Here is a 71,777-nt window from a genome sequence, read left to right on the forward strand (position 1 = left end):
TCGCTTGTACTTGCGTTTTTCTAGTAAAGGCTGAAAATATGAATGAGTGTTTTTCGAGTGAAATAAGTGATATTCGGCCCTCCTGTAAGCATTACATTTCCTAACTGGCCCTTTTTTAAAAGGGTTGCCCACCCCTGGGTTAAACCAATCCTTGCATTATCTGTCATGTCAAACAATCTTTACAATTACAAATCAATAAAAATACACGGGGAGGAATAAAAACGCGTTTATTACAAGATTTATTAAACGTTATCGAAAACTAGCAAGTCACTGTACACAGATTACAGTCGGACTTGGACCCAGTGGACACAAAATGTCGCCAAACTTGACACAAAATGTCGACGAAGGGCTGGTGAAAATACCAGCGTCACTTCGTTTTAGGGGAAAATAGTAAAAATGCAATTGGCAGAAATTAGTAGGGGCCAGATCGCCCTCCTCCACCACCCCTTGACGGACCTCCGCGCCTGTAAAAAAATGTTGATTTTTTACGAAGGTAAATATTATTAATACTTGTAAGTAGGGGGAAGATTTTTGACCTAAAAGTAGAGAATCTGTGGCCTTTTAAATTAAAATTTTATTAAGACGCCGACTTTTGTTTTGACAGGGGTTAAACATTTTCCCGCTTAATATGACTTCACTAGATCCCGCTGAAAAGATGAGTTTATAGTGAAGTAATATATATTTAACTAAAAAAAAAACTTTTGTTGTTTGATAAATGCAAAGAAAATGCCTCTCAATGGTCCAATCGATTCCGTTTTGAAAGGTCTTAATTATGTTTTTTTGAAGAAAGATTAATCATTTTTTGGGGGGGAGTGGGCACCCCAAACTGGAATATAATGTGTGGAATTTTGTGTAAATCTACATTAGGGTGTATCGTTATAGAATCCAAAACCATCGGCGGCAGGTTTTAGTCGGTCGATCACTGCTCCGCTGACCCGTATATTAACAAGTAAAACTCATAGGTTCATTCCAATTAAGGAACTGACGAAATTTAAATGTCTACACCAGGATTCTCAAAAGTTCCACTAAATATTTGTTCGACAGAGAAGGTCGTTATTTTATCGTTATTTTTCGTAAAAAAAGTATTTTTTCCAAAACTTAGGAACAAACTCCAGGAGAACAGCGATAACGGCTTAACAGTTTAACTCCTGTTTTTAACTATGAGTTTTACTTGTGTAAACCTACATACCATTTTCCACCCCCGCGGTGTCCAATATTTGCATTTCGGTAAGTTTAAGAGGGTAATTCTGTACGAAGCGTTACAGTTTGCTTTTATCATACATATTTTTGTTTTTTAAAACCATCTCTTTATTTTCAAACTTCAAGTTGTTATTATTTAGCAAATCAATTGCACCGCATTTCCGTAATTACAAGGTTACCACATACGGCAACCTAAGTCTTTATATCAGGGGTCATTGAAGTTTTTTTTATAGCAGGGACCCCTAATTTATTTTTTTGCGTTGCGTGGACCACGGTAGATAGATAGATAGACAGATATGTTTATTGTTAGGGAAGTAGATTCCCAGGGAGCAGCGAAAGACCGTTAGGTCATCAAAGAAATTAATTTAAGAAATTTACAGAGATGACGTCAAAATACAAATAAACTTAAGAAATCTGCGGACTTTCGTCCAAAAATGTGTAAGTGAAATGCAGTCGAAATAGATTCAATGTTTAACGTTTTATTTTTAATTTAATTTTTTTGGTTGAAAAATTAATTACTACTTAAATATACACTAACATTTTAATTGCGCCTTCATGGAACCCTTAAAACTAGTTCACGTACCCCAAGGGGTCCATGGACCCTAGTTTAAGAACCCCTGCTTTATATAGGCACTTCTAGCAAAATATGTAAATCTACATACCATTTTCCACCCCCGCGGTCTCCACCCCTTCCACCTCTGTCTCCATATCCTCCACGACCCTCTCTACCGCCACCACGGTCACCGTAGCCTCCTTAAAAAAAATGTTTTGGACAGTGGAAGTGGTGCTATGTTAAGTAAGTCGGAATGTTATAAAGTTATTAAAGTAGTTTGATTTTACGCAACGTTACTTTTTTAACTTTCAATTAAAAAGAAATACAATTTAGGCTGAAGTTTTTAGTTATGCATTTGCATAAGAAATTTACAGCTTTAATTGAAAAAGTGGTAAAATGTGATTAGAAAGTTTGTAAAAACGACGCCAAAAGCTTAAATTCTAAGAAAAGTGGAGTTGAAGCTATTTTTTAAATAGTGCATTTGTTTTTAACGCAACAAACACGTTACTGTAACAGTTGACCAAGTTAAATATTTGTTTTTAACCTTTGTTTCGGAAAATTTAGATTATAACTAGGAGTTAGAACAGCATTAAATGGTATTTTCAAAATTTTTGGCAGTTTGACAAAATAAAATCTTTGTATAGTATTTCGTTCACCAAGCTAAAGACGTAAATCAAACTCACAGGTTGAAAAATAGATGCTGATAAGTTAACATACCCAGGATTTTATTAGTTTATAGGTCTGTATAGCAGGGCTACTCAACTATTATGAGCAAAGGTTCAGTTACAAAAGTTTAAAATTTGCTTAGGTCCGTTATAGCTACCATGAAATAATTTTCAGTCATACAAAATGTAATACGGTTTAATTTACTTGTGTCCTTATTTACTTGTGCTTCAACCAAGCATTCTGTAATGTCCGGTACTAGAAAGCGGTTTCAATGAACTGCTATATGAAAAAACTTCATCAAATCGCATTGCTAAGTAAACACGGAGACAAATAAGATCAGGATTTAACACTAAAAAGGTCGGCATTTGGACCGCCCTCCGCCAGTTGAGTAACCCTGCTGTATAGTATGTCAAAAAGTTAACGAAGTGAAACATTTAAATCGAACTCACCTCCGCCGCGACCCCCTCGGTAGCCTCCCCTGTCTCCCCTTCCACCGCCCCGGTCTCCGTACCCTCCCCTACGGTCCCCTCTGCCACCTCCATAACCCCGCCCCCCACCACCACCACCACCAAAGCCCCGACCCCCACCATAACCACCCCCTCCTCGATCTGAAAATAACATCAATTTAAATGAATGCATTGTTTCAATTGTAAAATTGTTGTTTTGGTAAAAGTGCCAACGTTTCGACCACCTATATCTTCTTCAGGGCAATAAAATTGCTAAAGGGAAAACATATACCAGACAAACAATAAAAGAAAGAAAAACAAATAGAGGGTTGAAACGTTGGCACTTTTATAATTTAGAAATAACTGATTTCAAATATGTTGAATAAATTAAAAAATATTTTTTATGTCCAGTAAAAACAAAAATGAAAAGCAAAACAACTGTTGAGTTGTGTTTTTTAAGGTTAAAGAAAAAAAAAAGAGAATTGACTAGTGCTCAACTATTTAGTGTAAATAAGTTAAAAACAAAAAAACTGTAGTACAAACTTGCGAAGCGAGCTGAAATAAAAAGAAAATAGATTAGACTTTGCTTTTCAAGAAAATAACACAAACAAATAGTTTAAATAGCTTGTAATACATACCAGGGCCTGAGGTTGGCTTTTGTTGGGCAAAACTGACGCTCAGAATATTTCCATTGTATTCTTTATCTGTAAAAATAGTTGAAGATTGTAACAGCTAATTTAACATATGACTTGTAAAATTGTCATATTAAATGTCACGGTAATTTTCTGAAGCTGGGAAAATTTAAAAATCAAAGCTATGAAGTTATTTAGTATATTAAAGCAACTAGTTGGAACGGTGCCGCTGTTTTGGCACCAGATTTTTTGCCCTTTCCGGGGTTATTGGTGGGACAATTTCCTAGTTCACAAGAAATTTTTAACCAAATACAAATTCACTAAAAATAGCAACTTTCAAAATATCGCCCAACATTTAAAATTGTCCTAACTTTCACTTACTAAAGGAACCGCCAAAATAATAAACTTACTGTTAAACCACTGGATGGCAGCTTTTGCTGAAGGTGGGTCGTCATAGGTAACAGTGCATTCACCTTTTGCCTCGCCAGTGTTTTTGTCCAGGTAAACAAAAATCTTGTATTCGCGAGTTTTCTTGTCTTTCTGTTAGCACACCAAAATAATTTTTAACAAACAATCATACCAGCAGATTCAGGCTTTATATTAGTTTTAAATAGTGATCCATGTAATTTGTCCAAGAACCATATTTGTGGTACTTCGCCATACTAACATAACCAGATTCAAAATTGGAGCTTCAATTCACATTTTTTTGCGCATTACCAGTTAAAAAAGAATTAATTAATATTAAGAGGGCAATTAATCTACAATTGTTAAAAAAAACTCAAAATTTCAGGATCTAAAAAGCAACAAAAATGATAGCGATTACTGCCAAACCTACATACTGTAATGGTAGCTATAATATTATTACAACACTTTTATAAGTAAAGCTAAGTAGGGAGCAGAGCTATATACAAAGAAAGAACTAATGAAGCAATTAGTGGTATTGTAAACAGCCTTTGAGTCTAAACACTTGCTACAGCTCTCACAGCTAAATAAAATAGATTACATATGAATATTTTAGAGCTGGGGAGCTGGGGAGCTGGAGCCAGCATCATTTTTTAATTTTGAGAGTTAAAGCTATGAAATTTTCTGCTCTAGTTAAAGAGAATTTTTTCCTTAAATGAACTACTACTAACAGTTTAGTGTGGCAACTGTAACTTAATTTAGCCTGTGCGGAAGCAAAAATAACCTACACAACCTAAGCCCAAGCATGTGTGTTTAGTAGCTCCATAGCTGGAGCTGGAACCACTGCTGTTTCACTGAGGCTCCCCAGCCCTGGTTAACATGTTTGTAAACTCTTAAGCTTTAATAAACAAAAAAACACAGGTTTAAGTTTGTGTGAATTGCAATGTTTACCTTTATGATTCCAATTTGCCCAAAGTACTGAGCGATTTTTTCCATTGTGATATCCTGACCAAGGCCAGACACATAAACAGTGTCACTCTCGGGTCCAGGAGTGTTATCCACAGGTGGTCCGGAATCTGTCAAAAACAAGCAAGTTAGTACAAAGTGCAATTAACAGTGCTGTCAAAAACAATCACACAAAGTCTGCAGCGAGATAGGACCCCATGTGTATAAAGCAAGTGTTCCTAAACTGTTTTTATTTTGTGGCGCACAAAAACAAAGAAATGCAGCACATTTTTAAGGACAAAGTTGTCTTGTTGACAAATAACCAAACAGCAGGGCAGTTCTAATACCATATATACTACTATTAGCTATCCTATATATAATATGCATTAAGGTTGCACATTTTTGTCTGCATGTTCATTTGAATAATATAAAAGCTCTGCGGCACATTGAACAATTTCTAAAGGCACACAAGGTAGTATGCCGCGGCATTAGTTTGAGAACCACTGATCTAAGCCAAATATACTTTAGTATATTCCAGTGAACTGCATAACACCATGGAATGATAAAATACCCTAAGACCATGAACCATTTGTAACAGCCCGGAAATTGACAGATATAATACACACAAATGTTAGTTTGTTCAAGTTTGGTGTTAAACTTTCGCAATAAGATAGAAAACACATATACATATATATATATATATATAGTACATATAAAAACATTACAAAGATTGGCCTAAATCTTGGCACCTCTTGCTTTGTCAGCACTATAATGTAAAACAATGTTTTTTAAATAAGGGCATTTATTTGAATTAGCATGACTTCATATATATTTTTTTCACAACACTAAAAATTTCAGCTTAACACATATTTTTCAATTTGTTTTTTGCAGCATTTTCTAATAGTTATTTAAAAGCATTTTTAGGGGTACTAGACTTTGTTGTGGCAACTGTGGCTAGTTAATCTTAATCAACAAAAATTCGACAATAGGGAACATTTCGATCACAACGTTATGGATTTTAGCTTCAAAAGCATTTTATCATACACAATACACATGTCCAACTAGTCCGTAGACATGGTACTTCGTTGAGAGTCATATTGAAGAAATGGCAATTTGCTATAGCCTAGTTAATTATTTCAATCCTAAAACAGTTCTTTTGTAGGCATAAACACATAATCTGTTGGTGTTTAATGGATAACATATAGTTTTAGGAGCTGTTTAGCACTTATTCATCAAATTTTACAGGTTTATTCTAAACAAAAAAATATCAAAACACACAATCCAAGTAGAAATGTTATCATGAAATGCTCAGAAAGACTTTCAATATTTTGTTTGCAAAACACTTTCTTGGTTCTGGAACAATAAACAATATGCAAATCTTTGGGATTGGGACTCTTAACAATATTTACTACAATGATTTTCCACAACAATCACATTCTTGGTGGAACAGTAGATGTATACCCATATAAAATTTTTGTGTTTTTTATGAGTGAAGTGAGCACATAAATCAATACCTCCTTTATTAATAATGTAGACCAAATAAAAAAATAAGAGTTAAATAAATCAGATTCCCAAACACACGTCATAACTTGTACCTAGCATGATGGTGTCAAACCTGGTTTTGCATAAAATGAGCTGGACAGTCAAATAAAATAAATCAAACTAGAATGTGTATCTTGCCGAAATCATATCGAATATAACTATATACCTGGAATTCCCTAACGTGTAAATCTTTCATGTCAATGTTTTTACTTGTTGAGTAGAGGATATATGAAAATACTAAAGAATCCTGTATGGGAAATTTTCTACAACTAGATAGTGGTATACAGTTTAAAAGAACTTATATGGTGATGTCATACTGTGGAAGTTTTTTGCCTATCAATTTAAGACCCTTCACAAGACAGACTTCTAAAAAAGGCATCTATTTACATATCACCCTATGTTATGTCTAAAAATATGAAAAAAAGGTTTCTAAGATAAATACTTTCTACAAAGCTTTGGACAAAAATTGGTTTGAAACATACCAAAACAAACCAAAAAAGAACAGATCAACAAAAACAAGGTATGTACAAAAATTAATTTTCAACCATATAATAAAAAAAAATAGAAATACTTCAAATAACTCTGTTAAGGGTCATACAAAGCTTCAAATAAGTCTCTTCACATGTAGACTATCCTTTTCATAATGGATGTATAGCAAATTCAACACCTATGGCAAAAGCATACTGGAAAAAGGGCTAGGTCACATGGTTTGTACATGCATGTGTGGATGAATCTTTCGTTTACTGCAAAGGTAATTGATAGCTTTAATCAAAAATAAATATGTAACAAAACTGGGCCTGCAAGATTGATGTTTGCCAACAGTTTAATGGAGCAACAATTTTCTTCAGGTAAGCGTTCGTTGTCATCATAATGGCTCTGCTAGTTGTGGTTAAATATATCTGTTTCTTCCAGTGTGAATCAAAATAAATATGGTACAAGGTAAACTAGGCAGCTAAAAGCCAGGTATGCAGATATATTAAAGCCATCATGTTAAATGCAAAGAAAATTCACTTCAGAAGCAAGACATTTTTTCGAAAAGTAAAAAAATATGACTACTGACCCTGAATAGTTTTGTTATAGAAATAAAACCACTTTTTAACCCAATTTCACTTGAAAACATAAACATTGAAATTGGATTGTAAACAGGCCATATGAAAATGCCATTCTGTTTGATGCCAACATATCACATAAATGTATCAATACAATTAAACTCACAAGAGGCAAAAACTATGTTTTGTATGCTATAATAGAAAAAAATCGCACTACTTTTTCATCTAACAAAATTGGCGACTGATTCACAATATATAAATAACGTCTTCAGATAAAAACTCTCTCCAGAAAAATTACAAAAAGGACATATATTGTTCCCCAGGCTTGAAGGAAGCTATTATATGGACTGATATTTAAAATTTTTGATCAAACATAATTTAACTATAAAAAATGTAATTTTCTTAATGTTGAAAGCACATATCATCAACAAGAAATTCCCTGCTCTTCGAAAAGAGATTGAGGAAAGAAATCTGCAACATGAATATATTGATTCAATCTATAGCAGACTGCCACCAATGCTTACTATACCAAAATTGAATCAGTGCAATACCCAGTATAAGTATTATCAGACACAAAGAGCCTTTTGTCTAACAACAGAACATCTAAAAGTTGCTTTCGCGGTCGTGCCAGGATAGGTTGCAATGTCCGTAGACTATCCTAGTTAATCTTGTCAAATCCGACACTCATTAAACTTGTTGTGTTAGTCCTATAAAAATTTGAGTAATAAAATAATGTCATAAACAGTCACTGTCATAAGTACTGAAGAAAGTCCTGCAGTGATAATAGTTATATTTACTAACTATTTGCTTCTAGAACAAGCTACAACGTTTTTCTAAAGATTTACAGAAATACAAATTAAACAACAATTGTTTGTTTTTTCTGTAAAATAAACCGAGGGCTTGATTGAGTTTGCCATAGTAGGAAAACCAAAGCGTGAAACAGGTTGCCTAATAAGGTATTTAGTGTGCTATTCACTTAACACTAAAAATAACTGGCTTGTTGAAAAGCAATTGCATGAATGAAGTTTTGCAAATAAAAAACTGGTTAAGTAGGCCAGTGCACAAAAAATCAAATGTCTTTTTAATTGAATATGAAGTGTTCAATGCCTTTCTTGTAAAAAGGCATTTTTTTACAAGAAATGTCTTAAACAGATATAGCAACCCAACCCCCTAAAGACAGTTAGTGTAACACAACTTTTACACTTCAAATAAATTTAATGAATTAAAAAAAAGGATCTGTAAAGTCATCTCACTTGCATAATAGATTTATAAATTGATAGGCATACAATTTCTATGATTTTCTGACTGATTCTTGGGCCAACGCAGTTGAAAAGTCACCAGCCTTGCGCCATACGGGATTTTATCACTTACTTGAAAAATTGAATGTCACAAACTGAAGATTTAAAAGCTAATTTCATGGTTTTGTAAACTTAAACACCAGTCTTGTGCTGTTATTTCTAACGGAGTTTCTAAAAATTATCCCTATGTGTAAAAAAAATAGTTGCTGTCACAAGTAAAATCCTTTTGTGACTTTCATGACCTTTTTGAAGGTATCAAACAACAAACAATTTAGGAAAAATTATTTGTTCTGTCGCTCGCCACCCTTAGTCATTGCACAACAAGAAAGTGTTTAAAATCAGGATATTTTTGCTAGTTCCAAGTAAAGTGACAAATCACTGCCCCACCTAATTTAACAGGCTTCACAAACTGCAGTTTTTTGTTCAGACTTGGGTTAAGTTGTTTTGGTAAACATGATCAAAATTGACGAGCAAATCACATGGCTTTATACGATTTTTTGGGCACCTATTTGATTAAGGGCAACAATGGCAAAGAGGTAAACAAGGTACATATAACAAATAAAACAAGATATCTACCGGATGTTCGGCAAATCGTAGCAGGAATTATACAGAGGCACTTACCAATACCTCCACCTTGTTTGTTGTAGCTGCCAGAATCGCTTTGTGGCCCACTAAATCAAAGAGGAACAATATTTTTAACTGCAACCCTGCAGCCACAGAACGAGGGTTGAACATAAACAATACACAACAACAGAAATGCACAAGAAAAGGTTACTATGCGTAGTTTGAACTGGTAATTTATTAAGTTTACTTAAAATAAATAAATATTATAAAATACTAGAATTCATGATGTGAAGAGGTTACCATGTGTAGTTTGAAGTGGTAGTTTAGCTTTCAATTAAAATAAAACATAGAGACATAAATATTATAAAATAGAATTGGGTAATAATCTGTGTTTTTTTACTGTATATATTGTTTTTGTAGCAAAATAACAAATTATACCTTTTTATACATATATTATAAGTGCAGAAACAGTAAAATGGCTTTCAGGCATGGAGATTTTTGTTTTTTACTTTTACAAAATAAGTTTCATATATACCTAAATTGATTTTCTTGTGATTATTACCACAAAAACCACAATATTTCGCACCAAATCCCATGCCTGAACTATTAAAACTAAAAATAACATCATAATGCTTACCTCTTTCATCATCAACAAAAAAAAAGGCAATATAACTTAAAAAAACATTTTTTGAAAGTTTGTAATGCCATATCCTATTATTGGTTTTCAAACTCTAAAGCACAATTTTTGCATTCAACGTGAAATTGTACTTCACATGACCCCAGTTTTTGGTAATGTATATACAATAAAGTAATGCCAATAGTCATATGGTTGACATACTCAGAAGAGAACTTCATGTCAAAGTCCTATGGTTGACATACTCAGAAGAGAACTTCTGACATAAAAACTGTGTGGCAACAAAGGTTTTTGGAATTGCAGGCTTCTAAACTAAATATCTGAATTTACATTTTTAAGCACCAGTGGTTGGTTTAATTGATTATCCAGATGACAAAAAATGATATGTTTTGGAGCTGATCAATTATAATAAACATAAAGTGACAAGCATAACTTCTACTCTTATATTTTGTCTGATCAGCCCACTTTTGTTGGCAACATAGGCACACTGGGCAATATTACAACAAAAACACCAGTACCATATGTTACCATGAAACAAATGGTTTGGTCCATGATAATCCACAAACACTAGAATAAGGTTGAAATTTCAGCCCCCATCAAACATGAAATATTTCTGTGTATGGTACTTTAATAACTATGACAACAACATTGTTTAGTTGACGTCATGGCCTCACCATATCAGAGGTTTTTAAAGGACATTAAAATTGGGTATTGGACAAGCCAAGTATCTTGTACTGTGCAAACAGCACAGGAATTTATATTTTCAACTTATTTCTATACAGATTTCATTTATTCAACCATAAAGTCAGCAGTTATCTGAACAACTTTTCATTATTTCATGCTCGTTCAGAAATGTAATCTCTATATATTTTTTCACAGTGCATTTTTCCTACTGCAGTATCAGGCATCATATATGTCAAATCCCAATTAATGAGTAAACAGATCAATCCCTCCCCCCAAAAAAACATCATCACATTTATCGGGCGTCAGAAATACTAAAAAAAAACTGTGGACAAAAGACAAGTGGATTATCAACTATTTACAGAGACATCTCAAAAAAATACAACAGCCAAAGTATTATTTTTTTATACCACACCACCATCACATATAAAATTTCACAGATAAAGCAAACCATTTAATTAAAATGCAAAACCTAGAACAAAAACAAAATGTGATGGTACTTGATGGTGGCTGTTTTATTTTTTACACTAATATCATCAAACAGTTGCAGTTCTACAATGATTCAGGAACAGGGGGGTACATACCGTGAATCTCCGTAGCCACCCCCTCCACCGCCTCGTCCACCCCTGTATCCACCACCTCGGTTGCCATCATAACCCCCTGCACCACCACTGCCCCCTCGATCAGAGAACCCTCCGCGACCACCACCTAAACATCACACACATAAGGGTTAAGATCAAGTACATTGGAAACTGAAAGAATTTTATTTAAAACTTAAAGACTATGTATGTTGGAACTGTAGCATACTTTTAATTAATTACATGACAAATTTACCATATTTTTTTTAATTACATGACAGGCACAATGTTTGAGATTAAAAACATTGAAATTTTAGCAGATTTTTATTTAAAACTTAGTACTATTATCATATTTCCTAATTAACTAAATGACAGGCACAAGCATACTTACAATCAAGCACATTGGAACTTAAGTTCATCTGTATTAAAAATTTAAAACTACATTGGATAACTTAACTAAGATCATGTAAATGAAAAGATCATTTTACACACCAGCACAAAAAAAGTGTTATTATCTGTTGCTCATTTTGTTTTTTAATTCTATGAAAAAAGTCCTGAGATTTGTCATGTTCACAATCAAAAAAAAAAAAAGTTTAGTTGCAACTATTGTCATTCCTATTAGCTTTATCAAATTGCAAAGATAATTTTAACCATTATTTAAAAAAAGAATGACTATTTAAATGACGAAATTGGTTTTGAAGGACCAATATGCCCACAAAACTTTTATAAATATTATTATTACAATGCATTAAAATAAAACCTATATCGTTGCAATTTAATTTTTTAATTTTAATTTTAAAATTAAAGCATGCTCTTTAGTCTTTACAGTGTGCTGTAGCAACATTACTTAAAACCTATCTACACAATCATTAAATATGGCAAAACAGGCAATTACAAGTAGCTGTTAAGTACACACTACCTCTTCCTCCGTAATTCTGTGCCGGCCCCCCATAACCCATATTATTGTAGCCACCTCTATTGTGGTTGTCCGATGACTCTCTGTCGCCACCTCGACCACCGCCATCTCGCGACTGAAAAAAATATTAAGTTCTTTGGTTATTGCCAGCTGTAATTATAGGTTTAAATATTAACACGAAAAAAAATAATTTTAAATATTTAAAATGTCTAAATAAATAGCCTGTAAACACTAACAGTTTTATGAAATACAAGGCAAAACACAATTTTTTTCTGTAAAAGTATCAGCATTAACTGAAAAAATAACTACTTTTCACAATTAAATTAAAATACAACTTTTAAAGTCTTTATTAAAATATATATTTAAAATCAAGTCAAACATAAAAAAACCTGGCCGTATTGGCTCTGTCCGTATCCACCAGACGGTCTTCCATTGTCACCGCCTCTTCTGTCTGGCCCACCAGACTGGTTACCATATCCACCAGGTCCCTTTTGTTGCTGACCATAGCCACCAGTACTACCACCACTCTGGTTTCCATAACCACCGCTACTTGGTTTCTGTCCATAACTGGCACCAGAGTTTGCTTGGCTCTGCGATTGACCATAGCTACCCTGGGATGGTGCATTATTCCCAGCTTGCTGTCCGTAACCACCAGATTGCTGGCCGCCACTTTGACCATATCCACCCTGGTTATAACCACCAGGGGCTTGTTGACCATAACCGCCCGATTGCTGGCTCTGTCCACCGTAGCTACCACTACCAGTTTGACTGGCTGGCTGCTGACCATAACTGCCACCAGATTGTGGTTGTGAAGGGGGTGCTGGTGGTTTTGGCGGATTCCCCACACCACCTTGCTGGTAACCACCACCCTGCTGTTGCTGACCGTACGGCATTTGCTGGTTGTAGTTGGCAGCAGCACCCTGCTGACTGTAACCTTGCTGGTTGCCGTACTGAGCCTGGTTTACTGTAAGAAATGCAATTTTTTAGATTTTAGCCAACAATACCTTTTACCAGTTTGTGGCGCTGGTCTAGAATCATATCATGGCGTTCAAACAATCATTAAATCAACTCACAATATTTGGGTGAGGTTACATTAGAGTTTATGAGTGGGTGGGTCAAGTATTATTATTTTAATAATAATTATCCCACCCACACCCATATAATGTGTGTTGTGCTAAGATTTTCCAGACAAGTGTGGTAAGACCAACCTTATAATATACCTGAAAAATTAGGTAATAAATTAAAGAACTTCTATTTTGCATACCAACTTTGCATGATATGGAAAATCAGCGATATATTACCTTGTATACTTAATTTAAAATCTCGATTTTGTTTTATGAAATAAGCCCTTGTGGATTACACACAAAATTGATGATGTGTCACAAGGACACGGCAAAAATTAAAATTTTTGGGATACTAAGATACAGGCAGATGATACTAGGGTTCTTCTCCGGGAATGTATCAATGGGAAATTCCTGAAATTTCCCACAAATTAACCATCCCGTATCTCGAGGAATTTTTTTTATAATTCCGGTTATTTGGCAACATAGCAAAACTTTAAAAAATTGTCATTTTTCAATGATATAAAGAAAAAAATATTCCCAAACCTAATTAAGTCATTGCCTGAGTTGCTTTATTGGCGCTTACCAGTGGAAAAACTTCATTCAGTTTATTCTACCAATAAAAATGCGCCCCACATTTTTTTAAATAAAAACAAATAAGGGTGCAGCTTTTAATACAAGAAGGTCTTGTAATATTGCAGAAGCAATACTACAGAACATGAATGAGCTTAATTAAATGTTTGGAGTTAATATAAAATAATTTTAAACATCATAATGACTTAATTAGGTATAATTTTTTCATCGGGATTCCCGGGAATTTTCATTTTTTAATCCCATTTTGCCATGAGTAAAAAATTCGGGAAAACGAGGAACCCTAATGTACACTATAACATATATTTCAAAATACAGCAAAAGACATGTTTATAGTTAATACCAGCTTGTTGTGGATATTGTCCATAACCTCCTTGCTGTTGTTGGTAATAACTCTGATTTCCCACTTGGCCGGTTTGTCCGGCCTGCAAAAAGCAAAGATGGTTAAAACTGAAGAAATTAAAAATTATGATCAGAAACAAGTTTATGAGCTAAAAAAATATATTTAAGTTTTAATTTTACAAGAAAATTATGCAAAATGAAATGTTACAAAAGTTTAAAATATGGGCGCTCTTTCACTTATGTACGTGAAAAGTAGGGATGCTCAAAGTAGAATATCGAATCCTTGGATTCGAATCTAGATGGGATTCGAATCCAATTCTGTCGTTTTATTTCGGGTAATTGGAACCGATATAATTTAATGTTTTACCGCCAATTGTTGCGCCTAATTGTACAAACGCGTGCGGTAAGTTGGCATGTTGCTGCGGCGACCAATTTATAATGCTTGCTTTAAATGTAACCTGGTAGTGCAGTGTCAGCGTTTTTTCGGGCGACCAATTACTTCGCGTCTGGCGACAACGTTCGTCTAATAATTAAGTGTCAATCAAGCGTTATTGGGCGAGCGACTAACGTGTAATGTCAGGAGCGGAGTTCGCAATTTCCCTAAATGCGTTAAGTTGCAAAAGTAACACGTGCTGACCATCGAGAAAATGCGCTATAGGGTTACTTAAGGTCAACTTTAGGCCAATATTCAGCGAGGTTATGGTCAACTTTAGGCCAATATTCAGCGAAGTTATGCACAGCGTAAATTGTCAAGTATTTGTTATGTCAATAGTAACTTTGTATTCTTTGCAGTACATTATTTGACTGCATAACAGATCAATTAGTAAAAAAAGTAGACCCAACAATGCTTTTAAAAACTGTACCGAATTGCTAAAGAGTTCTGTGTGCAGTGTTCCATTGTACTCACTATTGGCAAAAATATAAGTTTTGGCAACAACCTGGAAAGTGGACATGTATTACAGTTGCTCCAAATGACAGTTGTTAAGAATGTAAAACATTTTTTATTATCATGTTCACATGTTAGCAAATTGTTTGGGCGATTTATTGCTGTGATTGTGGGTCCTGTAGGGTAGAAAAATATTAATCCATTCCCCAAACAAAATCGGGGTTAAATAATTTAATAAAAATATACTAGGATTCGCTATTCTGGATTCGTTATTCTAGATTCGGAACCTATTATTCTAGAATACCTTGGTATTCTACTTTGAACATCCCTAGTGAAAAGTTATGCAAAAAAAAAATAATAATAATACCGCATACCACAACGCATATTGTTTGGGTTAGGGTGCGGGTTAGCGTTTGGGTGGGTCAAGTAATATTATGTTTATTATTAATAATAACTTGCTCCCCCCCTCAACCAAACGCTAACCCAAACAATATGCGTTGTGGTAAGCGGCATTTGAAGAAAATTTTTTTTTTATTACTTTTTACGTACAATAGTGAAAGAGCGCCGAAATATGTTAATTTTATTTCAATATTTGGTTATTACATTCATATTCATTTTACCTGTTGGCCTTGTGGCTTCTGCATTTGCTGGCCGTAGCCATAAGCCTGTTGTGGTTGTTGCATAATCAAACTTAACTTTGCCGAAATTCAAGCAAAGTTTTAACGTTAAATAACAACAATTTCTAGAAAAACAATAGGTGACGTTTTTAAACCCAAGCTGGATTAACTATTTGGTTATTCATCATCAATATTCAACAAGACACGTTAAATATAAACATTTTAAATATCAACACAAAATTACTTCACGAACAAAAACAGTCATTATGAACATTACACTGTTTTCATAAAAATGCCTTAACCTTGGCGTGGAGCTATTTTAAAACGGATGCGACTACTACAAAATACAAAATTTTGTCAAATATCTTAACTCTTTCTTTACCTTTGGTCGTCATACTACTGTATTGAAGTGAATTTTACTAAGCAGCTTATTTGAATCAACTGTTAAAATCAATTGTGATTTCGCTTTTGTATTTAGATTCTAGCCTTTTTTTATTTCATCTCATCCATTTGCGCGTGCGAAGAGCGATGCATTGTGGGTACTTCCACCTGGTCACGTGGTGACGAGAGGTCACGTGATAAGACTTGTTAAAATGAAATTCTAGGAAAACTGAATAAAGTTAACCGATGACTGTGAAAAACGTAAGTAGTTAAAAATTGGAAAATAAAGTAAGCAGTAAAATGTAGTGAAGTTAACGAGGCGGCTACTTTGTATTTGGGGTCTATTAGTTATATACTCTCTTGCGTCCTAATTAAACGAAACTTTGGCGCCTCTTGTCACTGTATTTGGGTTTATGTTAACGAAAAAAATATTATCCACGCCAAAATTAACCCAAATAGAAAATAGTAGCTATTTGCGTTTGTATATTTTAACAGGGGAAGACAATGACCACCGAACTTTCTAACTTCACTAAATCGAAACTAAACAACTTGTCTCAGTATTTCAAAGTGCATATTGTCAGATTGGTAGATGTAGCATATATTCTACATTAAAAAAATCGGTATAACTTCGCTTTTAATGAATACAGTTCACACCACAGCAACACGTCTCATGTCGTCTCATCACAATCACGAATGGTTGAAGAACGAAGTTTACCTTTCTCGCGATGGAAGATGAAGTACAAAAGCGAATGAGTCAAGGATTAGCTGATCAGTTGCCGATTAGATTAGCAAGGCCGGTCGAGCAAGTAAACAGAACTCAGGTGAAATATTTAACACTTTACCATCAAGCGAACACGTTATAATCACATGCACAAACACACATGTGACGCTGATAGGCTACACATTTATTATTCAATTCCAAGGCTTGTTTTAACAGGCTTCAAAAATCCTTTCGTCGTACGGTATCGTATTTTGTCAACTTTTCTGTTATAAACTGAAACACTTTAGAAAAGTAAGGATCCCCCGCGGACAATTAAATGTAAAAGAAAGATTCTTGTTTTCGTATCCAAAGATCTTAAGACTGTTTATTTATTAAAAACAGCTGAAACATAAAAGAAATGATTTTATGTTTTATCTGTTTTAATAAATAAACAGTTTTAAGAACTTATCTGTTATATCTTAATTTCCCAGCGACTGTATACAGTGGAGAAAGTAAGCTGGAATGGCGTTTGGTAAATTAATTATTGCTGTGCACCTGCTCATGTATGTCCCTTATCGCGAGACCCTGACACAAATCATGTTTAGCCCTTAAAGTTGCATGTTTTTGTATGAGATCGGACACTAAGCCTTGGAGTTTTAAGGTTGCGCACTTTATGAGGCCCGTTTATGACGTAACTTTGTAACCTAAACATTTCATGCTTTCCGGTAAGACTTTTTTTAATCGTTTCGGTTACACAATTATTCTACTTTCTCCCCAACTATATATAAGTAGGCTATATTTATTAATATTATTATCACAACAAATTAACGGACGAGAATAAAACGTAGCACATATCAAAAAGCGACAGGATGGAACAGTCTAATTTTTTTTAAGCTTACAGTGACCAAACACAACTAAACTGAGCCGAAACCCATCAATCGACAAGTGTTGTTGTGAACTACTTAAATCACGCACTGGGTGGCGCAACAGGGTCACAACTTGCAAGAATGAGCACTTGGTGTTGCTCGAGCACCTGTTTACACATAACCAGCAGTTGTTGTCGCTATAACAGGTTGAACCAACTAACAACTTGTATTTCAATGAGGCGACGCTTTAACCGATGTATGGCGATTTGACAACCTCTTGAAATTGTTGTAAACAAGCCATTTTGAAATGACTTTTAAGCCCTAGTGAAGACCCCCCCTCCCCCAGTCTAAGGCAGCGGTTGTCCACTCCAAGTCAAGTCCTTGTTATAAAACTAAAACGTTAAGATTTTAAAATGAGTAAGTTTCTATTAGCAATAACTAAAAAAAATATGAATAGGCTAAAATGCATCAAGTAAATTGTTTTATGTGCAAAATTTATTAAATACCCCAATTTTACCAAAAAAATAACTTTATTTCAACCCAAGTCATTTGTTCAAAAGATTTCAGTCAATTCAAGTCATTTGTCCTAAAGATCTAGGTCAATTTAAGTCAGTTGAAGGTCGTGTCTTAAGTGAACATAAAATCACTGTCTTTACAACACTGCATCTCGATATATAACTGCTACTCCAGTTACTTTGTTTGGCTTGCTAAACGAAAATGCTCAGTAGTTAAAATCTCAATTACAGGTTAGGTCTTAGCCATAACCAAAGAAAAATATTTGCTGTGAGACCATTTGCGTAATATATTCTATTACCAGGCATAGTGGGTGTTGACGGCCTATTAAAATAAATGTCAATGGTTTTTTCCAACGGCCTTTTCATTTTTAATTATATTTTGATGAGCTACATTTGACCTTAAACGGCGTGAGCTGAGAAGGCAAATGCATTTATTTTAACTTGCACCAAAAAGTCGCTTAAACACATTTATAGTTCAAAAATCCCCAAATTCGTCGGTTTCGTAACGGAATCCAGTAGGAACCAGGATTGTTGTTTGGCGGCTATGAAAAAACATAGATGACGTCACAAAGTTATGTAATGTGACGTCACTAATTCACTCCAAACGTAACGTCATAAGTTACATCTAAACGTGACGTCATAAAGAAGTAAACAGAAGAACACCACACAGTTCTTTTATTTTGTTATAGTTTTAAGAGGTGTTACTTTAAATATAAAAGCTACATTTCAAAAAGGTTATCGATTCGCGCAAAGCGAAAAAACCTTTATATCGTTTAAGATTTCAAAACTTTTTTTCGCACATTGTCGACAGTTTTCTTAAAATGGGCTAAGACGTAGGCTACTACAAACATACTTCAAATTCTAGCGGGGCGCGAAACATTCATGTATTTATGTAGTTGAAATAGGAAAAAAACACAGTTTAAAGGGAGTATGGCTCTTTCCTAGTAACATACCCAGGATCCGCCCCTGGTATCCAGCATTCTTATATTGTTGTAAATTTGGCATTGGATTGCTGCAGAAAGAATGGCGTGATTTTTATGTAAAAACATGGAAAGTTCACCCCTACAGTTTTAGCGCTGCTCTTTCGGACGTTTTGTTTCTCAACATGAAAAACACGTGTTTTGCCGGGAAATTTTGCCCGAAAACACAATTTTAGATCTTTTATGGAAAGGAGTCATAACTGTTTAATAATAAAATAAACGTGCACTGCACGACTTTACATTTTTCAAATCGAGAAGTGACAACACTGAATAAATGCTTTTAAATCTACATGTTGTTGTAAAAAGGCGACCTATTTTTGTGCATCTTAAAAATAAACATCCATAGACGTGATGTGCGTAAGACTTTGAGTCAGTCTGTTTAGTGGCGTTGCCGGCCAAAACTTTAAACGAGATTTTTGCTTAAGACATTGCCTATAGTAAACCACAAGTGTTCACAAAATGTATAACCAATTGATGTTTTGCAGAAACAAATCAATTTTCCTGTAGCTTTTCAGTTTTTATTACTAAAACCCAAAGAAATCTAATCTGAGAAAGTTTGCCCAATAACTTGCTGAACTGAACACAAAAAATGTTTTCTATACAGCAAAAACGACCTTGAACAATGTAGGCATATTACCACTACCATAACTTTAGCAGCGTACTTAATATATAGAAAGGCAACAGGTAAATATAATGCTGTATCACCTATGTAATGGATAAGGTGCATTTAAGTTTCGCATGATTTTCTGTTTGCCTATTTTAGTATACGCAACACGAATGGTTTATCTTCAGTAGAAAGAGAGTGGCCCAAATAATAGATAAAAGATTCATTCTTTTATTAGCAAACGTTTCGGCAATTTCTTTTGCCATCATCAGTGCAGTAAGTGAGACTAAGATAAAAACGAGTCACTATATATACGCTCGGACGTTTTAGAACGTTCTATAAACAGAAAAAAGGAAGTCGCAAAGTAACGGAGATAAGAAATGCAACGAAAAATTACATCCGTAAGGCGAAAGTAGGGCAAAGATAAGACAATGAGGTCAATGGGAAGCAACAGATACACGTAAGAGGGAATTAGTAATAAATTAAAAATAAAATATGAACACGACGATGGAATTGCGCGAATATACCATTTAAGTATTAAACAAATACAGGGGGACTGAGACCGTGTCAACATTGAGAGCGGGCTTGTGCTGCTGTATAAGCAGCGACTCCAACAGAAGGAGGCGGTAGCGGTCTCGTGCCGAGCCCAAAATCTCTGGGGAAGTGAAGTCCACTCGGTGGTTAGGATTGTTCTGCAAATGTTTGCAGACTTCGGAGGACGCCGAACGCTGGTGTTCATGCATACGGGTCCGAAGGTTACGTCGTGTCTGGCCGATATAAGAATATAGTGACTCGTTTTTATCTTAGTCTCACTTACTGCACTGATGATGGCAAAAGAAATTGCCGAAACGTTTGCTAATAAAAGAATGAATCTTTTATCTATTATTTGGGCCACTCTCTTTCTACTGAAGATAATCAACAGATCCGTGCTTAGTGTTCCTACGAATGGTTTAAATTACAGAAGATCACAGTTTAAAAACACCGTCTAACATCCACAAGCTGTAGATGTCGCAGTTGTGCAACCACAAGTAGACTCAGACAGGAAAACGTTAAAAGTGCTAACGTCGGCTTGGCAGGATTTCTTAAAACCTGGCCCAGTTTTGGTTGGAAGCAATTTAAAAGTTTCAGCTCCTGTTCCGCCATAGTTATTTTAAAACCGGCATGTATGCACAGTTCACACCATCCATAAGGCCACTGACAATATCACGAAAGTGCTTGTCACGTTACAATTTAAATTAATTGTTGTGGAAATAAAAGTTGGGATGTCCGACAACCGGCATTTTATTCCGATACCCGATATTTTGGTCAAAAAATATCGCGATACTATCCGATAACAGATGACGTCATTAGTGTTCTAAAACAAGCAAATTAGATAATATTGTCGTTCGACGATATTTTTCCAGGTTATTAGGTAAAAATGTACTTCATTGTTGAAATGTTTTTTGCGCTGGTTCACGGCTGAAGTTCCTTTCTTAATTTTGTAACTACTCTAGTATCGGCAGATACCGATACTACCGCTTGACATTGGGTATCGGCCCCGATCCGATATTATAAGACATACTTGAAAAAAGTGTGCCGGGTATACTTATTTTTCTTAGTGCGTCGCAAGAAGAAAACGTTTGTGAACTACTAACCTATGTGCACATCAATCTCGCGGTTATTTCACATTATCCAAAAATATCAATTTGGACAAAATTTAAGAACTGTGCCACCTTACAATTGCTACTTGTGTTTCACAGGAAGACTTCATTTTTTTGTTTGCTTAAAAAATCTGACAGCATCGTCATTTATAGTTGCAGCATTTGCGGCTTGCGTAGTGCACCATTTGGTTTAAGTTTTTATTAGCGTGCTTCTTGATTTGTGTTGTGTTATGTTTTTAAATACTGCTGATGCTTTTAGAAGTGATATATGTTTTTGCAAATCACGATGCACTTTTTCGCTGCGGCAATACCTTAAAGCACGTACCGGTCGCACAATATAGTCAGCGCAGGTTGAACAGTCATTTCTTGTTTCGGCATTTCGCCTCACATCAAACCACGTTTATCCTATAAAGTTTAATTGGCTGTCATGTAAGAGATTTAGAAAAACAGTCATAACTCGAATTGCGCGTTACTTCCTATAGTCAGGGAGGAAGTGAAAGAATAAAAATCTTTACAATCAGGAAATGACATCTGCTGTATTGCGTGCAGCCATTTCCTTGGATGCAGCATAATTAGCAATTTGCTGTGTACAGAAGACCACTTAAATTGACGCGTTGAACGCAATATCCGATTCGGATTTGTCTTCTTTGAATGTTCAATTCCTGCTGATGTTGCGAAAGAAACTATAAAGTCCGGAAAAAAAAGTTTGCAAATTATTGACTTTTAACATTTATTTGATTTGTAGCGAAAACTAGAAAAAAACACTTCAAGTTTAGATCCACCAATATGCTAACTTTTTAAATATAGTCAATTTTGCCTCTTTGTCTCGCAAAAAATTCACCTATAGGCTATAGCCACAAAAATATTTTCTTTATATTTTCCTAATACAACGGATATCGGTCCCATAAACATAACTAATAAATGATCTGGCATATTTTATTTTGTAGTATACCATCTTAGACTTACCGTTTAAAAGTATAGCATTTAAACTTTGGAGCATAATGGTTGGAGCTTGTAGTTAGACGTAGAATGAATATCAATGTACATACAGAAATGGGTGGCATTTTGAACGTTTCTACGGAACGTCCTAAACTTGTTTGGTTATTCTGACGCATAATTATTAAAATTCTTGTCCAGCGTGAATAACAAATCGCTCGAAATGCGATCGGCAATCACTCGTTCCTAGTTTTTGCCAACTCAATGACGTATCAGTAGTTCGGAACCAATCGACCGCACCATTTGGGGTCAAACGAAACAGGAACAAACAAAGGTACCGGAAGTTTTCCAGGCTTTGCAGCTATTTTCCCGCTCCGATAAATTCCTTGGAAATCTGTTCAACGCCATTAAATTTGGGCAACGCAAAAGATTTTGACAAATAACTTCCAATGGTCCAAGTCAGTATTGAACAGGGAAGGATGCTAAACTAAAATGACGCCCTATCAAAGTGGGTTGGTCAAACATATTGCGCCTATTTTTTTTGGAAGGAGAAACTTACATTTGTGAATTTTCTTTCCACCACTGTAGTGGTTTCACCATTCAGCAGTATTGTAATGACTTTGAACACTTAACTTGAGTTAAGTGCACTAAACTGTTTCAAACTAATTGTCTTTGCTTAAGTTTTTGACCGGGCGTTTTTAATAAATAATATTGTTATGCCATTTTTACCTCAGTTTTTGCTTGTAAATGAGTTTGTTCACTATGTGTTACTTTTTGTTGTTTTGCAAATTAAAATAACACTCTTGATCGGAAAAAGTTGAACATTTTAATATGGTACAAATGACTTGGCGTGGACTTATGTCATTTTTCAAATCACTTGACTGGCAAGTCCTTACCTAAGGGCTCGTTTATACCATATATTGCCATTCAGTCCAATTCCCGCACAGGAATCATCACCGAAATTACTCAAATAGCTTTAGTAATTTTTTGCAACGTCAAGTGCTAGGAAACGCAGCGTCACTGATAAACAGCTCGCTTTATCTCGAAATTTCCGCGCTCAAGTTTACGACCGGTTAGGCCCGTAATAGCAACCTGGATATTATTTAGGAACTGATTTAGTTATAAACTCCGCTTTGTATATAAGCACGTGATGGCCAGGGGCGCTGTAAGTTACCGTGATCGAAAATAGTGCAAATTGTTTTAATCACCAGCCGAAAATTGCTGAGCAAGCAGACATAAACCTGGAAATTACTGGCGATTAGAAGAAATTCCACATTTTTGAGACATCTGTATTCGAGACCCGGGCGAAATGGCGCGCCGAGATTTTTTATAGGGCAATATCTCCGAAACGTGTGCCGCTTATAAGCTGAAACTTTTATACAGGCTTTAGCATTCCAGCAATTACACTAATAGCGAAAAAAAATTAAAAACATTAATGTTAATTTTTTTATGAATATTAATATTCAGTCATATTACATAGCTCTAATTGTCGAGTTTTCTGCACAAAGCATGTATCAGTATTGTGGCCTTGTTCTACAATAAAACTGTATGTATAGTGTGTCAAAACTAAAAAAAAATTTATTAACCTTGCTTTATATACAACACCAAATGTAAAAAGATGAACTGTTGACAAAATCTAGAATCAATTTACTGATTAAGTAATTTAATACATATGGCAGTAGTCAGAAATTTAGAATCACCTGTTATAGTCGTTAGTCGAAATTCGACTTTTTTAAGACGCCCTTATTCGAGCCCCTCTTAAAGTTTTAATTGCTTCGTCAAGAAGGACTTGAGCAAGTGCTCACAAAAATGGTTTACAAGTTGCATTAGCGACGTCATATGGGCTGTGGCACAATTGTTGTTTGTAAAACAAACCTTTTGTCTGAAATAACAAGTAAAACTCATAGTTAAAAACATGAGTAAAAACAGGATCAGACGTTTTGTTTAAAAGGAAATGTATCTCATTCATTCGAATTAAGGAACTGATGATGCCACTTGGCGAAATATATTTTCCTTCTAAACAAAACGCCTGATCCTGTTTTTACTCATATTTTTAACTATGAATTTTACTTGTTAATATACGCGTCAGCGGAGCAGTGATCGACTGGCTAAAACCTGCCGCCGATGGTTTTGGATTCTATAACGATACATCATATTGTATTGGCTGAAATAGTGCTGTAAATTTTTGCACCCTTAAGAAGAAAATTCTGGCGTACGGAGGCAAGTTCATTTTACTGGAACTTTACCGTTTTTACCAGTGCCTAAATAAATTGTTGTTAAAGTTTTATGAGAAGGGCGGAAAAAGAGTCTAACCTTACCGGGTGTTTAATCTAAACCACAAATTAGCACGAAATCTTTAAATTGACTGGCGATTAAAAAAATTTGACTGTTTTTTAAGACGCCCTTATTCGTGCGACCTCCTAAAGCTTTAATTGCTTTGCAGAGGAGGGATTAATGTTTTGTCGAGTGCCTTGCTTGTTTTGAAGGATCTGAAGACAAGTTTCGGCTTGCACACGTACGCACAATGATCTGGCCAGCAAGCATTTTTAAACTCTAAAGTTTTTACATGGTCGGGTAGTTGTTGATTTTACTTATGCATTTCCTGATGTATTTTGGCAATTGTATTAAATAATCAATGGGTTTTCTTAATTATTTCTATTCTATTTGGTGTTGGCGTGTCTTTTCAAGGGGCCATTTCTAAAACAAATCAATTTAAACTCATATATATTTATTGGAGCATAATGTCTGGAGGTTGTAGCTAAACTTAAAATGAATATCAAAGCCCATACAGAAGTAGGTAGCATTTTGAACGTTTCGAATAAATCTTTTTCATGTTCAAGTAATGAACAGCAACCCTTTTGTTTTGACCAAACAACGATGTGGGTTGCATTTTCCTTCTCACATGCAAAATAAATGGGATTGGTTTACCATCGTTTATTATTCGTCCACATACGCATTTTTCCCTTGTTTAGCATTTGGGGCGAAGTTTTGCCTATAATGATTGGTCTCATAAACGTGCCAGAATTTTACAAATGTCAACACCCCACATGGTATTGAAAAAATTCAGCCAAAATTTTAAAGACGTTCGTAAAGCAGGTCGTTACGCAGGCCCGTACGTTTTTCGCTACGTTTTTACGTTCGCGGAAATTGGCAGCATCCGTTTAGGGTTGACGCACCCGTTCAGACAAAACGTGTGAAACGAGGTTTCTTGAGTTTCTCCTTATGGCAAAACGTGCATCTCCAACGTATGCATGTTGCACGATTAAGAACGTAATCCCGGTGCATTAGCTTTCGCGAATTGAACTTGGTTGATTATAATTCCTTTGAGACCTTAAAAAATATTCATCAAAAATAGCTCCTCTGGTAATTGTAATTGTTCCAACTTTTAGGCAACCTAATTAAATCGTCTTCTTCAGGGTGAATGACCTATGGTATATTCTTTAGACCAGTGGTTCTCAATCTTTTTGTACCGGTGAACCCTTTTTGATGCTTTCAAATGGTCGCGGACCCCTAACGTATTTCTGGTCACACAATACCAATTTACTTTATGACACGTTTTAGTGATTTCTGCTGCTGAATCGCCGAAGCAAGTCTTAAAATGCGTGGTTGTGTTTTTGACAATGCTAGACAAGATCTTTGACCATATAATAGCATAAACCAAAGTCCACTACATATGAACATTCTGTAATTCTACCTTCCATTTTACAATCTATCGTGTTGAATCACAATGGAAGTGTTCTGTCACACTCAATGCGATTTACAACATGTTATAATATGATTTTATCACTTACCAAGATTGTGATTAAGCATGTTACCAAGCGTTAGTTATTTCCTAGCGTTAATTAAATTAATATCGGTATATTTATAAGTTTTTGTGGCCCCCCTGAAAACGTTTTGCGGACCCCCAGGGGTCTGCGGACCCCCGGTTGAGAACCATTGCTTTAGACTTTCCTGTCTCAACCAAAGTCAGTTATTTATATATTTCTCAACAAAATAAGGACATTGTCAGTCTTTTCATTCAATGACGCCCTATTTTGTGGTGCATTTAGTTGTAGCTCAGAGATTAGAGGTCTGTTTTAGTATTAGTTTCAAATATCTTCATTGGCCCAAGTAGCATTACAATACGTTCCCTTTTGTGGTCAAACATGATAATCTATTTCAACTACAAAAGTGTCAGTTTATTGCTTCGGCACGTACTTTGGTTTTACTGTTAAACATTAATCTCATTTATTTAAAAATCGTAACGCCAAACTAACTTGAAGTTGAATATACTGTTGCTACCAAGCATTGAATCAATTTTATAATTGTTCTTCCCGGTAAATATGTTTGTATATTAAATGTACCGACGTTTCGAAATAATCTACGCAGGATATCTTCATCAGGGCAGTGATATTGCAACTCGGCAAAAAAATATATAGCAGCCAAATAATAAAGAAAAACAAGATGTAACACGGCAATTAAATCAAAGTTGTTTCTATAGGCGTAAGTTTGAATCGATGTCGAGCCTATGAATTGCGATTTAACAAAAACCTGACTCTGTCAATTCAGAACCAGTTGATTTATCGTACAATCTAAGGCTGTAGCAGGCACAATAGCTTGACCTTTGCCCAGAAAAAGCACAAAAGCGCCAAGGGCCTTAATGCTTTAGGGCTGTGCCCTGATATTTGCAGACAGCTGATAAATGTAATGGACTGTACAGCAAAACCTCTCAATCAGCACCGTTCACTTTGATCTGAGATTAAAGTTGGAGGCACGTGCTTTGGTCCAGCCCAGTTGTCAAATACTCAGTCAAATATGGGCATTGGCCGCACACCTTGAAGTATAAACGCCCTGGCAAACTTAATGAAACGCTTACTCGAACACCGCTGTTCAAATAAGGCTAATCCTGGATAAATGCGTATTGGACATTCTCTATGCGGTAAACTAGCTCTTGGGCGACCAATAATTGCGAAATTTGAACTTTAATACGTCGTCATTGAATGTATGCTGACGCGCACATAGGTAAATTTGTTCAAAGAATTTGTATAGCCGTCTTGTCGGGTTCTGGCAAATTGATACGATGGCCAAAACCTGTTTTGAACGAAGGAGTTTTTAATCTCGCAACCCTTCAAATATTACAGTGCTATTGCAAATTATACAAGTCATACTACTTCAAAAATTACATTTCTATAATTATAACGCTAATTTAAAGTCCCGGGTGAGTCTACTTATCGGCGTTTATTTAGTGTTTCTCAAATTGTGGGCCCCAAAATGGTCGCCATCTGATTTGGTTGGCTCGCCGGCTGTTATAGTTATTATGATTAGATTTCTTAAACTTGGTTCCTAAAAATATGCCTTTAAAAACAAAAAACCTACACAGAATATCTTCATCAGGGCAAATCTTTATCAGGAAAAATTTAATTGCCCTGATGAAGATTTTCTGTATAGGTTATGGAAATATCGCTACATTAAATAAAAAAATTGCTTGAAGAACAATTTTTATAATTGATGAGGATATTTATTTGGACTTGAGGTATTTTTAATCTCGCAACCGTACAAGCTTACGAGCTTGCAACAACGTCTCGCCACAACACCGAACTTTGCATCTAATCTAAACCATTCATTGAACGTTTCTCGTTACGGCTTATCAGCAATGTTAAAGAGTTCAACAGACAGACACACATAAGCCCTAAATAGCAGGGTTGTAAATACCGAGCCCGTGTTTTAGCAAGGCTATCTATTACTGGCTTGTCAGGCTTGACGCCTAATGGACAAGCCCACCAGAAATGTTTACATCAATGGGACGCTCTAAACATTGCACTCATTCTAAACAGGCGCTCAAGTAATAATTTACAAGCCATGAATTTGGGCGGCGACCGCGTGCAAAAGCCCAAGCCCTTTTTGTCAGACAGGGAAAGTTAAACGTTAGCGACACTATTGGTTCGAGAAGTTTTAAGCCTATATTTGACATGGGAGAGGCGGAACAGAAAAATAAGCAATCGCGGTTTAAATGGTTGGAGGAAAAGCGATTTCTCGAGTATTTTTAGAGGCGAGGTTTAATATGGAGCATCAAAGCTGGCTTTTCGCTGCTATAATTTTACGGCAAACAGCAAAGAGGATAACAATAGGTCAAACAAACCTTCTACTATAGGATTTTAAAAAGTTGCTTTTTCGAAAAGCATTTGTGATGTTTACTGTGGATTGTAAAGCCTGTTGAAAAGTCATTCATGCAATTTACTATTTTTTTAAACATGTTTTAATTGTTTCCTTTATACCTTATAGCTGCTAAAGAGGTGAAAAAAGTGCAACGCTTATCGTGAGAGTTGATTTGCTTCTGTTAAAAAAATACAAAATTTTAACCTATATATATATATATATATATATAATATAATAATCAACAAACCTGAAGAAGACGATTTGAAATGGTTGCCGAAATGTTGCTTAACAATTACAATTACAAGAGGAGCTATTTTTAATAAACGTTATGTCTGGGAGCAACAGTTAATATCTATATAATATATATATAACTTGCTTATTCATATTATAACGGACGGTGATTCGTTATTGTTTAGCTGATCCTAAAAGTTTTATGAGCGCAAGAACTCGCGAAAATTACGAGGCGTCACTATGTGTTGTTGCTTAGCTTCAACGTTGTATTAATACACTAGAGAAGTATCATCATAACCAGCATATTAAGGCACTTTATACTTTGAAACTTGTATTGAGAAAGTGACAATTTGGAAATACGTCCCTTACAGCGTTTCAAAGAATAAATGCTTTTAAAATGGTTTATTTCTCGACAAAAACGTTTAACCAGCAAAGGCGAAAGCGTGTGAGTAAATATGGCTGCGATCAGTTATTTTCGCTTATCAGTTCTAATTCGGGCGCACGAAGTTTTTGAATTCGACGAATGGTTTTGGCGGAGCGCGCTTTTAATAGCTCCACGTCCAGCTAAAGGTATGCGGGCAATTCGGTTTACAGAGAAAATGATACAAGTGAAAATATTTATAACTAAAAAACACGACGAGACGGATTGGTAGTTCGTGGTGGTTGAAACTTTAAAACAAGCTTCTTTCTTGTAATTTATATGAGATATCCATTTAAGTCGCCTTTTTGTAAATCGGTCAAAAAAGCTCAAAAAATGCCCTTTTAAAATGGCGCTACTCCAATTATAAAAATCTGTTTTTGAGTTTTGCAAAGTGGATAATTATTATGGATTCTTTCATTTTCGCAGATAGGCTGCCACTGGGTTTTCCTATTTAGGCGATTTAAAATTTTCTCCAGCTGTTGTTAAGTTTGCAATGCACACGTAATGTGTTTACATGCGAGAATAATCGAGACCGGATAAAAAGCTGCGCAATCTTTTGGCGATTAAATGCGACCTGTGATCCTTTGTTGTTGGGCATAATAATTTACAAAGCTTTAAAGAGCTTTACTTTTAAAGCAGCCTTTTTTATCTTTGTCACTTGCTGTGTTAATTGGGCGAAACGCGACAAACAAAACTAAGGCGGGAAATGGGATTAATATGGCCACATGAACCCACGGTAAAGCTCCAGCTTTCGCAGGCTGGGCTATACTTAAGTGCTTAACGGGTGCATAAGTTGTTGCTGCATTACGACATATGTTGTCATATATTGGTGTCGCAAATTCACAGCAACAAACAAGCATTGAATGGAGCAACTGTAGCGACAAAACACTTCCGTGTAAAGTAGATGGAAACCCGGATTTGCTGAAGAGCTTACGGTCTCTTATATCGCGCATTAGAGCCTTCTTAAAGGACCAAATAATACGGGTTTTGTTGCAAATAAATTACGTATTGGTGGAAAATTTTAGAAGCTGTGGGTTCGTATTACAAAGGTGCTGACGGAAAAGTAGCCTAGCCCATAAAAGCTCTCTGGGTTTATCTTTAAAGGCGTGGGTAGAATGGCACAACAACGAAAGATAAAATGAACTGATCGCTTTATAATTGGCCATTACAGCGGTGCTAGTTGTATGTGATAGCATATTAAAAAATTGCAGAATATGGCATTAACATTCGCTATGCGAATAATGTAATTTGCCAGTTTACGAAAGAAGAAAAATTTGACTTATAGTTAAAATGATATTTTTTTCTGCGTGTTTCTTAATAAATCGCCAATTCGCACAAATAACCGCTCTATAAAATATTTTAAACTGCAAAAAATCAAGGTCGGTAAAGACTCTTTGCTTTTACAAGCCTTAAGTACGAGCTTAAACAACACACTTGACATAAACCAGCATTCTGCGTAAAACACATTCAACGCTTTGTGTAAAGCTGTTCTCCATTTATAAAGCGGCGTCCATTTTGCAGATGAGAGATTATAAATCACAATAAACTATAAACAAGCATAGTGTGTCAAACATATGGACTTTTAAACACGAGGCTGATCGCTTTATAATAGGCCATTACAGCGGTGCTAGTTGTATGTAGGCTAATAACATATTAAAAAAATGCAGAACATTGCGTTAACATTCGTAAGGCGAATATTGTAATTCACCAGTTTTAAGACAGAAGTCACTAAAACTTGACTTAAAAATTGTGTTTAGGCCACATTAATAAATTATATAAAAATGTTTCGTTCGTTTCCCTTCAACATTTTTTTAATCAATTATTCCCGTACAAATTAAAAAAGTAAAACCAAAGTTTAAAATAACAAGAAACGTTATTTTCAAAGCGCTGGGCAATAATCGTAATTTGTAAACCTTTCCAGAGGGTTTATAAATGATTTTTCAAGTTAGCAAAATTCTGGTGGGCATGTGTATTTTTGCAGTGACAGAGCCACAACACATTCATATGTTGGTGCTTATAGTGTACCCCACGCGTTTTACGAAACCAATCTACTTCAGTCTCTAGCTCAAAATGTTGCGTGGGTCGAACTAATGAGCGGTTGTTCATCCGCAGAAAACAAAATCCCCTTGTCTTCTACATACAGAGGAGTTAAGTGCCACAAAATAATTAGCTAAATCATTGCCCAAATATGTCGCAACCGCCATATCTTTCAAGTAGATGTTATAAATGGCTGCGGTTTCGAACAATCCTTAAAGATAAACCTTATTGTATACTCTTAATTTGCAGTCGTGATTGGTATTACGTCTATAAGGAATAATATATTAGAATGTGTACGTTTGTAGAAATATCTGCAGAGTCACAGCACAAAGAAAAAATCAAAACCAACCAACTAAAGGCCACGATAAATAGACATTTGAAATTTCATTTGAAATTTAACATTTTAAATTAGTAGACATTTTAAGTTAATACTGATTCAGGTTGACTTTAAAACGACGTTATTAGCGCGGACGTCTAAGCAATCACACAGTTTGTTTTATTATTCTTGTAACAACAACGGTTCCAACAACGGCTCCAAGCCGGGTGCCGTTTCGAAAGTCTTAAGATACTAGTTTTACAATATTGAGATTCAATGTAAAAATAGTTTGACTCCGATTGGATTGTAATAAACTTGGACATATTTTCCTACATGTGCAAAGTGACATTACAGTAAGCTCTCAGTGAAAAATCTATGGTAACTAAGGGTACCGCAGTTTATTTTTATCTTCAAGTGTTGTAAGTCAAAAAAGGTTGGGAACCAATTTTGACTACAAGTAAAATAAATTCCGTGGGCACACCTGTTACCAGACTGGCTAGCCTAGAATAGTAAAAAGCAGCAGCATATGTCATATAGCGAGGTCGTGGAATTGCGGTTAAGCGCTGGAATAAGAGTTGAACCTTACCTATCTTATTCTACTGAATACAGCGCCTTATTATTAGTATCAACACAAAATTGTGCGAAATATTAAGCTGTTTAAACACGTTTTTGTAGTAGAAAAACCGTCGCATTTCTTTAAGCTTTTACAATACATACCATTCCTGGCAAAACAAAACATACCGTTTCTGAGGTCGTATAAATTGCGGTGTTGTAAGTCTAAAAGGGTTGGGAAGAACAGAAATTCCGTGGGCGCACCTGTTACCGGACTGGCGTGCCTAGCCTAGAATAGCAGAAAGCAGCAGCATATGTCATAGCGAGGTCGTAGAATTGCGGTTATTCTTGAGAGCCCTGGTGTGTTTAGCGTAATTACACGCGACAGGCAAAACAGGGATCTCTCGAAATTATCAAGTCACGTTCAAGGAGACGCGGTTTAAAGCGACAAAGGGGGGTGTGTCCTGGTCGCGCCTGCAATTTACCGGCTTCAGTTCGGGCCGTCGCTGCATATAAGGCGATTTCGATACTTTTCTAGCTTTCTTCGAAGTTATAATTGGCCCCAGGGCCGACGGGTACTTATCTTGAGCGCGCGATAAAGAGATCTGCATGATTTTTCTCTTTACGGCCCGGTTTGGGCCGAATTGGCCAGCCAACGTGATCGCCTTGAGCATGCGGGCGCGTTTTTTTAACCCGCTTTCGTGACTTTTTTTTCAATCGTTGGACAAAAATTGACCAGCCCGTTTTTTAATTTATTTAGAGATTATTTAGAGCATAAGCATTGAGCACCCGTGCGGCGCAATAAATAGAATTATATCAAATGCCCTGTTATGGGCATACATTGCAATAATGAAAACTTTTTTTATAGAGCAGTGTTTAACTTCGTCCTCTAACCACTTAAGGCAATGGTCTAGTGTTGGCGATTTCTGCCAAAGGGTAATTTTGACAAACTTGTAGGAAAATTTTGTAAAAAGATCAAGATGCAATATTTTACCGTTTTAAATGGCATGTTGGTGGCTAGTAAGCCTTCGAAAGGTCACTCGGCAATTAAAGGGATAGCATTCGAGCAGATCCAATGAATATGCAAAAACTCATCATAACAATTAAGGAATGGCATTTTAAGAAATGTCACTGCACTCTTATGGGCTTTGACATTTGCTTTTCGCCCCGGAATAACCTCCGACTAAAATGCTTCATAAAAAAAACGAATTTATCATAAAGCTTCAATTTATTGCCGCAAATTGGCAGATGACATGCGAGTGCACCAGCGTTGCGCAACGAATTTAATCTCGGCAAACGAGAGGTTCTTGCGTTTCAACAACCAATGTTGTGAACAATGAAGTCCCAGCCAATTCATTTGTAAAATAACCTTAGTCCAAATCATGTTTTTTTTTAATAATAAATCGAAAAAATCAGAAAACGAAACATATGTGCAAAAATTAGGATAATATAGTGCAATTTTGTAAACACAAATACCTAATGAAACCGCTTCATTTCAAACTAAGCTTTTGTCCAAACGACTTAAATCAAGTCATTTAAAACAGTGACTTAAGTGCATTAAAGTCAATACATTTACTTAAGCCATTACAACACTGGAAACAACTGTAGAAATTTCTATAGGTAAACTATATGCATGGATCTGTAAAGTAGCTTAAGAATCAATTTTGCCAAAATAGGTGTAGTAAATCGACCTCATCTTAAAAAAACGTTTTGACACGAACATGTACCATCAACAGTTAATGTGACTAAAATCTATTCAAACCTCACTTTTAAAAGGTGGGACGCAATTCGAATCAAGTATAGAGATTCCAACGCGCAACATTTGGTTTGGCTCAAGTCGAACAGCTTATAGTTCGGAGATTAACGTGCCTCAAAACTTCACACGATACACATAAATCAATCCGGTTTTGGCTTCAACCAAATTTGCCTACAGCCGCGGACTGACGTACATTTACTTCAACAGAAATGCGAATGGAATTTTTGAAAACGTAAGCGAATTCCGAATGTGTTTTTTGCTGTAATTTCGACCTTTGTAAAGAAAGGTGCTCAAACATACTATGTGTGACTATATTGTTGCTTCAAGGCATGTTGTCAAATGTAAAATTTCTCTTCCGGCAAATAATTTTTTGTTAAAAAAATGGATAAAAATGGTGGAGAAACACCGAGATAAGTAAATTGCACAAATGTTATTAAAATTCTTTTTGGCACTTGAAAGCCTTCCAATTTATGTAAATTGAAATATACTTGGACAAACACGTTTTTACGCTAAAGACATATAATAAGGCTATAGTTCAATATACTGTTGCCGTCAGGCATTGGATCAAATGTAAAATTGCTCATCTGACAAATATGTTTTTATTAAATGTACCGACGTTTCGACAACCTACTTTGTGCTCTGTGAATTGTTTTTAGTATTGCGATCTTTAAACTTTATTTTTAGCACCAAATTGAAGTATTTTTGTGTGAATTTTACAACATTGAAATACCGCCATGTCGTGTTAAACAGTTTACTTTTAATAGCGTTTAATCAATTTAAAACTTTCCATTAGTAAAATAAGGATTGTGAATGTCTGGTCGGTTTAGCCAAGTATATTTATATAAGTTTTCGATCTAAATCGGTTAGCGCGCGATTTTAAATCGATTTACAACTATTTCCAATCGCGCAAAAAGGGATTTCCCGACAAATGTAAACAATTTTTAACACAATCGTTTCGTCTGTTACGTCAACAAATTGGCGCGATTATTTTTTATTTGCGAACAATTCGTTTTTAAAAGTTTCGTGCAGAAAAAAACCCGAATTCACTTCGAAATGGGCTTATAATTACACCCCGGTCATTATTTTGAGGGGCGCCAAGTCGATAGTACGTGCAATATATCACGTTTTATCAGAACGATGTTGTGATTTATGAGCGTTATAGCTCATGGGTTGTTACACTGGGGTTCGTGGGCCCTTTGTGGTACGTGGCATAGCTATAAAGGTTAAATAAAAACCTAATCGAAATTTAAATGTTTAAATTGTAAAATAGAATTAAAAAAAAGATTTTATTTGAAAAAAAACGCTTTTTGAGCACTTTTAAGCAGGGAGTCGAACCGTTTGACTTTTCCGGTTCAGGTTCGGTTCGGGTTCAAGAATTTTTTCGGAATCTGATTCAGTTTCGGTTCGGAGGAATTTAAAAGTTCCGGTTCAGCTCCGGTTCGACCATCGCTATTTCAAAACCGGTTCATAAAGTTCCGGTTCAGATACAATATAATTTGCGTTAAATCTCAAAATGTGGGTCAATAAATGTAGAGAATAATCTTTGAATAGTAAGTCATTCAATCTAAGTTACGTGACGTATTAAAAAAACAGCAACTCATTACTGAAATATCTAAAAATTAAAAAATAAACGATTTTTCCATTTAATATTCATATTTTTTTCATAAAATTTCGAATATGGCGTAACTTGACTCTGTAAAATTTTTTAGATTTTTAGGAATTCTAAAACAAAATTAAAAAAAAAATTATTTGAAAAAAAAACGCTTTGGCGCCTTCTACTTTTATCTATTATGAATCCATTTCAGTTTCACATTTCATGGACTAAAAACCGCAGTTTTTCTAAGTCTACTTGTTTCTGGCATCAATTAAATTACGTCATCTTTTAAAATTCGTAATTTCTTGAAAAGAGTTTCTTAACTGGAAAAATATTTGGGATATTGCATTTAACGCTATTTTTTAATTTAAGGTTATAGGTTCGCAAAATTACGTGTCAGTTAAAAACTAATTAAGGTACGTAGGCCTGCTAAAAGATATTCTATTTAACTAATATTTGAGTTTGCTTTCGCTCTGTAAATAATATTTGGGATATTGCACTTATATTTTTCAAGGGAATATGTTTGCAAAAAATAAGGGCCAGTAAAAACAACGATTTCAAATTTCTTTAAAAAATCTATTTAACAAAAATAATTTGGGATTGTTGTCAATTTGCTGACGCTCGGAAAAAACATATTTAGGATCGCATCATCCAACAACAGTAACATTCCAGCCCTTGTAGTATGCAGTGCTATCCACCGACCGAGCTATTTCCAGTTATCAGCTCAAATCATCGGCGTCATTCCAAAGCAGCACGACCCGCTACTAATCGGGCCGGTATGCGAGCGCGCGCGGCCTGTCGCGGTTCGCCTTGTTACGTCACAAGAGCGCCTTTCTCTCCCGCGACTGTCGGGCCATAAATATGCGAGCTCGGCAGAGACAAACCCAGAACAGGCCTGGAACACCAGGGTAGTAACTAGCGGTTAAGGAACGGTGCCGGGCGGTTCCAAGGGGTGGCCAGATGGGCCTGGTGGAACCATAGACCGCGATAAGGTTTGGGTGCGCCGAGAGTCGTGTTCCTGCTATAAAAGCGACGCATTTTTGGTGGTCAAGGCACAGCTGCTTTATCTCTGTGTACGTTGGACATGTCGTTTAATTTGTAAATTAGATTGCAGTACATCGGTGTTAAGTGTGTATGTTTTTTATCGTTGCAGCATTTTTGAGATAATTTTATAGTTTTGACAGTTTGAGCGAATCCAGCCAACAAAGAAAATGAATTCATCAACTAAGGTAAGCTTCGAATAACTTTTAAAATCTATTTTTTGTTTTGTTTAACGGAAAAAGGATAAACAAATTGCAGCACCGTCATACTGTAGAAATTCTTCACGTTTATGTTTGATTGCAAACTAAAAGCTTCTAAACCTTATGTTTTTAAAAACGCTATAGTTATTTGACTGGAGCGATTTGGTGTTAACTGCGCATTGTTGAATTTCTTTTATGATATCCTCCGTAGAAAAGTGGGAACAATATATACTCCCAACCGCGTGATTTCTCTGTGAGAATTTTTGCGCTTTACTTTTCTTAACCCATAGCTCGCCACCAAAGATCGTGACCGTATGATTTGTTGGCTCGCCAACTGTAGTATATGGTTAATTTTTAATCGAACATCCATAAATTTCAACTGATAAATTACAAAAAAATCGAATTTCCTTTTTGCACGCTTCCCATTTATTTAAAACCCAGGCACTTTCCAAGCCATTCGGGTTTTAGTAGAGTACCTTTCCGCGAAAAAAATAGGTTAGTACAGAGCCCTTGGTCAAACAAGATTCTGCCTAAAACTAGATGAATCAAGGTTTCGTGTTTTTGCCAAAATGATTGACTTGACACCTTTAAAATGTAACGTGTCTTTTTTGCTTCAGATTCTTTTTACGATCGGAAGCTTTATGCTGGTTCTAGCGTCGGTCGAGGCAGCTTGCTACATACAATACGGCTGCAAAGACGCAGACACCAATAAAACCAGGGCCGTTGGATCATCTTGGACCGACAGTCAATGTACAACTTGCAGCTGCGATGGTGAATACGTGGTAAGGGTTTTGATCGTATAAACCAGGGCCGGATCATGAGGCTCTAAGCACTGAAGACTTTGCCGTCCTATATTTGTCATTTAAAATATAAACGCCATAGACTACAAAAGATATTATTTATCGAATAAGAAAAAATGTATTTTAACCGGGCCACTATTGAAATCTAAGTCGTCTTACCAACTCGAATTATTTCCTTAAACACTGAGACACCATTGCAAATACGGCTATAAAAAGTTCTTTCGTTTTCTTGTTACCCTAAGCACTTGTTTGTTTTGCTTAATGATTAACCCAGTCCTCCCTTGTTAAGAAAAAACGCAGCCTCCGGTTTAAAGTGTTAATTTACCCACACACTTATTGTAACCTTACTGACATACACAAATCCAACTGCGCTCACTGCAACTTCACAATGCCCGCCATTCGTATGCTAAAAAACCTCTTGTAATCCCAGCACTTAATGCTTGTATTTTGGCGAATCCGGCGTGTTACGAATTTGAACGTAAACAAGTCTGCCCAGGGCATTGTTCGCTCACAAACGTTCGTTTGTTGTCAAACTCCAGCCACACAGCAATACTTAAAGAGACATGTCTTCCGGTTTAAATGGCTTTTTTCTGTCAGCTCTAACTGAGAAGGTTCTTAACACAAACCTCTGAAAAATATATTTGATTTTCGTTAACAAGGGTTGGCATTAAGAAAAAATCATTCTATAATAATTTTAAGTCGTACCATAAATGTTTGAACTCTTCCTTGGACCTTAAAAGTCCCCTAAAGTAGCCCACACCCCAGTAAAAAAAGTGTTTAACCAAAAATACTGACCGTGGCGCACCAGGTTAACGCCTTTCTTTTTTGCAGGCAACTTGTCTTGAACGGGAAATCATACCCATGTTCAGAACCTATAAGAAGTTCGGTGGCAAACGAATCCGTCCTTCCTTTAAAATTAAGACAGTAGACGTTGTCCTCAAGAAGCCTTTCGTGGAATGCCCAACATTCACTTTCAGCACAAAGGACCTCCACTTAAATTACCGCTACAAAGTGGTCAACTACTACAAGGACATCACTATGAGCTGTTGCACGTAAGTCTACGTTGTTCATTGTTAACAAAATATATCAGGTTGAGCTGAAACACTTTAAAAAAGTAAGGATCCCCGCGGACAATAAAATGTGAAAGTTTCTTGTTTTCGTATCCAAAGATCTTAAGACTGTTAATTTATTAAAACAGATAAAACATAAAACCATTGCTTAATTTTTTAAAAGTTTCTGCAGTGTTAAGAAATGTAGGTACATTCAGGTGTTAACCTATTTGTTTTTTGATGAGTATGCCTTTTAAGTTAGCAATTGCTGCACTTGGTGACAAACCATGGCTAAAATAACTATACTTGGTATCGGATCGGCACCGATACCACACTACTATAGGGCGAGTACTGCATCAATTGCATGTCATTATGCTGGTATATGAACGGATTTTATGTAAACAGTGTTTAGTTCATTCCGGAAAAGATCACTCTCTCGCTTTTTAGAGCACAACTTTCGTGCTATGAGTAATAGACTTTTTTTTTTAACAAATTTTTAACAACACATAATTATTGGCATGTTAAGTTAACCTGTGGCCTTACCGTAAATTAATCTTCACTTGTATTTGTACAATGCTGATGGCATTAGATGTTGCCGAAACGTTTGTAAACAGAACAATGTCGATTTAATCCAATATAACGGCCTTAGTATTTTTATTGAACATAAAGAGGCTTTACACATTTTTAAACATAGTTTACATATTTAAGCTTTCCAGTTTAAATAGTCGCATATTAGCTTAAAATTCGTGAAGTCTTGATTGCAATATAAAAAATGCTCAGGGCATGCTATTTACAAAGCCATTTAAATTACAGGGTGCCCTACTTCACCCAGGCCCCACCAGAGTGCGAGGCAGTATTGAACAAGAAAACGTGCCAAACCGAGTTGTTCAACAAGGGAACTAAGGACGAATGCACAGCTGAAGGACCCATTTCTATGGTCGGCAAATAAGATCTTTTAGATCTACTAAGCGGCTCGTTTTTTTTTGTTTAATTCTTTTCCTTCTTATTCCGAATGTACGCAGAATTTATTTTACGCGCCTTTCTGTTGTTGTTGTTTTTGTTTCTGTTTCTTCCTTTGCGAATTTAGGACTGTGCCTGTACTTGTATGTGTTTTTAGCGGCCTTAAGGTTTTAATTGTGTAATGTCGACCGATGGGCGATTTCTTATTCGGTTGTCTCGTTGTTACTTGTGCTATTTTGCTTGTGTTTCATGTGCGATCAATAAAGAACCAATGACAAAAAGAATTTTCGTATGTTTAATATAAGGTGTTTGAAATAGAAATGTCGGTTAATCGTATCGAAGCCGACACCCGATGTCAAGTAATAGTATCGGCACTCGTTTTGTTTCGTCTGCAATATTTCTAAATTTTGTAAAAACAACCAATCTTATTAATTTTGCAATATAAAACTACTGCAGCCTGGTCGAAACACACTGACTCAGGAGCAGATGGTTGGGGGTGTGGTAAGACGCAATAAGTATATCAAAGCCCATACAGAATATAGGTAGCAATTTGCGAACGTTTTAAAAGAATCTTAGGATAATGGCTGGAAGTTTTAGTTAGACGTTGAATATCAAAGCCCATACAGAAGTAGGAAGCATTTTTGACCTTTTGAATAAATCGTAAGATAATGACTGGAGGTTGTAGTTAGACATGCAATGAATATCAATGCCCATACAGAAGTAAAAAGCATTTTAAACGTTTCGAATAACTCTACCCTGTTGAAAATATATTAGGAGTTATTTGAAACGTTCAAAACCATATCTACTTCTGTGTGAGCTTTGATATTCTTACTACACTGGCTTAAGTCATTTCTAAACTGCAATTAATGCTTTAGATTTTTGTAGCGTTCATGTTAATTGACACGCCGCATGTTTTAAATTACACGGTCGGTAGCTCGGTGTACCTTCCCCGTAGTGCGCAGCAGTATTGGACAAGAACACGTGGTACAAGTTCTACAACGCTACGACCATGCGGGGAAGTTGTACAGCCGATGGGCCTTTCAGCAAATAAGAGCCTTTCGTCAGTGAATAAAATCATCTTGTTTTTATTCCTGCAAAATCATTTTTTCCAGATTTCGTTAAATTGATGCTATTTAGTCATTTTTTTAAACATTTTTAAGTTATAAGAACATTTAGTAAGACATTTTATCTTTCTATTTTTAAATACATTTGGTAGAGCATATTTTAATTACATAAATTTGGTACGGCCTTTGTAATCCTATTTTTTTTTTAAATATGTTTGGTACGGCATTTTTCATCTAGTTAAAAAACGAATTGTATGACATTTTTTTTTTACTCAAAAATATTACACAAACCTTGAGCCAACGTCAGCCTTAACTTTTATTGCGGGTCAAATAGAAGCATATTTATAATCGCCGAGATTTATAGCCCCAGACTGTCGCAACAACACATGGACTCAGACAGGCAATGGGCGGCAGACATCACAATTAGACATAATTATTAATAAAAGCTTATAAAGGTGCGTCTGAAAAAGTTGATAAACAATGAGCCGTGATTCATTCAACACTGCTAACTTTCAGCAGTAAATGACTCTGCAGACAAGTAGTTAGATTCGAGTCATAGGCCTACTGTAGGTTTAATTAAGGTTGAATGAACTGTCAATGAGTCTATTTTGTTTGTCCTGCATATAAACATAGTAGGTAGGAGTCACACGTCAACATTAACTGTGATATAAATGAGCAAGGGTCTATTTACCCGGCTAACATAGCAATTTAAATCAATGCCTAATGATAGGCCTACCATATGTCCTCTTTTAGGAGGATTTGTCCTCTTTTCTCAAGAAAAGTTAATGGTCCTCCGAGGACGCTCAAAAATGTCCAAATGTCCTCTTTTTTCGTATGAGTTAGTTGCTTATACTTTCAACAAGACTTTTAGGCGAGACTTTGTATTTATTTCCAAAAAAATACTGTAGCCATGAAACATGCTGAATTATTAGTTTAAAAAAGGTTTTCCAACAAATTTCCCTACCAGCCAAATTTTTAGTAAACTGTTAAAGATCACGCAATTTCACTTTGGCAATATGGCTCATAATGCAAATGTGGAGCGCATTGTTTTTTACCCAGCTATACAATGGTGCAAAGAAAGAGACAGCTTTAGTTGGATCAGTTTCGAGCATCTTGACGGTTGTTTATAATTGCAATGATATTTCGTGTAAACAACTTCACGATCTCGTTAAAAATGATCATTCCTTATTGGCAAAAGTTAAGATAACCGCAAAGTATTCATGGGCTGAATATAAAAAATAAATCAGATTTGTTGTTTTTGTGTCCGTTTTTGTACCATTTGCTTTGCTTTGTTGTTCTAACTTTTGCCTGCAACGTATTACTTGCCGGTAAAAAAATGTCCTCTTTTGGGGTGCTGGTAATATGGGAATGGTAGCCCTACCTAATGACCAATGGGTGTATGCTTTCAAGGCTCGTAAGTATAAAAAAAATGGTCAGTGGTATTACCGTTATTGGGTGGTGGTGGCCCATTTTCATGGACTTAGTACCTTAAAAAAATGATCAAATGTTTTAAAAATTCTATGAAAGCCGGTCGAAAATTCTTAACTTAAAGTACAGCTGTCACTAATGGGTGTATGCGTAATCCGAGCAAACATTAAAGTTATAAATTTAACCTTGTAGCCAAAGATAATTTTACCAGAATCCCCAACACAGATTATGCAATATTCGTTATAGGCTACTCTTACACTTAACCAGGTTAACTTATAGTTGTAAGCCTTGACCTAAACCTCTAGCAATGTAATATGCTAGATACCTTTATAATTCAACAGACCATTGTTGTATTCCACAAGGTAGCATTTGCAGTTTTGTATTCAAAGCAAAAAAAAATCGAGCAGAATGCAGAATCACACATTTTAGTACATACTCTTCAAAGCTGTATTTTATCAGTTTTTCTTGTTCTGTAAACGCGTAAGCTTACAGACAACCAGAACCCTATGTCAATAGTTTAAAATTCGTTGAACCCACCACTGATAAAAAATGTGTGCATATTCGCAGATAGCTTCTGATTGCAAATCTGCAATTAGTTTTGAGCTTAAATCAATATTTTTCAATTGATTCCCAACATAGAGATGCAAACATAAAATAAGTCTAGTGCACTAATACTACAAATATATCCATATCATCAAAACTAAAGCGCCCAGGTTTAAGAGTAAGTTAGGTGTCATTTTGACTGACGAATTGTCACAGGAACTGCAGCACAGTAGCAAAGTGCTAGAACGCGACTTATCTCCAGGCATGTTTTCACAAGTGCTAATAGTCTCGTTGCAATGCTTTATCAAAGTACGTCCGTTGCCAGAGTGAATTGTAACTGTGATAAACAATAAACATTGTTATTAATGAGATAAAATCTAAGCAAATTTACAGTTAGAAACTTTTCCTTTATAATTTTATGTTATTCCAACCTTTGTTGTTTTTCGTGGCGCTGTGTTAGGACGATCTATTAATTAAAACTTTTTTAATTTTCAAATCAACCAAAAAAGTTTAGGATAACTTTTTAACACGACCCAACTAAATCGACAAAATTAAAAAAAAATGTCTGTTTATTTAAGCTTTTATAATGTTTATAGCTAAAATACCCCCAAAAGAGGCATTTTATTTACCAAAAAAGATGTTAGATATTTTAGTGAGTTTCATCTTAAAGAAAAGTTTATGTTCAAACTCTAAGTTAAATGTATCCTAATTTCCCTATATACAAGAAAGTTACACATTAAAAAAATAAAAAAACGAAGCCGTGTGAATATACAAGCGCGAGCCAAAACGCAGAAGAACCAGGCAGTTTCTTTCTAAGAGTTTGAAACTTTGTAAAAAGGCTAAATAAGTTATACAAGACGCACAATGAATAAGTAAGACAACATTTTTAAAAAGTGTTCGCAGTCTATTTGCATGTAAGTTTGTTTATTTTAAGTTATATTATTGTTACACTAGTTACTGGTAGCGACTAACCTAACGAAAAATAGTTACATCTTGTATTTACCAACAAATATTCGTGTTATTGTAAAATATGTGTGGCCTCAGTTCACAAAACTGTTACAAAATCGTGCACCCATCAAATGTTTACGATAACGCGGCTTTAGTTTTAATAATGTTCATAGTAATGTTTTTTTGGCGTTGGTCTAAAATCCTTATTTTACAATTTAACCAGTTAACCATTGGTACAGTAACGAAACAATTTGCCAAAATTGGAATAGTTTTGGCCACGTGCCACATATAGAGACTTGGGATATTTCTGTAATTAAGTAAATAACAATGCCTTACTTAGAATTGCCGTCGCAAGTTTTGCATTTTAAAATTGTAAAAATCCGAAATCCACCCAACAAGAGATTACACTTGACGTTCAATATAAAAATCCTCTTCGAATTGCGGCAAAGCCCGTCAAACGTAAAGTGACATTCCAAAATGCCGTTTGCGTCACAAGTCGGCATACGGAATGCTAATGCAGCTTTAGCTACCGGTAAAAATCCGATTGAATGGCTTTTGGCTTTCTTCAGAACCAATTGTCCTGAGATTAACCTCCTGCTAAATCGTCGGATACCACCGACAACTGGTTCAGTCTTTCTGGACTTCTAAAGCAGAGCGACAGGCTTCGAATCAATCGTCTTACGTCGGTGAGTTTCAGAGTAGAAGATGTTATGCTTTAACATATTTGTTGTCCACTAAAGTGTCGCCATTTTTTGTCGCTGTGAAAACTTAGGCGGTTTTAGTTTGCAAAACAAATTGCTTTGTAGCGCTAGTAGAAAAAAGAAGGCAGATATCGTATTTTTTGCGAATAAGGCACAATGCCGATTCTGGAGATAAATTTTAACTACTTAATTTAATATAGCGGAGATGGTATGGGTAAAAGTGGATTCTCTGCACATTAATTAAAACTAAACTTTTCGCGTAAAATGTATTTATGACATCAGTTGTTTTTCGTTCAATTTTTTTAATTATTAGTTTTATAAAAACATTACCGCAGTTTGACAACGATTTTAACGCCGAAACTCCACCAAACATATTTTATTAATTTAATGTCTACATTTCAGCCGGGTATCGAACGAGTTGGATTTTAGCGTGAATAATATTGTTAAGTTTAGTGCCTCTTTTTTGCGTGACTGTACATCAGTAGCATCGTGTAGCTTTTGCTGCGCAGCAAGCCGTGAAAACACAATTGTCAATACTATGACGTCTCAAGGCACAATTCAACTCCCCAAAATATTCTGTTTAGTATCTAAACTCTATGGTAACCGGTACCCCTGCCTTGCAAATATCTGTATCGCACCAATAGATCGCGAACAACTCGTGTTTACCTGAGCTAATTGTATGGCACTTGCTTGCCCCAGAACTGGGACAGTGTTGTCGGTGAATGTTGATTTCCTTCTGCGCACAATAGCCCAAGTTTTTAACGTAGCAGTAGTAGCAGTTCTTGTACGCGTTCGCTCCAACCACGCCTAAAACTGCAAAAAAACATTGTACGTTAATAACTGGGGCGAATACCTTTTGAACTACAGAATGAGAAGTTTTTGATATTTGGCTTCTGCCGATATATCGGTATCGGTAATTGTAGGCCGATACTTTTGCCGATAGTACGAAAATAGGATATAATTTTTCTTGTACAACAAACAACTTATCAATTTTTTAATGAAAAAAAATTCGTTTTAGCATCCCGCCAAGTTAATATGCAAAATAGTAGTTTAATAATTAATAAAGCTATATAAACTGAAACATTATTAGGATTTTATTTTCCATGAGTTCAAGTTTTGAACATTTTCCAGGTATATAAAAAAATTGGCATCGGTATCTGGTATCGGTTGAAAAAATGAATATCGGTCGATCTCTAATAAAAAGTAAAGCTTTGTATCAAAGTTTTCGTATTTCCAATCGTTATTTTTTAAGAAAGACCTTTTTAATTGATTTTTTTTGGCAAGGGTGCAGTTTAGAGCACCAAGGCGTTCAACGTATTTGTAACCCTTCTAGTTGCGCGCTAAATTTGCCCGGCATGAGTTAAACACATCGTTAGTAGTGTTTAAATCGTTCTACATCGTAAAATTTGAAACCTTGTGACCCATTAGCTCCGCCTAGCGGAAAGCTAATCATGAAGAAAAGTCATCGATAGAGATTAAGCGCCTAAAGGTTAATTAATCATGGGCATAATGATTTGCCCTTATAAGAACTCTAGTCCTAATTGGATACATGGGGCCAAATATGGTTGCATATAAAATCACAATACCACCTTACTTAAAACGAGTACATACTTGTAATATTAAAAACAGGTTCCTCTGGCAATATATATTATTTTCTACCAACGTTTCGGCTTACTATCCGGCAAGCCTTCGTCAGGGACTGTCCCGAGGACTGTCTGTCCCGAGGACTGTGATATATTGCCAGAGGAACCTGTTTTAAATATACTATGCCTGGCAGCAACAGCATATTTATACATACTTGTAAGTTTAACACAATCTTGGCCCTACCGCAAATTATCTGGATAGTCAAACCCTAGTTTAGAATGACATAGCTTGGAAACAGTGCGGCGAGCAGTTTGACCAGGACTTGTTTAGAACCCTGGTTAGTGGTTATCGTAATTTGGGGTACCTAAAATATTTTGTCGTTACCATTCACAAATCTATGACCACATGAAAACATACCAAGGCTCTCTTTAATGAACATTGCCAGGTCGTAATAAGAATATCAAAGCCCATACAGAAGTAGGCACCATTTTGAACGTTTTAGAATAACTCTTTATTCGATTGTATGTTGTAAATGAATAAAGAGATATTCGAAACGTTACAAATGCTACCTACTTCTGTGTGGGCTTTGATATTCTTATTACGTCTTACAACAACCTCCAAGCATTATGCTCCAATGTTGGGTCGAATTATCTAATCGTTTCCAACCGAACAAACCCTGGAGAAACGTAAATAAACTCGATTGGCTTAAAACACGTGAATTTTGATTTAATGCGCGAGGAATGTTAGACTTGCTCTTTCTTGTGGTTTTATCGCAAACAACAACGCACTTTGGCTGAAGCTTTGAGTATTTTTGCGGAGGGATTAATTATAGTTCCCGAAAACAAGTATCGAGACCACCTGAAAATGCGGCGTCAGGAAATTCCAGCTTCCCGCGATCGCATTGTGCGCAAACAAAGGCGCGAAATCCAGCGAAAACACGTGCGTCATTGTGATGTCACAACAGAAAATTTATTAACTCGGCAAAATCGAACTTAGATCTATCCATGTTCTAGTGCAGAGGTTATCATACGGGGGAATTCCCCACCTAAAGCGGTATTTGGAAGTTTCAAAAAAAAAAAAATAAATTTACCAAAAAAAGTACGTTTTGTTTTGGGGGAAATCTTGATGCAAGTTAATCTCAGAGCCCACCTGAAAACCAAACATTGCAGGTATTGTTGGCAAACTAAGCAAAACTTTGATTGCGTTTCCCATTATTATTATGTCACAATGCGCTCTGCCTAGACTTATTTACTACGACTGCAGTATTGTATTTATCAAAATATCATTCAGCAAAGTGGATTATACAAATCATTTGGTACTAAAATCTAGGCTGTCAGCTTGCGATTTCAAAGAGGTTAAGCACTTTATTCGTTTTGACATAATTGCAGTTTTTTGTCTGAGGGGGAATTTGGTTTAAATAGCGACTAAAGGGTTGCACGGGATGAAAAAAGTAGAGAACCACTGTTAATGTAAGGCTAGTATTAAGCGTCAAAAATTTAAGCCTAAATCGCACCGAGCTTACTTACCAAGAAACCAGATTAGACCTTTGCAAGTCATCATCTTCTTCAGCTTCGTTTTGCAGAAACTCTTTCCCTTGAAAAACGAACTTTTTTTCCAAGTCGCAGTCACATATTTCCGAAAAACACCGAACAAATAAGATGAACAACAGATACAGTTATTTCACCTCTTGTCCTTGGCAAGACGCGTTCCTTGAAAGCAGTTTGTAGCCCCAGGCACTAAATACGTCGTGTCGAAATAATGATTGGGAAGTCAACGGAGCAACAATCATTGAGTTTTCAAGTATAGCTTTGCAGCGCTACCTGCCGGATAAACAATAAAAAAATGCTGACGACTAGAGGTGATAGTGTTCACAAATTTTAACGTCGCTTGTTTCACCTCGTGTCCGTGACCAGACGTGTTGCTACATACCAGTTAGTAGCCTCAAGCAACAAATACGACGTGTCGAAATAATAATTGGGAAGTCAACGGGACAAAAAACATCGCCTTTACAATTATAGCTCTGCAGCTACCTGTCGGGTAAATAATAAAAAAATACTGACGAATAGTGACGATGACGTTTTGCTTAAAAGCAGTTTGTAGCCCCAGGCAACAAAAACGGCGTGTTGGGATAATAGATTTGGAAATAAACGGGGAAGTGCTTGCCGTTACAAGTATAGCTCTGTAGCGCTAACTGACGGAACACTGCTGTTTTTTACTGCTTTTCTACACAACTTTTGACTGCCTTCAACTCATTAGTTAGCAGTAATGGTGTTTTTTACAACGGGATTTTATTTTTATTAAATTTTGAGATTTTTTACCAAACGCTGGCAAACTTTGAATTTAGACAAGGGCAACTTTATCAGTAATGGTGTTCAATTTGTTTACTGAAAGCAATTGAAAATTAAAACCTTTTTTTAGTCGTTTAATTTAAAGTTACACTTTCGTAAGGTTTTTGCATATTTTAGAAATATCCTGAAAATGTGGCAACACATTTCCTATTTTTATCAAATTTTTTTGTTTAGATTTATTGTTTTATTTTCTGTGAAATTGTCAAGATGACGCCGATATCTGTTTTCCTGGGACTGATCACCGCAATTCCAGGAACCAACCAGATCGGTACAGATCCAAAAAGTCTGTGTTTTAGTGTTAAATTATGTCTTCATGAGTGATCAAAACTAAAAACGTTTTGAAAAAGAGGGAAAGAGTTTGCGAAAAGCGCGTTTTTAGATTTCATATGGGGCTTGGCTTATTTAGGTCTTATTTATACTGGTTTGAGTCTTATTCCAACGAAGTCTAAGATCGTATTAGGTTTGTTTATTAGGTTCTTGGTCTTATAATTGGATTGTTTCTTTAAGTCTTATTGTGTGTTTCTAAATGAAACGCTTGTTAGATATAACTTCAAGTTTTGATTTTACGGCTAAATGGTGCGGCTCATTCGTTTTAGTTAGTCGTGCCGTTTTTGCAAATGCTTGTGGCGCAATTTCTTCTCGCGAGAGAAATCCCTGATTTTTGATGCGTATTATACGTCAGAAACTAACTATCACACTGTTGTGTTTTGCATAATAATCGCTAATGAATGACGCCAATAATTCACAATAAAATGACTGTAATACTGCGTATATATTTGGATGATATTGCGATCAGGGAGCGGCTGACTTTGACCTAACGGTCTTTCGCTGCTCCCCGGGAATCTACTTCCCAAACAATAAACATATCTATTTATGCCGAATTTAAAATTTAATAGTTAAGTGTTCTATTTCTAATAGTTGAGTTTTCTGTTTTAACTTAAATAAATATATAGTGTATCCCTTCACCAGCGTCAAATGGAAATTCTAGCCAAATTATCTCCTTACATGGTTCATGGCACGTTGCTATAAACTGAAGCCTGATTATGGCTTTTTATAGCAATATTTTATCCATCTGTAAAGTTTTAGTGCAATTTAGAGCTTAACAGCCCAATTTTTTTGTAATGTTAACCTACTTTAGGGCTTTTGCTGTTAAAATTAAGTAATGCTCCCGATAGCATTGCAGATATTTTACTAGCGTTTGTTGTTTTCATCAATCACTACAAAAAAAGTCATTCCCAATTAAAAATATCACGGGTTTTCGTTAGTTAAAATATGTATGACACGCTTAGACAAGTGTTGTGTGCTATAGTCGATTATTTATTCGTACCATTTCAAAAACATCACACAACATTGCACTTTGTCAAATTGGATGCGTGTCAAATTATGGCAATATTTTCTAACCGTCGTCTGTACCATGCGGCTTCAAACTTTTATACCACGCCACTCGATTAGATTCTGCTTCCACATAGGCAAGCATTTAGTTAAACCATTCCAGACACATTTAGTGGCAAACAGTCTAGGAACAAACATCGCCATTTTTGTGTTATAATGTATAGCAGTGTGGTTTCTTAACCTGTCGAACCCCTATGTTATTTTGCAAGCATTCGTCGAACCCCAAATTTTCGCTCAGTATTCGTTTTTTCCTCCTAGCAGCTGAAACTGGGCATATTCAAATTATTTAACTTGCATTTATATAGGTTAAATTGGCCAAACTTTCAATTTATAACGTTACATGACATATATAAACTGTTGCTACCAGGCATGGTAATATAAATCAAAAAACAGCTCCTCTGGTAAGTGTAATTGTTAACCAACGTTTCGGCAACCTATACAAGCCGCCTTCGTCAGTTACATGACATCTTGGCACATAAAAGAGATTCAAATTTAGCTTGAAATAACAGAATTTATGTTTCAGAGGCCGCTTTCGCCGAACCCTTGAAAAAGCTGCGTCAAACCCCAGGGGTTCGAGCAAAACCTGGTTAAGAACCACTGATGTGTAGGCTACATGTTCTACAATCACCTCGAAATGGAACCAGACAAAATGCAGGTAGACTTCGTACATTACCGTGGTTCTTGTTGGTGTATTTATTTTTAACTATACTTAGAATTAAACTGGTAAATATTTCTATAACCTATGTGTAGTAAAGAATGCAGGTTTTATGCAATTGTCAAATCTCATTGTGGGCCGCATAAAAAAACTTGCATTAGTAGTGGGTCGCGAACTGAAAGAGGTTGGGAAGCACTGCCTTAGAGGGAAAAAAAGTACAAGTTAATCATTTTATTGCACGAAGTTGATCCGAACTGTAGTTAAAAAAACAAATCACAACAAATCCTTTAATAGCCGCATAAACATATACAAGTCCACTGTTGTTTTTAAGTAATTTCATGTAGTTGTTAATAAACGAAGGCATAAAAATGATTTTTTTTTATCTTTTTTTATTTGAAAATAAGGGTTTCAAAACTGTGTTTACCACACGGCACAAATCGTATGACGTCACGTTGATTTCTGCCAGAGTTTTCGCTGGCGGGTCGATGTTGCCACGACAAGAGACGAAATACCCGCGCCAGCTCAACTTAACCACATAAACTTGGCTTCGTGTCGAAGTAATAAATTGGCGTGAATCGGGAAGTGTGACGTCACAAGTGCGCGGTCTTCCGTTTTCGTTCTCAGACGCGCGACGCAAGGAAATGACAAGATGCACGTTTCCTGTTTTGCAGCATTACTGAATAACTTTCACTCGCCTGCAACCTGCCATTAGTTCTCGATGATGACCTTCATTCACAACGAGACGTAACGCATTTTAACCGATATTTTAAAAATACTTTTGACTTTTAGATCAGGCAATCAGTAAAAGCGTTAAATTTGTTTGAGGGAAGAAATTAAATGATCAAATACAATTTTTAAGGCAACATTTTACATCAAGACAGCGTTTTTTTATTAGGACGTTAATTTTGACACTTTTGTAAAGTTAAGGTATCGCCTCATATTATAACAGTTTTGGAAATGCGACTTCATGCATGCGTTTAACAATAAAAATCTTGTTTAGGTTTTTATCTTTTTCTGTTAATTGGTCGAGATGACGCCGATATCTGTTTCTGTTCTTTTCCTTGGACTTATGATTGCAATTCCAGGCACTCTTTCATCTTCCGCTGGTATGTACAATAGCGTTGGTTTATTTAAGTCTTCGTGTAATAAAACCTTGAACATTTGTGTCATAAATGTTTTAGTTTAAACACAAGTACAAGGTGTTTCACATACGTTTGATTTTATCGCTTCTGTGTATTCTTATATGGCTAAAGAAATTGCGTTAGTTTTTGTTTTATGAGTAAGTAAAAATCATAACATTTGTGTCATAACTAGGGCGATTATTTTTTACCTTAAAAAAGGAAAAATTTTGACCTTCACATTAATTAATTTAAATAGCATATTGTTGTTTGAAGTACTGCATTAGTTGTCGTCGTCAACCACACGTGTTTGATGTTTTACTGGCTACTGGTCGAATACAAATCAGTTATCTCTAGCACAGCTAGCAATTCACGTCAGACACAATTAACAGATCTTAAAAGATATATATATATATATATATTTCGCCAACAAAGCCATCGTCAATATATCTTAATTCGAATGAATGTTCATTTTAAAAGCTTCGGCTCAACTTCTTTGATTAGGTTCATTGGTGTGTGATTATGCGATATAAATAGTTTATCTTGATAGCTTTTTATTGCGACTTTGCCCCGACTGTGAGCAACGGAGGTTCGGTCACCCCCACTCTTCCCGCCCCTCCTGGTTACCATGCCAACACCGTGGTGACGTCATCTTGTGCCAAGGGATTTGAGTCAACTTCTGGCTCCAAAACGGCGGAATGCAGTGCGGCAAACACCTGGACACCAGCATCATTGGAATGCTCAGGTACAACTTTAATTGACTAATATTAAGTTTTTGAAATCAAGTTAGCTTTAATTTTAAAATTACCAGACTTTACACGCGAAGATGTTTTTTATCTTAGTAAGTTTTTTACACCTAGGCTATAAGCGTTTACCCTATGTTTGTTCAGATATTAACGAGTGTGGACCGGCTGGTTCGTGTCAAAATGCACTTTGCTACAACACGAAAGGATCATACACCTGTACTTGCAATTCTGGTTATAGCGCTAATGGCATTTGCACTGGTAAGAGTTCTGTGTAACTAAACCAAAGCATTAGTTTCGTTTAGCTTGTTCCAAGTTGTACAAACCGTCAAACCTCACACAATGTAAAAAGTAGGTGTTTAGATTCCAGGCAAACTATATCGCAATTTAAAAAACGAATGTTTTGAGAAAAACGATGAGCTATGAATACCAAAAATCGATCAAAAGGAGTTGATTGTTTTTTTTTGTTGTTTAAAATGGCTTATATGGGTTTACTGTTTCGCCATGTTGGAAATTGATAAAGAAATGAAAGTATATTTAATACAAACATCCTTTAAACCTTGTATTTTTGCGGTTAAATGCTGCTTTTTTTACTACCGGCAGAAACACCTCATGTCCAGTTGTACACGTTTGTGTTTCAAATTGTTGAGGCACTTAAATCGTGCTCAGACGAGAACAATGCTTTGAGCTAGGAGCAAAATTGATGTTCTTTGGCCTGTTTTTCATTTCCAATATTCGCCTAATTAAGCATATCACCCCAGGGTTTTTAATTTTAGGTGAACTATAAAAGTTTTATGTAACAAATTTGCAAAGTGAAAATCACAAAATATGATTAAAACGCCAGAAAATTCGTTGTCTATTACCATGATTGTTTTTTTGTTAAGTTTTGTTCACACCTTATACGGAAATATGCATTTTGAATAGCCCTAATGAGAAACTGATATGACCATTGTATCATAACTGATATACATAACAATGTTTTATGAAACATGTTAAAATTGTTCATTCTACCAGCTTAAGTTATGTGTTATGAATGAAATAACTTCTTCGTGTCCTTTTTATAGGATATAAAATAATGCAAAAATCTATGAAAGCAACACACGAGTTTAAGTGATCTATTTTAATAACTAATCGACAACCTTTAACAGAAAAATTAGAACCAGAAAAAATTGATTTAAAAATAAAACATTTATCTTTTGTTTATCATTTATCTGTTGGTCCAACCTTGTAAAAAAAGCATTAACCCTTGAGTAAACTATTCACCAGTTCAGGAAACACTGGTCTGGCTTACATTTTTTTCTGTAATTGAAAAACAACTATTTATGACAGGGGTTCTTAAACTGGGGTCCATGGACCCCTTGGGGGTCCGTGAACTAGTTTTAGGGGGTCCACGAAACCCAATTGAAATATTAGTATATTTAAGAACTAATATATTTATCAAAAAAATAAATAAAAACGGCTTTGCACTGATGCATACGCCTCCATTTCACTTTCACATTCACATTTTTTGACCGAAATCAGCAGATTTATAAAGTCTATTTCTAATGTGACGTAAATTTATGACGTCATTTTTTTAAATTTTTGCCTACCGGGGTCCACGGGGTCCACGGTAAAAAAAGTTTAAGAACCCCTGATTTATGAAGAGAAATATTGTTAAATCAAAAGAAATTGGCGAATTATGGGTTTAACCGAGAATACAAAAAATAGTTTCGACTTACTCAAAACTCTGCCCAGTCAGGTATCTTGAGAAATTGAATCCTGAATAAACATACAAGTGCGCATTTTTATTGTATTAACTAACTGACAACGACGAAAAACTGAACATTGATCTTGTTTTGCCAACGACTAATACCTTGACGTATTTTCTTAACGTTGAACAATAAAATCAAATAAGCTATTGTTGCCAGGCATAATATATAACGGAGTGTTGCTCTTCCAGCAGAATATATAATAGATCGACGTTTCGACGTGCTATACAGAACGTCTTCATCAGGATACTGACGTTACATGTAAAACAGATTCCTTATAAGGTATATATTCTGCTGGAAGAGCAACACTCCGTTATAAATAAAATCAAAGTTAAAAAAAACGAGTAAGCAGTGATCGGCAAGCAGAAACCTGACTCAAATGGTTTTGGATTTGATGAAAATACAGCCTTTTATTGGATTGTAAATCATAGGTCCACATAAAAATTGGCATATTTTCTTTTTGTATTCACCTTAACCCAGGGTATATCAAACTTTTCTAAATTGGAGAAGCTTGTAAATTGTAATGATGTATTATTGTTGGCGTCGCCTTAGATTTTTAAAAGCAAAACAATTCTGAGGAACACTAAACACGGGTCTGTTCATATTCTTCAATAGAAAAATAGTGGCCCAAATAACTGATAAAAGATTCATTCTTTTATTTGCACACGTTGCGGCAAGTGTCTATGCGTCTGTATCTTGTGGAAATTTATGATGAGCGCCATCCTATTTCGGGCCTGCTGAATTTAAAATGTTTACCTCAACAAGATGCAGTTTTAATAGAGTTTAACGGGGATTTAGACAAAGTGCGATAGAATCACGGGTTTCATAAAGTCCAACATTAGGTTGTTTTCCCAACACAATATGTTGACCTCTCACTGCAACATCGCGCGTTATCGCAAGTCAAACAAAGGTGTGACTTAAACAGCCAATCACAAAGCACAACGAACCATGTTTGAGAGCTGATTAAAATGTCACAGTAAACATATATTTAATAGTGCCATTAATACCTTCAAGTATTTGTCTTAAGTTTGTTACGCGGGAGTCAAGGATGGAAGGGTAAAAGACGCACAGATGACAGCTTCAAGATCTTTTAATGGGTACACTCCAAGCAAAGGCAGACTTGACGGTCCTGGTTCCTGGATATCACAATGTGCGTAACCTTCCACATTTAAATTTCTACATTTACTCAGCGCCATTTGAACTATTTGAGATTTTTAGATGGACAAGTCGGAGATTGGCTTCAAGTGGATTTTATTTGGAACAAAAAAATATATGGAGTTATAACCCAGGTATTGCATGGCGTTTAATTAATCGATGTACAACGGGAGAGGGAGTCGAGGAAAAGCGCTGTCATAAATCCGGCAACCTTTTTTCACTTGCGACACACTCACTTTTAAAACATTCGACGGCACACATTCCTGCAGCGTTCGGTGTGTAGGCTTGGTTTTGGCGGTGTAAGCCTTGAAGGGGTTGTCGATGTTATTGACAGAATAAATTTCATTATGCCCAAACGAATGACACGCAACTCGGACACATCCGCTTTTGCCTGCTAAATCCCTGAAACGGAAAATACCATTAATAGTATAACGACATTGACAAATAGGAATTGCTCCTTGGTGGAATGTAGTAACACCGTAGCGCAAAAATAATAGCACCGTACTATATTCAAAGTTATATATCATATCGTGACTTGATAGTTTAAACATGAAAATCATTCACACATATTTCACCATCTTGGTTTAGTTTTTCGCCTGAATTTAACGATTGCCCACTATGCACACTAGATATTTTGCGAACTCTATCTAATTTTGCGCGGTAACATACTTCGAGAAGTTCTTAAACATAAAATCTTAAGTTTTATGTCCACGCGGGTAATTGCGCTTCTAAAAAAGTTTTGCGCTGTTACGTTAAGAGTTTTACGATATGTCACGCGCCCGTGAAGAAGCGGACGCACTCTGCCCTTTAGTTAGGCGACATTGACGTTGCTCTGTGTCTGCCTCTTTAAGATCACATGCCAGTAACCGACCGGCTTGCTATCGCCAGTACTGAAGATTATTGCGAACAAAAATGTTGAAAATCTGTGTTAATAGACAAATACTTGTTCTGTTTTTATTAGTGCTTTGTCGAAATTACAACCCTTGTCCAAAAATGAAAAGGTTACCAAGCCCTGTTGTAAAGGATCCGACCCGCCAATGTCTTTATCCGGCCCGCCACCTCAAACTACGCAGGCAGCTATAAGTCATAATTTTTGTCTATTTTAACTGAGTAAATGGGAAAACTTTTCGCGCTGCGCACGAATTTCGTTTCTAGTATGTTGACATTTTTAGCGAATCTTTTTAGCCTGAATGCGCCGTTAACCAGGAACTATCAATTCATTATTTTAGTTCAAAGTAAACCTTAAGCTTGTTTGCGGCAAATTCCTCTAGAATTGAATAAGATAACAAAGTTACAGCATTGTAAAACCTGATATAATAGCAATACGAAAAGTACACAAGATAGGTATTTGTTGGCCTACCGGTAACCAACTTCTAGCGGACCGGTGGTTGCCGACCACTTGTATAGATAATGTAGAATAGTAGGATCTGTTTGCATAACCACTAGTGGGTCAAGCATGGCTTATATCATTGTATAGGTATTGGTTCAAGGCGGTTCATTCTCCTAATACGCTTGCGTTATTTCATGTTTTTGTAAATGCATTGCACTGATCATGGAATGGGGACAAATAAACTTAAGTGTTCTTAGGTCTTACTGTGTGTTCCTATTCTAGGGAGCATTCGGAAATTGGGTGACCAAGTTTGTGATGGAGTACAGCACCAATTGGACATATTTCAAACATATTTATGAAGGCTCCAGAGTAAAGGTTGCTATTTATTTATATTTTCTATATATTCTCTTTGGTTTTATTAATTCAACATTTCTTTACCTAACTCTAATGTTTTTTTACAGTCACGTTGGTGCATCGCTATGATTAATTTGCATTATTTAACTAATTACTTTCCATATAATAATTATTTATTTTGCACAAAATTGTGGCAATGACATTAAGGGTTCAAAAAAAAGTTAAGTTATGGCCAGGGTCGGGTCCAGGAAGGGTGGCACGTGGCCAACTGTATTTTTGACAATTCAACCTATGAAAATGCAAACACTTTTTTGTCTTTCAACATTTTGATAAATTTGGATTAGCCCTAAAGCTTCATCACATCACCGAAAATTAAAGTTTTCAAAATTAAACTAAAAATAGCGTTTTTTTCGCTTCGCGTGAATCGATAACATCCTTATAGTTTTGAACTTTTGGTCTCATGAGTTCTGCTGGCCTCCGCTTGTTTGTATCCTCAAGGTAATTCTCTTTTCAACAACAGATCAACCAACAGACAAATCACCCAAATATATCGAATCCTAGATGGCTTGGTCTGACACCCAATTTTCTTTCTGGCTTAAATTATTTTTTTTAACCCATGGAGTCATGTGCCGTTTGCTTGCGCCAGTCTATCCTCCAGGTTATTCTATTCAGGACAACAGGACTGCCAACATATAAAGCATTCAGTATACATTAGATCTATAATTTAATTTCAAATAAAAATTACAGGTATTCAACGGCAACATTGATTGGAATACTCACAAGATCAACCGATTTCCTCATCCAATTACAGCCCGTTTCTTTCGACTGGTCGTGGTTGCTATGTATAGTAGTTACCCTTTTCTTAGATTGGAATATCTCACATGCTAAATAGTATTCCAGAGAAAAGTCCCGTTGGAAAAGAATACGTCAAGATGCTCAGCATTTTTTTTTTCTGTTTCTAAGTTTGGAAAATATATCTGTTGTTTTTCTGCTTGTTTAGGGTAAACCATCATAACTATTGTTTATATTTAGAAGATATTTTACAGTTTTCATATTTTTAGTCAAGTGGTTTTAGACCATGTCACTGCAACATTTAATTTTTCTTTAGATAATTTTTGCTTTTGCTTTAAAAACTTGAAATTTTTAGGGATGACGTCGCAAAGTTACGTAAACTAAAGTGACGTCAAAGCAATTAAATTTAACCCCCTCTGCGCCCTGGATGGGCCCCTGTCATTAACTACATTTTCTGATTAAACTTCAATTTCCAATTAGATAATTAAAAGGGTTTTCAACTCACCGGCCCTTATATAAAACTTTTTTTTATCATTAGGCCTACTTGGTGATAATCAACTAACCGTATTTGTCGATCAATGATGCAAGCAGGCCAGGCTAGAAAACAACTAGACTGCAGTGAGGTTCGAACTCACGACCTCCGGTCATACAGGGACCATCGCTCTACCAACTGAGCTATGCAGGCTCAGAGAGGAGCAGGTTTACAAACATACACATTAGGCTGGTTTGCGATGGCTTTTGGTGTACTGATGATGCGTAAGATATAATCGTTGGTCAAAAGCTGCTTCACAAGGAATTTATCACGGTTGTTGGACACATATATACGTTGCAGACACCAATACAATACTATTATCTGGAATATTGCCTACTCCATAGGCCATATCTACGAAATGCATTGTATAGGCCCCAAAACTACTTTTTAGCAGAGTAAAGGGATTTTGACTTTTTTGTTTTATTTAAAACTAACATGAACATTGAACTTAATTGAAAAACAATTAATTTTTAAATTAGGTTAGAAAATTAACCGATAATTTTTATAACGCTTGTTACATTGGCCACAAGTAGCTATTCAAAAGCATACAACAACAAAAAATATGCAGCGCTTAGCGCAATTCACATATTGATAGGATAGGATAATATTTTATTTGGAACGTCAAAAAAAAACAAAAACAAAAAAACTTTCACACAACTTGTACACTCCCCTCAACCTAATCTACAGCATCCACAACACATTTTTACAGTTTTGTTTTGTTGAGAGTTCACATTCGTGTGGAGTAGCTTATATGGTGGAATATGTTCCAACCATGTATTGTGACTAGATGAGTTATATGACACCTTAATGAGTGAAGTGCTGATTAGCCACCTTACTTTAGTTGCGTAAATAGTCTGTAGAGTTGGAGCCGGACTCGGGACTCGACGAAATCGCACATTTTGGTCGGAGCCGGACCCAAGAGTTGGAGTCAAACTGTGGTTTAATTTTTTGTCCGGAGTCGGTCTTGGTTTATCTTTGACCGACTCCGCAGCCCTTGTGTAAATAAACAAAAGTGTAAAAAACGTATAGATTGCATATAGCATTGCTATAGTTATCAAATAACACAATTACAAAAAACATAAAAGGCTGAAATTGAACGATAAGTAATCAGCGGAACGATTGGCAAATTGCGCATTAAAAGTTTTGTACCTAAATTGGTTCAAAGCAGCCTACACGTATACATATATATATATACATATATATATATATATATAGCAATGAATTGGAAGCACCTAATTTTAGTGCCTTTATAATCCCGACATATTACCATTTGAAATATTGGAACTTATTTAAAAGTTAACAGTTGTTTTTAGTTCTTGGGCTAATACTAATAGCAACTGATGTTTACTGTTTTGCAGAAGGCTAGAGCCACAAATTTGAGGTTTACAGCTCATTAGGGGATAGCTAGAATTACTAAAATAGCAGATTTAAACCATATAGTTTAAGCATATCGTAAAATTGGGGAATATGCTATAAAAATATCAACTTTTCTCGTTGTTTGGTCAAGAAAGATCTGTTGTTAAAGCTATTGGCCAACTCGTATGAGGTATTGCGTCTGTAAATAAGGATAGTACTAGAAAATCGGGACGTTTATGTTACAGATGCGAGGAAAAGTGTTTAAAAAAATGTACGTTTATTAATATTGGTGGTTTAGTAAAGGGCCGGATAGGGTCACTTTCGAATAATTAGCTGTTTTCTTTCGTGGGTGATTTCATCATTATAGAACAGTGGTTCCCAAAATTTTTTGGCACGCGGCATTCTAAAAAAGTCTTAGCTATTTCGCGGCACACTTTTAACAGGAAAACAATATTTTAACAGGAAAACAGTATGAGTAATTTTACAATCCCCCTTAATTAACACCCGACAAACTATGTTTGAATGTCTCTAAATTGGTAATTTGTAATGAATAGGGCGTACTTATGTCTAAAATGCTTGCGTGTATTGGGAACAAAAACACTCTTTTTTCTGAAATTACAAAAAGTTTCGCAGAACACTTGACAATCTATTGAGACACAGTTTGGGAATCACTGCTATAGAAGGTTAAAGTATACATGATGAGGGCTAACTAACTATGGTGTAAAAGAATAGTACTTTATTGAAGAAGGATAGGGTCGACCATAAAGCTTGATTGCTAGGAGGTGTCTGGAATTGCTTAAAAAATATTATGAAGATTTAGAAGTAAACTAGGGAGATGTGGATTGAGATAGGTAAATTTATATCTAAAAGAACATAAAACAGAGGTTCTTAAACGTTTTTTAACGTGAGGCCTAAATTATTTTTTGGATACGAAGACTAAGAATGACGTTAGAAAAGAAAAAGACCGTAAGAGTAGGAGTTTGCTGTTTCTGGTGTAACTCCTGCTTAAATATGCAACTAATCGCGTTTAAATTGAGTTAAGAAGAAGTCAAAGCGAATAACAAAAACGTTTGACAAAATTCTTCAGTTTTTAAAATAATGTACAAAGAGTTTTAAGGGCCCGCAAACCAGAGGCGTAGCCAGTTGTAGTTGTACCATAAAATTGGCGCCCCCTCCTCGATGTTTAATCACATTTTGTATTACAATAACATAATATACCTTACTTTATACGAAAAAACAATTCAAATTTTAATAGAACATTGTATTTAAAGAAGCAGCAGCCTCATTTTGGCATTTGTAAGCCTCATTTTAGCGCCCCTCTACCCTGGCGCCCTGGGACATATGTACACCACCGCACCCCCCTAGCTACACCTCTGCCCCAAACTAGTCAACCTACTCCCCAAAAGACCCACGGACCACAGTTTAAGAACCCCTGCTTCAAACGTAGTAAAAATATCAAAGCCCATACAGAAGTAGGTATCATTTTAAAAAGGCACTGGTTCTAAGTATATACAGTGCTAAGTGCAGACGGGTACAAAGGTATAGCTATTTAACTCCTTGGCCATCTCACATATAATAATGAAGGTTTAAGCACATTGAAGAAGGCCATGCTCACTACTTTAAAAGTTCACGGCTTAGGCGAGGGCTTGACTCTCAATCTGGTGTGTGTGAGATGTTTCACCAAGCCTGTGACTTGGGCCTTGAGGGAGTTGAGGCCGTCGTATGACAGTCGTGCCTTCCAAGCGTTAAGGAGACGGTGGCGCTCCGGATTTATCGGGTTGGATCCGTCAGAGGTGTGACGTACCATGTGAAACCTGCGAAAAGTCAATTAAAGTAAAAATTCGGTCAACAGCGATGTGCCAAGTCATTAGATTGCGGAAGCTGTAAAAGGCTTATCAAAATTCTGAGAACAATTTATTAATTTTGTAACACAGTACAAAGGAATCTTAAAAACTGGCAACTAGGAACTCAATACCATTACCAAAATTAAAAAAGCAATCAGTTCCTTCTCATGTTGAAAATAGTTATATTAAGTGCGACGGCTGCACTTGATTTTTTTTTTTACAACGAGTTGTCAATGTTTGATATCCGCTCCCATTCGATATTACCGAACATCCTGGACACGATAAAAAGGTCGAAGTGTTTTTTTTCACCTTCAGACCGAAGTCAAGGTTACCCAAGCGCGATTTGCGAAGACAATACGCATAACCAACCACCCGGCAAAGTTCCCAAAATTTCCCTACAAAACGTTTTGCAATAGCATTGCCAACTTCCCGAAATTTTCCAACAGAACCAGCCTTTGCTATTGCTTTCAGCGCATTGTTTTTGAAGGATATTGACAACAAGTGGACCGTAAAGCATATCCTGGATGTTACATAATGCCGTGTTTATCCAAGCCACAGTTTTAAGTCCAACTTATCCACCGTTGTTTTCCTGATGTGTCATGGCTAAAACTTTGGTGGCTGCTTAATTTGGTTGCGTTGCCGACTGCAGTGGTTTTATATGGTTTAAATTATTAGGATTGGTTCATAGCAGAATTTCTAAAAAAAATAGAAAACTGTGGAAGCAGTACCATGGCGGAGTATGTCTCAGCCAATCTTTACAAAATCATTTTGGCCAAAGGCGTCGCGCGTCTTATCGCACTCTTGAAAATGAAACTTTTGAAAACTTAAACGATTTAAAGGCGTTGTTCGTTTTGAGCGAACCGATAACATGTTTGTAAAATAGCTTTTTTTTTAAAGTAACACTTCCAAAATCTAACATTGTGCGTTTACTTCTTTCTTATAACATCACGTTTAGATGTAACTTTATGACTTCACGTTTTGCTTTTTTTTTTTTTTGCTTCGCAACCTTTTATGGCTAAATAGCGTTTATAATAAATAGATTGCGGCACCCTACAAGATTTTTTCGTAGGTAAATCACTACAATGTCACAATAAACGGAACTGGAACAACACACATCAACTCTGCACAGCGTAGAAAGTGTTAATTGAATTTATTCCACTCTAGTATTACAAGAAAAGTTGTAAGAGTTGAGCAAAAATTAGATTCTTAAAGATTCTAAAATATCTCTCGGCACCCTTGCATTATAAGTGACACCCAGGATGAGAACCAATGGGGTATACTTTTGATTCTGATGTCACGTTTTGTTTAAGTTCGAGACGTCATTTCTGAAAAATATTCATGTCCCCCTAAATAAAATACTGGGTCCGCCCTTGCATTCTACTTTGCACCCGGTATCGGCTTAGATCCGAATTATCGGCTATACTTGATTCAATAATATCACACGACGGAGTATAACGGTGTGCGGTTGTTTAATGTTTCACCTGTCGCTTTTCGATTGAACTCTGTGGATCCTGAACTTTGCGTTACGAATTCGATTATTGACGTCATCGTCTTCGCCTCCCCAGCCCTGAAGAAAAACGTGGAACATTAGTTTATTTTTGTGACACTTGTCCTTGATATATGGATTTTTGAAATGCCTTTAAACCAGGGGTTCCCAACCTGTGGGTCATGGACCCCTAGGGGAAAAATAATATTTTTTTTAATTTATCACCTCCAAGTGTACTCCACTCTAACTACCGGTTACTCAGTTTTTTCAAACGGTTGAAAAAATAGGGGGGCATTGATTTCTCAAAATTTTTAGAGGGGGCCATGGTGTAAAAAAGTTGGGAACCCCTACTTTAAGCAGTGCTTTTTGCAACCTTAACGCAAAAAGAATTCATTCAAGTGAACGTGATATTACTCGAGTCCCGAGTCACACTCCCTGAGGTTAAGCACCACAACATGTACTAAGTATATAAGAAGACGAGCTTACGTAGTAAACATTTGAAAATCCGTTGATGGTTTCAAACTGTTTCCTTGTCATTGCCAATACTCCGCCCACAGTCATTCCACAGCAGAAGGTGTAGTTGTACTTGTCAATCTTTGCTGACAAATGAACGACTTGGTCCTCTCCTGAATAACATCATATAGAGTTTAGCGAAATAAACTGTGTATTGTTTCAAGGTTACTTCTTTCTGATGTCACGCTTAGATACAACTATGTGACGTCACGTTTTGACGTAACTTGGTTACATCATTTTCTACAAAACAAAAAACTGTATCCGTGCCAGACTGTGTGGTGAATGAACCTAAAGAATTTTAACGTTTCGCCAAAATTAAACGAATGCAAACGCCATTTTATTTTGTGAGCTTATGGCGTCGCATGTCTTTTAAATTTCGCTAGACTATTTTAGGATGCAATTTCGAAACAAATAGCACGTGTTTTGACGTTAATTGTTTAGCACGTGTTTTGACGTTAATTGATTTTGGCCTATGGTTCTTTGTGCTTCATGCTTGACTAACTTTGACCCAAAACGAAACCGCTTCGTTACGCATGACTGGGTTTATTGATTGTATTCACAACAATTCTATTCAGGAACAGTTTTGTATAATTACTAAAACCAGGCTCAGAAAAAGTTATACCTCAAAAAATAAACAGTTTAGAAGGAACGTGCAATCGAACTTTTTTGGCAACATATTTTTTTCGTATTATTTTGACAAGACTTAATCCAAATCATTGCTATAAAAGTTATATCCAAGGTATTGACATACAAAAATATCAAGATAACAAAATCTGTGAAAACGTTCAATATGAGCAACATTTCCGAAGTTGAACATTAAAAATGTAATAAATAAAAAGATTTATAATAACGTAAATACCCATTTTACTAAAAAAATATTCAACAAAAGAACTTAGTAATATGAAAACAGGGAGTCAAGTCAAGTCAAGTCATTTCTTTGCTTTTCTAGCACTAAATTCCTTGATAAGGTTAGCTAATTGCGGTTAGCCCGCAAAAGCACAAGTGTTCTATTTATATTTGTGCCGTTGATCAGTACAGCTTAAGGGCAGGAGTTCTTAACCAGGGGTACGTGTACCCCTTGGTGGTACGAAGCACCAAAGCAGGGGGTACGGCATACAGAGTGAAGTTAAGCGCTATTTAGGCATATTTGTAAAGATACGAAAAGCAATAACAAAAAAGCCATAAGTAGATTGACTGATTGTTTATGCGTTGTAAATATTGTTGAACTCACAAGACTGTTTTAATGCATGAATTCAACACGTAAGTAATACATGCACGGAGTTTAATTCCAATTATTACAGTTTTATTTAGGTGTACGAGCGCTAAAAAGGTTAAAAAACACTGTCTAAGGGCTAGTCAGTTCCCACAAATAGTTCTATCGCGGCGTGCCAAGGCATCAGTAATTGCGGGCAATCTTAACGCCTCTGCGACCACAAATTGTATTTGCGCCTCTACAACCACAATTGCTTGCTTTAATGACAAATAATTCACTACCAAAACCGTTTCTTGTTCTCGTTCGAGAAAAGCTTACCTAACGCATAGTAAAATGAAGTGTTGTAACGATTCAAGTCAATGACTTGACTTTAGTGCACATAATCTATTAATCACTGTGTTTAAATAAATTTACAGAAGTATTTTCAGTAAAATGATTCGACTTGGTTTTTGATTTTTGGTAAAATGACTTGACTTGGACTTTGAATCAAATGACTTCGGTTAAGTTAAGTGTTTTCATTTAAATTTTTAGTAAAATTTAGTTATTTATTTTATATTTGCACGTTAAACGATTAGATTGATAAATCATTTTTTGTTATTTTTTAGTAAGTTGTTGCTCATTTTGGACAAGTTTACCAATTTTAATGGTTTATGGTTTTATTTTTATATCAGTTATTTATGATTTGAAGATGACTTGCTCTGACAATGACTTGACTGGGAATTGACTTGTTCCTTTTAAAACACTTGGCTCAAACTTGAGTCATTTCAAAATGAACTAGATGTGAGTTGATAGCTCAGAGAGCGAAAACGATGACGTCACAAGATTTTAGGTTTTGTCCCCCAATCGAAGGCCCCTAGGGGTGCAGATTCATAAACCTCTTATGCACACCTACATACCACTCTACGTCTAAAAATTCGAGAATTCTACGACGTATACTTCTTCTATAAAGCTTCGGACCAAAATCGGTCTGAAACATTTAACGACAAAAACAAAATATGTCCCAAAAATAAATTTTAGGCCCATATAATTCAACACTGGTAGAACGGCCATGTAATTGCTATATTCGCCAGTCAGTTAAAAAAACCGTCGAAAAGCGAAACTTAAATTTAAGTGGATTAACGAGATGTGACTTGCTTAATAAAAGACGAATTACACTCAATAAAATGTCAAGTTGTAAAACTACATTCAGGCCTTCTACTCAACCATATCTCAGTTTAAGTAGAATTTAATATATTCACAAAAAGTTAATGTAATCAGAAATCTGCTCAAAAGTGAAAGCATTTAACTTTACTGCAACACTGGTAAAATGGCCATTTAATTGATATGTACTTAGGTTAGGCCTATTTAAAAATGCCATTAACAAAGTGACATTAAAATTTAATTGAGGTAACCAGATGGAACTTGCTTGCTAAAACGCAACATAATAAAATTGCAAGTCTTAAAACTTACTTTGGACCTGATATTTATACATAGCTTAGTTTAAAACTCAAAAATGTAATAGTTCAACCTTACCGTAACACCGGTAAATAGTTCGGTCGTTCTCTGGAATCATATCAACGTCGTGAAAAATAAAGCAGTCTATCTTCGCCTCCGTGAAGTTCTTGGTCAGATACTGGAAAGCCGCGTTCATGATCTGGCCCTTGTTGAACACTTTGTCGTCATCCTGCGTAGTAACCACAATGACGTAACGACTTTGCTGACGTTGCAAGACTCCGTGAAGATAGTGAAGCAAGAATCTGACAAAATGGAACGATACAGTTGAATTATACCAGTGTAGGCGGTGCTGTAGGGCTTAGACTGAGATTTGTAAGGGCTGATGCTTGTCTCTGTAGCCCCCCTTTGTTTTAAAAGTTAATTTCAATAATAGCAACAAATAATAAAATGTCCACTACTGTGCCCCCTTGTTGTCCAGTTAAACTCGAATCATTGGTGGTTTTTATTATGTACCCCATTATATTTTTACACGGGTCCATTCTCATATTCAACCAATCTTGAAATGCAACAGTCAATTTCAAGTCAAGTGCTTGTCATAAGAATTAAACGTTAACCTTTTTCAAAATTAGTAAACTTGTCTGATTATTAGCAATAACGCAATTAAAAACTAACAAAAACGCAACACATATTAAGTAAATTGTCCTCTGTGCAACAACTAAAATAAATAGTCCAAATTTAAAACAAAAAACTTTATTTCAACCCAAAATCATTTGTCCATTAGACTGAAGTCAAGTCAAGTCATTTGAAAACAGTAAAGTCACGACATGTTTTTTTTAAAACAAGTGGAAATAATAAATACAATTTATCAACAGTGCCAATTGCTTTCAGACAAGGAAAAGATTACGATTAAAACCAACCTGAGGTGTTCTTCCCTGTCTCTACAAGGGACTATGATGGCCACAGTGTTCCTAGGCTCACAATCACTAGGCCCAGGGTAGAAGCCACCGAGTTGAAGTGCGAGGTATTTAACAGCAGTCTCCTCGAGCGTGGGTGGCCAGTTACCACTAGAGTTTCCGAAATCTGCAACAAAAACAAGGTTAAATACAATAAATTAAGTATATACAATTATACCTTGAATGAACATCACATCCCATACAAATTTTGTTAAAGTTTCGAAGAATTCTTAAGATATTAGATGGAGGTTCTAGTTAGATGTAGAATGAATATCAATTTTAAGTCAGTACAACCAACTTTGTTCAGTTGAACCTAGGGTTGGAACAATTCAACCCAGCTTTGCCCATTTTAACGTCAGGTTGGAACTATTTTCACCAACTTTGTCCAATTTAACATTGGAGCAATTTCAACCAATTTTAGACAGTTAACGTCGGGTTGGAACAATTCTTACCGAATTTGTCCAATTTAAGCTAGGGATGAAACAATTGAACCAACTTTGTCCATTTTAACGCCAAGTTTGAACAATTTATCGGCTCCGACCAGTTTTAACATATGACGCTGGATCACTTATTTTTTCGTAAAACTTAAAAATGCAAGGTTAGCCTTAACTTTGCCATTGTACCATTAGTTCGATTTAATGATTGCCGTTTAAGGCACAAAATAGGCATGCCATAAATATGGGGAGTTTCGTATCTTTACTCAAGGGCGCTTTTCGCTAATGTTTGTTCAGCGTTACCAGACAAACGACAGAGTCAAACACACAATATAGAACTATTACCTCCTGGCTATCCAGTGTTTAGAAAGCAATATATTATGTATATTTAGAAGACAACGGTAAATATCATCACATGTGTTGCCATAGGTGTGCGTGTGATATATTTAGTTATCCCATTTTGCGCAAATCATGTTCGTAAATGAATCGATTTGTTGTCTATTTAACCTGGGCCACGTAAAATAATTGTAGCAAAATCAATGGTAGTCAGGTCTATCGCTTCACCAATTTAGTAATAAAATTTTAAATCTTTCTGTTTTAAAATGTTTGTTTTAAACCAAATCGTCCTCCACAACAAGCAAGTCAAAAACAGATTTGCTATAAAAAAGAACTATTTAAAATGAAATCCATTAGGTTCCAAGAATAACTTTAATTTTACAATGACTTAATTCAAAGACTTTCGTCCCAAAGCCATGCCACTTAAAAATAGTGATTGACTTATGTCCCAGTCAATTCAATTTGAACAAATTATAAACCAAGCCTAAGTCTAAGTCGTTGTCAAACCAAGTCAATTTCAAGTCACAGAACCGACATCAAAAATAAATATAAAGATTACACAATTTGTGAAAATGTTCCACTCGAAACAATAGTTTGGAATATGAAAACTTGAAACTAATGTCAAGGTGAAATTCTTTGTATTTAATAATCAAATAACCCAATTTTACTCAAATCCAAGTCAAGTCTTTGGTAACGTACTTATAGTTATACAGTAAGTGGAGTCGTTGTTAAGGTAATTACGTAACAAGAACGGCGACTTAACTCAAATTAATATGTTGATCAACTTATACGAACAGTGACTTAAGTCATTGCTAAGTTGCAGAATTACACTTTTAAGTAAAGTCTTTATCAAGTTATATAATCATACAAACAGTGACTTAAGTGCGTCTCAGACAAGCCATTGTTAAGTTATTAAATTATAAAAACAGTGACTTTATTCAAGTTATTACAAATTGAAATAGTAATACAAGCAGAGACTTAAGTGTAATAAAACCAAGTCATTGTTCAATTACTTATGCAAACAGTGGCTTAAGTGAGTCTAAGGTCAGTCATTAAAAACAATTACTTAAGTAAACTAATTAACTTATAGAAACAGTGACTTAAGTCAAGTACTTAACTTATAGAAACAGTGACTTAAGTCAAGTACCTAACTTATAGAAACAGTGACTTAAGTCAAGTACCTAACTTATAGAAACAGTGACTTAAGTCAAGTATTTAACTTATAGAAACAGTGACTTAAGTCAAGTACTTAACTTATAGAAACAGTAACTTAAGTCAAGTACTTAACTTATAGAAACAGTGACTTAAGTCAAGTACTTAACTTATAGAAACAGTTCCTTAAGTCAAGTACTTAACTTATAGAAACAGTTCCTTAAGTCAAGTACTTAACTTATAGAAACAGTGACTTAAGTAGCAACCAAACGAAACACTTCTACTAATATCGGCTTTACACTTACAATGATCAGTGCTGACATTCTGCAATCCGATAAGTAGCGGCGAAACTTCTGGGCACAATCGATCAGCTGACGAATGCATGACGTCACTAGACGTCGGTATGATGTCAACAAGAGTTTGCGTAACATTTCCTAAAGATGATGTGACCACACTGGGACTTTGGGTGACGTCATCCAAATATTGTTTTACGTCGCGAATTGTCTGGTTGACGTTACGCAATGTTGTTGTGACGTCATTGAATACTCGAGCCGATGACGTATTTCCGGTCAGGTTGGTTTCCCACCGGAAGAATGCACTGGGCCCCCAAGGACGAAGGGTTTTGTACTGCAGGACAAAAAGGGCGATCAGGCAGCTTGTGAAAACGAAGTACGAAAGACGAAAAACAGACTTGAACTTCATTTTGGGATTTGGGTGAAAAACACGAGACTGGAAAGACTTTTGTCGCAAAATCCTGCCAATTTTCTTCGTTCTGTTACAGTGGAGGGAAAAGTACAGTGGAAAAATTAAAGTAAAACTAACTCCGACGGTTGTCAATCATGGCAAAGCCATTTAAATACCTGGAGAAAGCAAGTGTTGTGGTTGAGATCGAATGGTTATTAAAGTTGGAACTGATACGTACACATGTAATAAACTTTTTACCAAAATTACAAAACAAAACTAGCACTTCAGCCTCTTTAAAAGTTTTGAAATGCAAAATATAAAACTGCAAATGCATAAGTGATCAGGCTGTTAGGTGACACACTCAAACGGTCAGATTATAACTTGATGCCCATACAAACACAGTGCTTTTATCTGTGTTGAGTCTGGTGTGTCATCTTTAAGGAAAAATTCCAACGCAATGCACAAAATGGGGTCGCATTGTTTGATATTTTCCGGGTTTCTAACCCCCCTAAAAAGTCAATATTTTGTCTACTATTTTACATACCTGTATTCTAAATGCAAAGTAGGCTTTAGTAAAAATATAACGATTAACGCTATTTGTTTTGTTTCGTTTCATCATGGAAGTCAGGCAACTGTTGTAGCCTACATCAGTGCTTTTCAACCTTTTTTCCATCCGCACTTTTTTATATCGGAAAATTTTAATCCGCACCAAACAAGCACAGCAAGTTGCAACCTTTAGTTTTATTTGTGAAATACCAATGTTAAGGTTTGTGTATTAAAACCGCGTGCCAAAGCCTTGGCCGATATAAGATAGATAGTTTAAGCTGCAATGAACCACTGAGAGAATATTTTACCGTACCTGTAACGCATAAGTGGGCGGACTAGCATATTTTATTACTGTATTACACATAATAAAAAATAATAACATGCACCATTTTCATCCGCACTACGTTAATCATCCGCATAAGTGCGTAGCACATCCCACGGGTTGAAAAGCACTGGCCTACATGCTTTTAGAGTAAGGTGAGGTTCGATGCAAAAGCTCATGTCTGTTCGACAGAACATGCTGAAAAACATGTAAGACAAAACCAAAACAAACACGCCAAGTTAGCCCATCAATCTAATATACAAAGGGTGTTCAAATGATTGCCATTGTGGGTTTTAGCACAAAGAAAGAATATTTATTGCCAATAAACCAACGAACGACAAACAGTACTTACAGGTACTTACGATACATACATACAATAATTACCTCCGTATAACGTACGCGATCTGGACTCCACAATGAACAGTATGCAAGACTGTTATTTTTGGTATAAAATGAAATCCCTTATATACAGCATTCCAGCTGGCGGTAATTAAATATCGTGACAATGCGGTTCGGCGACGCATCAAAAAAGAGGAAACTCGGACAATCGACGAAAACACGATCAGGCAATAAACTGTCAATTTGATGAATTCACAGAGGCTGGTGTGACGACGTCACAACCGGCCAGCCTGCTTCATTTGGTTGGCCGGGGTTTCAAGCCGGTAACAATATGGAGCGCAAACGGTACACCATGATCCAACACAGCCAAACCTGACAACATGATGATCCACTAAATACGTATAGTAAACATATTCCCCTTGCCCTGGGGCTTCAAGTGTAGAGTATTTAGATGGGTAAAGCAGTCAGCAAGTTACATATATTGGTACCTTCAAGCAGAGTACTGGTTTGGCCCTTTTCATTCACCAGCATTTTTATTCAAAATCATGACCAAATATTTACGAAGGTTCCACAGCCTTTTCAAAGCATTGCCCTTACTTGAAAAGATTATTTTTTTTTTTCAAGTTTTTTTTTTTAAGACTACATTGGAAGATCCACACAAAACGTTAAAAAGATCTGGATCCGGTTTTTATTTCCGTTTTTACGCTGATTAACACTCTAAATTTTAGTATTACCAATTTCGATACATATGACCGTACAAAAGGCTATTACTGAAGTCATGCTTAGTCCAATTTTAAACTTATACCTAAATTAGTTAATTAATTCATGCTGTAAATCAAAGTACATACACTTTACTATACGACTGGCCTTAGTCAACTTTAGTGACATTTCGCATTCACGCATAACTTGTAGATTTACTAACGATTACTTTTTTTTAAGAATTAGTTAACTACTGAGCCAACTGGTACTGATTTAGGTCTATAAACTTGCCTATGAGTTTTGGGAATAGATCTTATTAAGCACAGTCAAACGGTCTACTCCCCCTGGGTTTTGCCAACCAGTGGAAGGTATACATTGCGACTCTGGTTTCTTGTTTTAATCATGCTGCGGTTTGATACCACGCCAGACAACACGTGATCACTTCCGAACGGGACTCAACTGTTACTTGGTTTAACGAATATAGTAATGATTCGCCAATTGCTGGTAACATTTGGGATTTGCTCAACCACGCAATTAAACTATTCAGTAGCACATTGGAATTTTTAACCAAATCAGCTGCATAATTTTGTTTACTTCTTTTTAAAGGTTGGCTTTGTTGACTGAAATTAGTGTCAATTTACTTATTATTTTCTAATTAAGCTTTGCATGTGTATTAACAGCAGAATCTGGCCCTCCAACAGAACACATAATGCC

General features: G+C 35.8%; 5 protein-coding genes and 1 long non-coding RNA gene across 6 annotated transcripts; 2 read left to right on the plus strand and 4 right to left on the minus strand.

Moving 5' to 3' along the window:
- Positions 1-211: 211 nt before the first annotated feature.
- Positions 212-1,922, minus strand: LOC146134597 (uncharacterized). Its single transcript, XR_014501661.1, has 2 exons — positions 1,863-1,922; positions 212-464 (listed from the first exon to the last, which is right to left on the minus strand). It is a non-coding gene; the product is annotated as an uncharacterized LOC146134597 (long non-coding RNA).
- A 914-nt stretch (positions 1,923-2,836) lies between these two features.
- LOC146134598 (uncharacterized) lies at positions 2,837-16,051 on the minus strand. Its single transcript, XM_083397852.1, has 12 exons — positions 15,986-16,051; positions 15,607-15,728; positions 14,102-14,183; positions 12,496-13,070; positions 12,164-12,221; positions 11,197-11,320; positions 9,355-9,404; positions 4,851-4,975; positions 3,908-4,037; positions 3,504-3,569; positions 3,409-3,420; positions 2,837-3,027 (listed from the first exon to the last, which is right to left on the minus strand). The coding sequence occupies exons 2-12, from the start codon at positions 15,667-15,669 to the stop codon at positions 2,837-2,839; spliced, it is 1,476 nt and encodes a 491-aa protein (XP_083253978.1). The 5' UTR covers positions 15,670-15,728; positions 15,986-16,051.
- A 20,368-nt stretch (positions 16,052-36,419) lies between these two features.
- LOC146134599 (uncharacterized) lies at positions 36,420-39,577 on the plus strand. Its single transcript, XM_083397512.1, has 4 exons — positions 36,420-36,496; positions 37,126-37,290; positions 38,140-38,360; positions 39,171-39,577. Exons 1-4 carry the CDS (start codon positions 36,479-36,481, stop codon positions 39,304-39,306), a joined length of 540 nt encoding a protein of 179 aa, XP_083253638.1. The 5' UTR covers positions 36,420-36,478; the 3' UTR covers positions 39,307-39,577.
- A 2,632-nt stretch (positions 39,578-42,209) lies between these two features.
- LOC146134600 (uncharacterized) lies at positions 42,210-47,255 on the minus strand. Its single transcript, XM_083397507.1, has 3 exons — positions 47,112-47,255; positions 44,668-44,814; positions 42,210-42,689 (listed from the first exon to the last, which is right to left on the minus strand). The coding sequence occupies exons 1-3, from the start codon at positions 47,143-47,145 to the stop codon at positions 42,484-42,486; spliced, it is 387 nt and encodes a 128-aa protein (XP_083253633.1). The 5' UTR covers positions 47,146-47,255; the 3' UTR covers positions 42,210-42,483.
- Positions 47,256-51,010: 3,755 nt separating this feature from the next.
- Positions 51,011-57,713, plus strand: LOC146134601 (sushi, von Willebrand factor type A, EGF and pentraxin domain-containing protein 1-like). Its single transcript, XM_083397853.1, has 6 exons — positions 51,011-51,086; positions 51,649-51,843; positions 51,989-52,102; positions 54,617-54,878; positions 56,357-56,449; positions 57,176-57,713. Exons 1-4 carry the CDS (start codon positions 51,011-51,013, stop codon positions 54,745-54,747), a joined length of 516 nt encoding a protein of 171 aa, XP_083253979.1. The 3' UTR covers positions 54,748-54,878; positions 56,357-56,449; positions 57,176-57,713.
- A 1,874-nt stretch (positions 57,714-59,587) lies between these two features.
- LOC146134602 (beta-1,4-galactosyltransferase 2-like) lies at positions 59,588-69,175 on the minus strand. Its single transcript, XM_083397854.1, has 6 exons — positions 68,779-69,175; positions 66,516-66,678; positions 65,677-65,900; positions 62,925-63,064; positions 62,434-62,519; positions 59,588-60,922 (listed from the first exon to the last, which is right to left on the minus strand). Exons 1-6 carry the CDS (start codon positions 69,173-69,175, stop codon positions 60,736-60,738), a joined length of 1,197 nt encoding a protein of 398 aa, XP_083253980.1. The 3' UTR covers positions 59,588-60,735.
- Between the last annotated feature and the right edge of the window lie 2,602 nt (positions 69,176-71,777).

This window comes from Ascidiella aspersa, chromosome 9 (assembly GCF_963924565.1).
Source record: "Ascidiella aspersa chromosome 9, kaAscAspe10.2, whole genome shotgun sequence".
Lineage (NCBI taxonomy): Eukaryota > Metazoa > Chordata > Ascidiacea > Phlebobranchia > Ascidiidae > Ascidiella > Ascidiella aspersa.

Coding starts and splice junctions, on each gene's coding strand:
- LOC146134598 (XM_083397852.1), bottom strand. CDS start 15,669: ATGCAACAACCACAACAGGCTTATGGCTACGGCCAGCAAATGCAGAAG. Junction 11,321..12,163: donor ATCGGACAACCACAATAGAG/GTGGCTACAATA, acceptor TGTGATGTTTAG/GTGGTGGTCGCGGAGGGTTC. Junction 4,976..9,354: donor CAAACAAGGTGGAGGTATTG/GTAAGTGCCTCT, acceptor TGTTTTTGACAG/ATTCCGGACCACCTGTGGAT.
- LOC146134599 (XM_083397512.1), top strand. Junction 37,291..38,139: donor GCTGCGATGGTGAATACGTG/GTAAGGGTTTTG, acceptor TCTTTTTTGCAG/GCAACTTGTCTTGAACGGGA. Junction 38,361..39,170: donor ATCACTATGAGCTGTTGCAC/GTAAGTCTACGT, acceptor TTTAAATTACAG/GGTGCCCTACTTCACCCAGG.
- LOC146134600 (XM_083397507.1), bottom strand. CDS start 47,145: ATGATGACTTGCAAAGGTCTAATCTGGTTTCTTG. Junction 44,815..47,111: donor AGGTCTAATCTGGTTTCTTG/GTAAGTAAGCTC, acceptor GTTTTTTTGCAG/TTTTAGGCGTGGTTGGAGCG. Junction 42,690..44,667: donor GTGCCATACAATTAGCTCAG/GTAAACACGAGT, acceptor TGTTTATCACAG/TTACAATTCACTCTGGCAAC.
- LOC146134601 (XM_083397853.1), top strand. CDS start 51,011: ATGACGCCGATATCTGTTTCTGTTCTTTTCCTTGGACTTATGATTGCA. Junction 51,087..51,648: donor CACTCTTTCATCTTCCGCTG/GTATGTACAATA, acceptor TTATCTTGATAG/CTTTTTATTGCGACTTTGCC. Junction 51,844..51,988: donor AGCATCATTGGAATGCTCAG/GTACAACTTTAA, acceptor ATGTTTGTTCAG/ATATTAACGAGTGTGGACCG.
- LOC146134602 (XM_083397854.1), bottom strand. CDS start 69,175: ATGAAGTTCAAGTCTGTTTTTCGTCTTTCGTACTTCGTTTTCACAAGC. Junction 62,520..62,924: donor GATTTTCAAATGTTTACTAC/GTAAGCTCGTCT, acceptor GTTTTTCTTCAG/GGCTGGGGAGGCGAAGACGA. Junction 60,923..62,433: donor GTTCAATCGAAAAGCGACAG/GTGAAACATTAA, acceptor GACTTTTCGCAG/GTTTCACATGGTACGTCACA.